Source organism: Somniosus microcephalus, chromosome 3 (assembly GCF_052327205.1).
Source record: "Somniosus microcephalus isolate GS21.2 chromosome 3, FLI_Smic_1.0, whole genome shotgun sequence".
Classification (NCBI taxonomy): domain Eukaryota; kingdom Metazoa; phylum Chordata; class Chondrichthyes; order Squaliformes; family Somniosidae; genus Somniosus; species Somniosus microcephalus.
The window spans coordinates 304,053,896-304,125,984 of record NC_140989.1 but is presented as its reverse complement, the minus strand read 5'-3'; the positions used below and the strand labels follow the sequence as shown (position 1 = coordinate 304,125,984).

The 72,089-nt window shown below is 43.1% G+C and overlaps 1 protein-coding gene across 1 annotated transcript; it reads right to left on the bottom strand.

Moving 5' to 3' along the window:
• Positions 1 to 42,070: 42,070 nt before the first annotated feature.
• On the bottom strand, positions 42,071 to 68,999 carry cmpk1 (cytidine/uridine monophosphate kinase 1). The gene is made up of 6 exons (XM_085982881.1): positions 68,668 to 68,999; positions 67,310 to 67,456; positions 55,204 to 55,356; positions 45,100 to 45,176; positions 44,882 to 44,978; positions 42,071 to 44,088 (listed from the first exon to the last, which is right to left on the bottom strand). The coding sequence occupies exons 1-6, from the start codon at positions 68,788 to 68,790 to the stop codon at positions 44,047 to 44,049; spliced, it is 639 nt and encodes a 212-aa protein (XP_085839007.1). The 5' UTR covers positions 68,791 to 68,999; the 3' UTR covers positions 42,071 to 44,046.
• Between the last annotated feature and the right edge of the window lie 3,090 nt (positions 69,000 to 72,089).

The window sequence follows — 72,089 nt, the reverse complement described above, 5'->3', positions numbered from 1 at the left end:
GCTCTTCTTTGGTTCCTCTTTGCAATTGCTTCCTAGGCTGTCTCTACCAGATCTTCCAGTGTGAGACATTCTTGAAAAGTGGGACAAAATGACATTAAAATCTGGTACAGTTACCTGACAGCAGACTAAATGTGGCGAGCACTTTCCTATTTGTCTTCTGCTGCAATCTTCAGCCAGGACTGCACTCCAATTTCCGTGCAACCCCAGCACAGTACTCCTGCTTTACAAGGGATTTGTGCTAGAGAACTGACCCTATGGCGAATTCAGCTCAGCAGAGCATTTGCGAGCACAGGTCACAGCTCTTTGATGCAAATTTGGCGCAATTTCCCACATGAATGTTCAGGCCCTAGTATCTGAATCACCTCAACTACAGGCAATGAACCCTGAAATTATTTTTTAATTAACTCTTAAAGTTGCTTTAAGATTACATTTTTGTGTTCGATATGAAATCATACTTTATTGCCTATTTTACCTAGGAAGCATGCAGTTAATTTGGTAACTAACAATGAATAGATACCGTTAGGATGTTTTGATTTCTATGCTATTTTTGTGTTTGTAGCATGGCTTCATGCAAATTAATGCTATTAATTTTTTTCTAAATTAAATTTTACCTCAATATGTTTCAGTAGTGTCAAAGGCAAAGTCCAATAATATTTACTATTTGCATAATATATAAAGGTGAAATTTAAATGAAATCTCCCCCAGGTAATTGTGATTTTTGTATGCATATGATTTTAAGTAGCCAGCTCAGAGTTTTTGAGCTGGAGTTTGAGGTGCAGCCATTGCGGGGCATCAGGGATGGGGAGAGTTACCTGGATACTTTGATCCAGGAAGCAGTCACACCCCTTAGGTTAGTGGTACAGGTCTGGTTAGTGGTAAGGGACAGGAGGGTGTGACTGCAACTCAGGCAGGTGAGGGGACTCCAGGCGCAGTGCTGTAGGAGCCTCAGCCTTTGCCCTTGTCCAGCAGGTATGAGGTTCTTGTTGCCTGTGTGGATGGGGGAAAAGCCTGCAGGATGGATGAGCAAGCTGACCATGGCAACATGGTGCAGGAGGCCAGTCAATTGGGGGAGTGAAAGGAAATGTAGTTGTGGTAGGGGACAGTATAGTCAGGGGGATAGATACTGTTCTCTGCGGCTGCGACTGAGTTCTGGGTTGTGTTGCCTGCCCGATGCCAGGCTTAAAGACATCTCCTCATGGCTGGAGGAGAACTTGGAGTGGGAGAGGGAGCATCCAGTTGTCGTGGTCCATGTAGGAACCAACGACATAGGTAGAACTAGAAATGAGGTTCTGCTGAGGGAGTTTGAGGAGCTAGGATCCAAATTAAAAAGCAGAACCTCAAAGGTAATAATCTCTGGATTGTTACCTGAGCCACGTGCAAATTGGCATAGGGACAAACAGATTAGAGGTTTAAATGCGTGGCTCAAAGAGTGGTGTGGGAGGAAGGGGTTTCAGTTCATGGGGCACTGGCACCAGTACGGGGGAAAGATGGAGCTGTACGTTGGGACGGGCTCCACCAAAATCGGGCTGGAACCAGTGTCCTGGCGAACCAAATAACTAGGGCAGTAGACAGGGCTTTAAACTATTGAAGGGAGGGTGGGGATGGGAGGATTCAGGAAATAGTCAATTTTAAAGCAGCGAGAGAAATGTCAAGGCGTTGGAGCAGAGTAGAGTTTTGGGTAAAAATAAGCAGAGTGGGTCAGGAAGAGAGTAACAAAGGTAATAAGGCATTGGTGACTACGGTGACAGCAGGGAAAAATAGAAATAAGTCAAAGCTAAAGGCACTATATCTGAATGCGCAAAGCATTTGTGATGAAATATATGCCTTCATCAGCCCCTGTGTTTTACCTGCTTTGTATTGTGTGTACCGCCCCCTTTTTCCTATTGTGTGTATTGGCTACGCCCCTGTCTTTTGTCATATAAAGGTCTCAAGAGCTGTATATGAGTCATTCTATCAGACGAACCCGATGTGGAAAGACCTGCAATGTTCTTAGTGATTAAAAGCCTTTAGTTGAATCCTTTAAACTCCTTGTCTTTGAGTTATTGATGGCACATCAGCATTCACAACAAAATAGATGAATTAATAGCGCAGATAGAAATTAATCTAATAGACATTAGGAGACGTGGTTACAATGTGGCCAAGGTTGGGAACTCAATATTCCAGGATACTTAACTTTTAGAAGAGATAGGCAAAATGGAAAAGAGGGGTAGCCCTGATAATAAAGGATGGGATAAAGACAGTAGAGAGAAAGGATCTTAGCTCTGAAAATCAAGAAGTAGAATCAGTTTGGGTGGAGCTAAGAAACAGTAAGGGGCAGAAAACATTGGTGGGAGTTGTTGGCAGGCCACCAAACAGTAGTTGTAATGTAGGGTAGAGTATAAATCAGGAAATTAGAGGTGCACATAACAAGGGTAATACAGTAATCATGGGGGACTTTAATCTACATAGAGACTGGGCAAACTATATTTGCAGTAATAGTGTAGAAAACGAATTCATGGAATGTATGCAAGGTAGTTTTCTAGATCAGTATGTTGGGGAACCAACTAGGGAACAGGCTATTTTAGATCTAGTATTGTGTAACGAGAAAGGGTTAATTAATACAAAAGCAAAATACTGCGGATGCTGGAATTCTGAAATAAAAACAGAAAATGCTGGAAATACTCAGCAGGTCAGGCAGCATCTGTGGAGAGAGAAACAGAGTGAACGTTTCAGGTCAATGACCCTTCGTCAGAAAGGTTAATTAATAATCTTGTAGTAAAGGGGCCTTTAGGAAAGAGTGACCATAATATGACAGAGTTTTATATAAGTTTGAAAGTGATTTAGTTAAATCCGAGACTAGGGTCTTAAATCTAAACAAAGCAAACTACGTAGGTATGAGGGACGAGTTGGCTAAAGTAGATTGGGAAACTACATTAAAAGGTATGACGGTAGAGAAGCAATGGCTAGCATTTAAAGAATTAATACATAATTTACAACAAATATACATTCCTTTAAGGCTCAAAAACCCCACAGGAAAAGTGGTCCAACCGTGGCTAACAAGAGAAGTTAAAGATAGTATTAGATCAAAGGAAGAGGCTTACAATGCTGCCAAAAAGAGTAGTAAGCCTGAGGATTGGGAGGATTTTAGAATTCAGCAAAGGAGTACCAAGAAATTGATAAAGGAAGGGAAAATAGAATATTAGATCAAAGGAAGAGACTTATAATGCTGCCAAAAAGAGTAGTAAGCCTGAGGATTGGGAGGATTTTAGAATTCAACAAAGGAGGACCAAGAAATTGATAAAGAAAGGGAAAATAGAATATAGAGTAAACTAGCGAGAGACATAAAAAGAGACTGTAAAAGTTTCTAGAGGCGTGTAAAAAGGAAAAGGTTCGCAAAAGCAAATGTGGGTCCCTTACAGGCGGAGACAGGAGAAATTATAATGGGGAATAAGGAAATGGCAGAGAAATTAAACAAATACTTTGGGCTGGATCTTCCCAGTGGAGGCAGGTTTGCAGCGGGAGAGCTGGTTGGCGGGTTCTGATCCCGGCTGCAGCCGCTCTGTCAAAAGGATTTTCCGTTAATAGGCTTGTTAAGCCTGCCTTGTGGGGTTCCAGGCCAATTAAAAGGAAGCGGGACTGATGACGTCATTTGATGACACATCATCAGCCAGTTTCCTTAAAGGGACCATGGCCACATTCATTTTGACAGATGTGCTGTCGGTGTTCTGCAGCATTGAGGTGCTGCAAACACTGACAAGCAATGCACAAAGGTACACGGCTACACCCAGGCTCTCGCATGACTCCATATGCTTATGGAGGGAGTCACAGCACGCAGGGAGATTCTCTTCCCTTCCCATGGGTGGAGGAGACCTCCCCAGGACACCAACACAGCCTGGTTGCACATTGCATAGGAGGGCAAAAGCAGTGATTTGTCAGGTGTATCTGGCTGCAGAGGCACAAACCTTTCAATTATCTCAGTAGATCAGGAAACGTTACTGCAAAGCCACACTCAACCTCATCCTGCTGTGTCACTCATCACATCCCCATCACTCTGCCTTCCATACCCTACTCCTGCACATCCTTACTCACACCAACTTACCTTGCACCTCTACCCATCCCTCTCTATCTACATTATCACTTCCCAATCTTACTAGCCACCCCTCACACTCACCCTCATCCTAGTCCAATCATACCAAATAACAACACACAAGGGTAGGCACTTGTGTGTTTTAGGCAATTTTCATGTGAAGTTTCTGTTAATGTGCTGTCAAACGTTGAAATCTTTATTTTCAACACTTTGCATTCTTGGACAGATTTGTGTGCACCTTTGGAAGTGGCTTAGTGAGTTTCAGTGAATGGTGACACATAATGGTACCCACCACACTGGTGATGAGTGTGAAAGGAATGGCTTGGGCATTGGAGGGATGCTTTATGGTGTTGGTGTGGGGTGGTGCCAACTTGGCGCATCATGTGGCAGCCAGGGTGGACAGCATCAAGTGAAGTAAATCTAGCCATGGTGAGGCAATTTGTGGCCTCCCGTGCAGCAATGTGGTCGGGTGCTGATGCCCTGTGTCCTGTGCAGCATCAGTTGATTGCGGAGAAGGTTGGTGTTGTTGTTGGTGCTGCTGGTGTGCCTGGTGCTGCTGGTGTTGGGGCTGATTGTGGTGGGATTGTGAGGACCAAGGTGAGATAGTTTCAAGGGCACCAATGCTGATGGAATAGATGGCATGTGAGGTTGAGATGACAGAAGCGATCTGTCAATGGTGAGAGGTTGTTCCAATGAGGACACTGGATACAGACTTTGCTCCAAACACTTGCAAGCTGCACAAAGCACAATCTGTCTTCCAAATGCAGTAAACAACAGGAATGATCCTATGCTGACACAAACCCTGACCTGTTTACCTGATGTAATTCCCGAGCAGCGGGGAAGTCGTGGGCTAATCTTAAAATCTAAAGGTGAGCATAAAAAGTGCCCGTTAACAAGCTCTTAATCATCTAAATTGCCTCCCCCGCCGCTTGGTGTTGGGTCTGTTCAGCGATGACAGGCCTGACATCTGGGAAACTAGTGTGGCAGCGGGTTCCCAACCTGCCGTCAAACATTTTTTTTCCCACCCGACCCGCCACCAAATGTGCCCGCTGACCCCCCGAAAAATGTCCTCCCTTGTGTCCTCCTCACAGCTTACTTTCCCACCGAGCTTTATATCAGCAGCAAACTTGGATACATTATACTCTGGCCCTTCATCTAAGTCATTAATATAGATTGTAAAAAGTGGAGGCCCCAGCATTGATCCTTATGGCACCCGACTATTAACAGCCTGCCAACCTGAAAATGACCCGTTTATTCCTACTCTCTGTTTTATATCCTTTAACCAATCTTCTATCCATGCTAATATATTACCCCCAACCTCATAGCACTAGGTCCAAAAATGCGGTCTGCGGCATAGCTCCGGAGTACGTCGCGGACCTGCAAAAAGAATACGCACCTACCTGATGGGGGCCCTCCTTCATGAACTTGCTTTCTGACTCTGCATGCTGGAGGGCAGCGTAATGGCCCACGAATACCAGGGACACAACCTGTGCGGAAGTGTACCTGGGATCACATGGGCATTGTTCTCCAATCAGAAAACAGAATAAGATTTTACATCATTTTAGAAGGGAATCCCGTAATCAGATTTAATTACAATTACTTTACAGGACTGGAATTTAATTTCTAATTAGCTTCATTCCACCAACTTCACTACATTTTAGTTCTGTTAGTAAAAATTTAATTTTGCTGATAATAATTATCGACATTATTAAAGCTTTGCAGAAACAAGGAAAACTCTTTTGATATAATTAAACAATCTGGTTTCCAAGATGAAAATGGTTAAAACATGCCTGAGGCATCACCTTACACTGATGCAAACAGGCCCTGTGCCACAAAAATCTCGAATAGATTTGTCAAACACGATTTCCCTTTCATAAAACCATGTTGACTCTGCCTAATCGTATTATGATTTTCTAATTGCCCTGTTTCCACTTCCTTAATAATGGATTCAAGCATTTTCCCAACAACTGACATCAGGCTAACTGGCTTGTAGTTCCCCGTTTTCTCTCTCCCTCCTTTCTTGAACAGCAGTGTTGCATTTTCTACCTTCCAATCCGCTGGGACCGTTCCAGAATCTAGGGAACTTTGGAAGATCACAACCAATGTATCCACTATCTCTGCAGTTACCTCTTTTAGAACCCAAGGATGTCGGGCATCAGGTCCAGGGGATTTGTCAGCTTTTAGTTCCATTAATTTCTCCTGTACCTTTTCTTTACTAATATTAATTACTTTAAGATCCTCACTCTCATTAAACCCTTGGTTCTGCATTATTTCTGGTATCTTTTTTATGTTTCCACTGTGAAGACAGATACAAAATATTTGTTTAACATCTCTGCCATTTCCTTATTCCCCATTATAATTTCTCCTGTCACAGCCTCTAAGGGACCTGCGTTTACTTTTGCTACTCTCTTCCTTTTTACATACTTGTAGAAGCTCTTACAATCTATTTTTATATTTCTTGCTAGTTTACTCTCATTCTATTTTCTCCTTTATCAATATTTTGGTCATCCTTTGCTTGTTTCTAAAACTCACAAAATCTTTAGGCTTATGACTCTTTTCTTGGGAACATTATAAGCCTCTTCTTTTAATCTAATACCTTTTAATCTTAACCGCTTTAGTTAGCCATGGATGGATCACTTCTCCCGTGGATATTTCATTTCTCAATGGAATGTATATTTGTTGAGAATTATGAAATATTACTTTAAATGTTCACCATTGCTTATCTACCATTATTCCTTTTAATCTAATTTCCCAATCTACCTTAGCCAACTTGCCCCTCATACCTACGTAATTGGCTTGATTTAAGTTTAATACTCTAGTTTCAGACTTGAGTATGTCACTCTCAAACTCAATGTGACATCCTATACAATAGCATTCTGTACTAGGGGCTTTAGCCCTTCACCAAGGTTTCTGAATAAAGGAAAATCAGCCATGAATTGAACTCCAGAAAACTTGTATGATGACATCCACACTGAAGGATTAAAGAACACGTTAGCCCAATTACCCCAGTTAGCCACATTAATAATAGTAAACAAGCCCAGGACCATCCCCCAGTACTACCAAATCTCAAGACTGCTCCCTCTCCCCAGTACTGCTAAATACCAAGTCCCCAAAATCCAAGTAATTCCTGTGGATAACTATCGTAACTTCCACCTGAACAGCTGGAAACAAGGCCAGGACCTGGATACATCAGGTCCCGTCCGTGTACCAAAGATTCCGAATGGCCATATGGGGTGGAGCCTGTTGACCCTTACAAGGACATACAGTGGTTAGGGCCAGATGTGGGGCAAGGACTTTGAACATCCCATACCCGTAGCCTTCTCAGGGGCCTGACGTATGGTCAACACAAGTATGTCTGTTCAGGCCAAACATACCAGTCAACCCACTTGTGGTTCTGGGCCCATCTAGGTGTCCAGACTGGAATTAAGGCCTGGACCCATGAAGATCTGCACGCAAAATGTTGTTTGTAATTTTTTGAAGCTTCCCACTTTATAAGTGAGGGACCCAGCACACTCAATCTGAGATTCTTTGGCCAGACTTTCTGGCCTTTTAGTGGGTGGAGTGCCCCACCTGTGCACTTTAGCCTGCTAAAGACAGCATGGCATTTTCCATTACAAATGTAACATAGGAATTAATAATGGACATTTTTTAAAAAGACAGAATTTATATCTTTAAAATAGGGACTAAATTACATCTGCATGTCCAAGTCCAAGTCTCACCTAGTCTCTAACCATACTTCACCTGAAGATCACACTTGGTCGTGACTTCCAATGTGCAATGCCAGGTGAAATCTATTAATTTTATTAAATTATCTTTCATAAATATAATTCAGAATCCATAAAAGCAGCATTTTCATCATTCATGTGCCTCATGAATGCATGTTCTTGAGTAGCTTACAATTACAATTATTAAAATTAGTATGTACCACACAATATATTTTGCTTAAAAACATGTTAAGCTCCAACAATAAACACAAAGGATCATAGCCGGTTGAAACATTTTACAAAGCTCTATTTATTTTTTTATCATAAAACAGCATAATACAACTTCAACAACAATTTTCATTTCTATAATACACATGTAAAGAAAAATGTGAGTGCATTTACAGTGTGGAAAAAAGTGGGCACAGAAAAAGAAATATGGAGAAACAAATTTGGAGGAGGGGCAGCTGAAGGCATGGTCGAAGAGAATGGATTTTACAAACTTTTAAAGTAGGGAGGGAGGTGGTAAGGGGTAGAGATTTTGCAAGACAGCTCTAAAGGTGCATGCAGAAATTGGAGGAGATTACCGAAGGAAGGTGGAGAAAGGCAATGGAGGCATTTGAAAGTGAGAACAAGGATCTTGAAATCAACTGATTGGGGCACCGAGGGTCAGTGGAGGTTGGCAAATGATGGGAATATGGAACTTTGTGTGGAAGAAGATACAGGCTAGAGTTTTGAAAAAGTTGGAATTTGTAATGTAGAATTACAAGATGGCAAAAAATGTAAGTTAAAGCCTCACTCAATCCATTGTATTTAGTTTGAGGCTCTTTTCTCGTTACAATAAAATGATATTTCATTCATCCCCCCCGTAGATTCATGAGGAAAAGTTTAAATCTATCGGAGCTCTAATAGGATGATGGGTTTCACAAAGTAACAAGAACTTCATTGATGAGCATGTAGGGCTTGCTGTTTCCTTCGCACAACAGTGCCTTTCATGAGGAACTTTGAGTGACGATAGTCATTTCATGTAGTCCAGGTAAGTGTCCTAAAATAGCCCAATGACCTAATGCTCAATACTGGTAGTTCAATTTTTATTAAGCAAAGCACCCAAGTACCATTCAAATAAGCTTAAAAGATTTGGAAAAGTGATGACAGCTGGTGTTATAGAATGGAGCAGCATGAGGCGACAATATAAATCCTCACTGAAACATTTAAAGTTCCACAGTGTATGATAGAAATGTCGTACATAAAGGTCAAGATAACAATCAAAGCACCCCAATGTCTACTGTAAAAGAATACAAGTATTCATGGTGTGAGCTGTACAGTTTACAGGATATATTATGTTAACTGAAGAGAATTTGGCTAAAGCAAATTTAATTCAGTTTTCAAATCAAGACGTATACATTTTAGTAAAGATTTTATTGTTGGTATTTGGAATTCAGCCTTATAATAACCATAATGTTGCCCTTTGTCTGGAAACTACCTGCAGAGCAAATCCTCAGTCAGGCTAACAATAGAATGTCAATCTGACTTTACAGAATGCAAGCCTTGGTCCTAATAACGTGGAAAATGATGGAGAAAAAACTTGCTGCCAATGCGCGCAGATTGGGTGGAACTGAGGAAAAGGAAGGAAGAGGAAAATGCTGCAAAAGCCAAAAAGGAGATATCAGGAAATGGGAATAATTTCATTTTTTTTTTTTTTAAATGTTCTTCCCTTATTGCTTTTCATGCAGGCAATGACTCACATTTAGTTATGGCTCCACAAATGCAAATAAGTCTCCAAGCGACCATTCCTCAGGTACAAGCCTGGACAGTGAGTGCCAGCTGTTTAAATGACCAATGGGAATATCGCAACCAAGCCCAATCTTAGTCGCACCTCATGTCAACAAGGGGGCAGCTTCCAGCAAGGTCACTAGCTAGCAATCAAGATTGGGAGCCAAAGCTAATTTTCACTCCCGCTCTAGCTCCGGGACACTGAGGTTTATACAGTCACCTTGCCTGAGATCAGCTAACCTAGCACAGAGGAGGAACTATTCCTAGGACCTTCCTAACAGGATGGCTCAGTGCTACATTATCTGGGCATGGGGCTATTGAGGGACTACTTTATTTATTTTTTACTCCTAGTAGTTAATTGGGGGAGGTTTAATTTATTCACTTCTCTGTTCTCCACCAATTTCCTCCCTCTCCCTCCTCTTCTTCTGAAGTCATGACTCCTTGTTGGAATACAGTTCCCCAAGGGCAATAAATGTTCTTCAGTACCTTCCGAGTGGGTATTCTTCAACTGTGAGCTGGCATTGCAAATGTTGGAAAGCAATTCTACCATAGATGATTTCCATCTTGTTCTTACATACACACTTCCAGGACAGGCTGCAGAATAGCAATCAGGAGATCAATCGAGAACCCAGCTCGTTGACTCCTTTCTAATCCAGAGGGACTAAAGCTAATTTTAGTGCCCATACCACCTCCCTAGCTAAGATTAGTTAACTTGATGCAGACTGGGGTCAAACATTTGTATTCTGTATGGCTCAGCTATTCTATTCCTGAACCACAGGAGTGATTGAAAGGGTCCAAAACCCAATTTAAAATAATTTCTTTGATCCTATGGAAGGCATCTTAAGTTGGTCAGTTCCAAAATGGGCATGGAGTGGGGGGGGGGGGGGGGTCTGCTACACTTGCCTGAACCAGCTGAAATGAGGCACCTGCCGTTTTGAGGTGCATGCCTCATTTCCATAATGAGGGCAAGCCATCAGCGCTACTCACACTTGTAATTGGCAGATCGCCCATTGAGGGGTGGCAGGAAATCCAGCAGGGCTCTTGCGATTTAAGGGCAGCTTGCAACTCTTAAAGGGGAGGTGCCTTTAATCAGTTGTGGATGCCAGAACTGCTGCTGCTGCAAGGAAAATGTCTGTGTCCAGAGCCATCAATTTCTCTGACCATACCAGGTGTGTGCCAATTAGGAAGAGCATCCAGAAGAAGCAGGCCTTAGGCCTTGTGCCTGGCCCTTTCAGATCGAAAGAGCTGAGCAGCAGGCAGCAATGCCGTGAAGGACCCAATACGAGAGGTGCCCTTTGTCTTTAAAACAGGTCCACCATGGATTTTCAGGGCTAGAGCCTTATGTTTTTTGGACAGCCACCAGAAAACTCCATAGGTAGCAGCCATTACATCGGTAGCACCATTTTCAGACACAAGGCTCTGTCGGGAGGGTGGCACAGACTCATCCTGCCATTGGTCCAGTGAAATGATCTGAACCCGCAAATACAGGTAGGTTCAGGTCAGGTCAGGTGGCAAGCACTTTAGGAATGATGTTGCAAGGTGAAAGGAAATGGTAATGGGACAAGTAAAGAAACAAAAGATGGGTAAATGGGAACAACAAACATCAACAGCTGCCATCCGAAAAAATGGGGGCAGAGGTTATGATCTGAAATTGTCAAACTCAGTGTTGAGTCCAGAAGGCTGTAAAGTTCCCAATTGAAAGATGAGGTGTTGTTCCTCGAGCTTATGTTGAGCTTCATTGGAACAGTGTAGTAGCCCGAGGACAGAGACGTTAGAATGGGAGTGAGCCGGAGAATTAAAATGACAGGCAAGATAATTCAAGTTTGACATCAGCTAAACTCTACCTCTTGATTTAACTTCTTTTTCAACTTGGCCCTTTACCTAGATTTCTCAAACGAAAAAAAAGTTGAGTAAATTAACAAGACGATATATCATAAAGTACCTCTTGAAGGGAGATTAATTTTCTATAGCACTGGCTACCAAAAGCGTAAAAAGGTGAAAAGCTCTTTGAAACCTGTTTGGTTAAACTCATGGCTGTGCAATATACACCCACTAAAGTCCCAGTGTTAATTATTATATCATGTAGAATCCTACAGACATTTCCTGTCAAGATGTTACTTGAGAAAAAAGATGAGGTCCTGCACTAAAATTAAAAGTTCCTGACAGACCAAGAAAGAATATTTCAACCATCTTCATTTATCAATCTGTCAAACTTTACTTCTCATTAAAGTTCCTTGTAGGGATGTCTATCAGAAACCTTTGTATTTCTATCCACTGCTTTATATAGAGATTTAATTTGTATGATGCAATGTAATGTGGTTGGTTATCAGTTTAAAACCCATTTATAATTTGTATCACTTAGAAAGAACAAGTCATGATTCCAATGCCGCTTTTGTTGTTTTTAATCTTGTTCTAGAGCTTTTGCTGCAGCTAATATGGTGTATCTTTTTACATTATCTTCTGCTAAAGGTCACTCGAAGAAACTAAATTTGTGCACTATATAACTTGTTTTGTTCTCTGCAAAAGGGCAAATGTTGCTTTGGGCATGTCTTTAAAGGTCAATGAAAACTTTCTTCTCTATCTAGATTTAGTTAGTTGGTAAATTTAATAGTGGGGCCTTGTCATGGCTCAGTTGGAGTCAGGAGGTTGCGGGTTCAAGTCACACTCCAGAGACTTAAGCACAATAATCTAGGCCAACACTCCAGTGCAGTACTGAGGGAGTGCTGCACTGTTGGAGGTGCCGTCTTTCAAATGAGAAGTTAAACTGAGGTCCTGTCTGCTTTCTCAGGTGGACGTAAAAGATCTGGTGCCCCATTTCAAAGAAGAGTAGGGGAGTCCTAGCCAATATTTATCCCTCAATCAACATCACTAAAATAGATTATCTGGTCATTATCACATAGCTGTTTGAGAGAGCTTTGTGTGTGCAAATTGGCTGCCATGTTTCCTACAACAGTGACTACACTTCAAAAGTACTTCATTGGCTGTAAAGCCCTTTGGGACATCCTGATGTCGTGAAAAGTGCTATGTAAATACAAGTCTTTCAAGTATTTTTTGCCATTGTGCAAGCAGCCTCCTGAGATTGCATCATCACCGTAAACTCTTGGATGTGGTTCACTTCAGTTCACCATATATTTTAAAGACAAAATATGTGGATTTCTTGTACTGATAGCGAAACATTATAATGTTTGCAGATTAAAGAGATTCTCACTATCAGTATCCCTTCTGAAATGAAAGTTAAAAACAGTTTTGAATAGCTGTAATTTCCTTTTTTTGATTCCTGTTGGATTCTTTTGGTATAGAATCATAGAATGGTTACAGCACAGAAGGAAGCTATTCGGCCTGTTGAGCCCGTGCCAGCTCTCTGCAAGAGCACTTCAGCTAGTCCCACTCCCCACCCTTTCCCCACAGACCTGCAAATTTTTTCCTTCAGATACTTATCCAATTCCCTTTTGAAAGCCACGATTGAGTCTGCCTCCACCACCCTTTCAGGCAGTGCATTCCAGATCCTAACCACTCGCTGTGTAAAAATAAATTTCATGTCACCTTTGGTTCTTTTGCCAATTACCTTAAATCTGTGTCCTCTGGTTCTCAACCCTTCCACCAATGAGAACAGTTTCTCTCTATCTACTGTCTAGACCTCATGATTTTGAACACCTCGATCAAATCTCCTCTCAACCTTCTCTGCTCTAAGGAGAACAACCCTAGCTTCTCTAGTCTATCATTGTAACTGAAGTCCCTCATCCCTGGAATCATTCTCATAAATCTTTTCTGCACCCTCTCTAAGACCTTCACATCCTTCCAAAAGTGCGGTGCCCAGAATTGGACACAATACTCCAGTTGAGGCCGAACCAATGTTTTATAAAAAGGTTCATCATAACTTCCTTGCTTTTATACTCTATGCCTCTATTTATGAAGCCCAGGATCCCGTATGCTTTTTTAACCGCTTTCTCAACCTGCCCTGCCACCTTCAACAATTTGTGCACATATACCCCCAGGTCTCTCGGTTCATGCATCCAGTTTAGAATTGTACCCTTTCGTTTATATTGCCTCTCCTCGTTCTTCCTACCAAAATGTATCACTTTGCACTTTTCTGCGTTAAATTTCATCTGCCACATGATCGCCCATTTCACCAGCTTGCCTATGTCTTCTTGAAGTCTATCACTATCCTCCTTACTGTTCACTACACTTCCAAGTTTTGTGTCATCTGCAAATTTTGAAATCGTGCCCTGTACACCCAAGTCTAAGTCATTAATATACATCAAGAAAAGCAGTGGTCCTTGTACCGACCCATGGGGAACACCACTGTATACCTTCCTCCAGTCCGAAAAACAACAATTCACTGCTACTCTCTTTCCTGTCACTTAGCCAATTTCGTATCCATGCTGCCACTGTTCCTTTTATTCCATGGGCTCAACTTTGCAAGCAGTGAATCTTGAAGGGAACACTGGAGAAAAAGGTCTGTTGCATTGTTGAGCCTTGTAGCACGAGGAAGCAGAATTAACAAATGTAGTTAAAATGGCATGACCTTGGAAGCACCGCAGACTAATGGCTTTTAGTGATGCGAATTCTGCACACTCCTGGATTTAGTAGCACAGATTTTTCAATTGGCGTTATTGTAGTACTAGTGGTAACCAATTAATTTTTCTAGTTTACCGTTGCTTTAAACTAGATCGTTGCCAGCGTTAATGTAATGGTGATTAGAAAATCATACAAAGTCATCAACGTATTTCATTTAAGGAAAAATATTCAAACTCCAACAGAAAGAAAATAGATTCTATTATTATTACAGCAATAAAAAATTTGGTTACTATTTTGTTTTTAGTACTGTGTTCTCTATCAGTGGTGTAACAGCAGTCCCCATAGGCAAAACTTTGGCCCATAGGGTGTGGCAATTATGAGGAACTTAAAGAAATTATTAGTGAAAAAACAGTACTAGCAAAATTAATGGGATTAAACATCGATAAATCTCAAGGACCGGATGACCTACATCCTAGGGTTTTGAAAGAGGTGACCATTGGGATAGTGGACGCATTGGTTGTCATCTTCCAAAATTCTATAGATTCTGGAACAGTTCCTGCAGATTGGAGGATAGCAAATGTAACCCCGCTATTTAAGAAAGGAGGGAAGAGAGAAAACAGGGAACTACAGACCTGTTAGCCTCACATCAGTAGTTGGGAAAATGCTGGAATCTATTATAAAGGATGCAATAACTGGGCACTTAGAAACTAATATTAAGATTGGGCAGAGTGAACATGGATTTATGAAAGTCCTGTTTGACAAACCTATTGGAGTTCTTTGAGGATGTAACTAGTGGAGTAGATGTAACTAGTGGAGTAGACAAAGGGGAACCGGTAGATGTGGTGTATTTGGATTTTCAGAAGGCCTTCGATAAGGTCCCACACAAGAGGTTGGTGAACAAAATTAGGGCACATGGAATTGGGGGTAATATACAAGCATGCATTGAGAATTGGTTAACAGGCAGAAAACAAAGAGTAGGGATAAACAGGGTCTTTTTCAGGATGGCAGGCTGTGACTAGTGGGGTACCACAAGGATCGGTGCTTGGGCCCCAGCTATTCACAATCTATATCAATGATTTGGATGAGGGGACTAAATGTAACATTTCCAAAGTTGCTGATGACTCAAAGCTAGGTGGCAGTGTCAGTTGCGAAGAGGATGTGAAAAGGCTTCAAGGGGATCTCGACAGGCTCAGTGAGTGGGCGAAAACATGGCAGATGGAATATAATGTGGTTAAATGTGAAGTTATCCACTTTGGTAGAAAAAAAACAGAAAGGCAGAGTATTTCCTAAATGGTGAAAGATTGGGAATGCAGATGCTCAAAGGGACCTGGGTGTCCTTGTACATGAGTCACTGAAAGTGAATGTACAGGTGCAGCAAGCCATTAGGAAGGCAAATGGTATGCTGGCCTTTATTACAAGAGGATTTGAGTACAGGAGTAAAGAAGTCTTACTCCAATTATATAGGGCCTTGGTGAGACCACACCTGGAGTACTGTGTACAACTGTGGACTCCTTACCTACGGAAGGATATACTTGCCATAGAGGGAGTGCAACAAAGGTTCACGAGATTGATTCCTGGGATGGCAGAACTGTCGTATGAGAAGGGATTGAGTAAACTGAGTAAACTAGGCCTGTATTCTCTTGAATTCAGAAGAATGAGAGGGGATCTCATTGAAGCATACAAAATTATTACAGGGCTTGATAGGGTGGATGCTGGGAGAATGTTTCCCTTGGCTGGGGAGTCTAGAACCAGGGGCCACAGCCTCAGGATAAAGGGTAGGCCATTCAGGGCAGAGATGAGAAGAAATTTCTTCACACAGAGGCTGGTGAATCTTTGGATATTCTACCTCAGAGGACTGTGGAGTCTGTCATTGGGTATATTCAAAACAGACATCGATAGATTTCTGACTAGTAAGGGCATCAAGGGATATGGTGATAAGGCCAGTGAATGGAATTGAGGCAGAAGATCAGCCATGATCTCACTGAATGGCAGAGCAGGCTCAAAGGGCCGAATGGCCTACTCCTGCTCCTATTTCTTATGTTCTTATATGATCAGAAGCTATGCTTTTTCTAAACTCTCCCTTAAAAAAGGAGTGTTCTCAATGTGCAATACTTACCACACTTACAGTAATCTGTGCTCTAAATTAAATTGCTGTCCTATCCAATCTTCAAAATATTACCACATGGGCAAGAAAACCTGCTGATTACCACCTACCGCCCTCCCTCAGCTGATGAATCAGTACTCCTCCATGTTGAACACCACTTGGAAGAAGCACTGACAGTAGCAAGGGCACAGAATGTACTCTGGGTGGGGAACTTCAATGTCCAGCACCAAGAGTGGCTCGGTAGCACCACTGCTGCTCGAGCTAGCCGAGTCCTGAAGGACATAATGTTACTTAAAGGGTTGACGGTGAATAGGCAATGGCAAACATTTAAAGATCACATGGATGAACTACAGAATTTGTTCATCCCTGTTTGGCACAAAAATAAAACAAAAAATGTGACTCAACCATGGCTAACAAGGGAAATTAGGGATAGCATAAGATCCAAGAAGAGGACATATAAATTGGCCAGAAAAAGCAGCAAACCTGAGGATTGGGAGCAGTTTAGCATTCAGCAAAGGAGGACAAAAGGATTAATAAAGAAGGGGAAAATAGAGTATGAGAGTAAGCTTGCAAGGAACATAAAAACTGACTGGAAAGGCTTCTATAGATATGTGAAGAGAAAAAGATTGGTGAAGTCAAGCGTAGGTCCCTTGCAGTCAGAATCAGGGGAATTTATAACGGGGAACAAAGAAATGGCTGACCAATTAAATACATACTTTGGTTCTGTCTTCACAAAGGAGGACACAAATAACCTTCCAGAGATGTCGGGGAACATAGGGTCTAATGAGAGGGAGGAACTGAATGAAATCAGTATTTGTAGAGAAATGGTGTTAGGGAAATTGATGGGATTGAAGGCTGATGAATCCCCAGACCCTAATAATCTACATCCTAGGGTGCTTAAGGAAGTGACCCGAGAAATAGCAGATGCATTGCTGGTCATCTTCCAAAATTCTATAGACTCTGGCACAGTTCCCATGGATTGGAGAGTAGCTAATGTAACCCCACTATTTAAAAAGGTGGTAGAGAGAAAACAGGGAATTATAGACCGGTAAGCCTGACATCAGTAGTGGGGAAAATGCTAGAGTCCATTACAAAAGATGTAACAGCAGAGCACTTGGAAAACAGTGACAGGATCGGACAAAGTCAACATGGATTTACAAAAGGTAAATCGGACTCGACTAATCTACTGGAATTTTTTGAAGATGTAACTGGTAGAATAGATAAGGGAGAACCAGTGGATGTGGTGTATTTGGGCTTTCAGAAGGCTTTCGATAAGGTCCCACATAAGAGATTAGCGTGCAAAGTTAAAGCACATGGGATTGGGGGTAAGGTACTGACTGACTTGGATAGAGAACTGATTGGCAGACAGGAAGCAAAGAGTTGGAATAAACGGGTCTTTTTCCGACTGGCAGGCAGTGACTAGTGGGGTACCGCAGGGATCGGTGCTAGGACCCCAGCTATTCACAATATATATTAATGATCTAGACGAGGGAACTAGATGTAATATCTCCAAGTTTGCAGACGACACAAAGCTGGGCGGGAGTGTGTGCTGTGAGGAGGATGCAGAGAAACTCCAGTATGATTTGGACAGGTTGGGTGATTGGGCAGATGAATGGCAAATGCATTATAATATGGATAAATGCGAGGTTATCCACTTTGGTGGCAAAAGCAGGAAGGCCGATTATTATCTGAACGGCAATAGATTGGGAGAAGGGGAAGTGCAACGAGACCTGGGTGTCCTTGTGCACCAGTCGCTGAAGGTAAGCATGCAGGTGCAGCAGGCGGTTAAGAAGGCAAATGGTATGTTGGCCTTCATGGCGAGAGGATTCGAGTACAGGAGCAAGGATGTCTTGCTGTAGTTGTACAGGGCCTTGGTGAGACCACAATTTGAGTATTGTGTGCAGTTTTGGTTGCCTTATCTGAGGAAGGATGTTCTTGCCATGGAGGGAGTGCAGCGAAGATTCACCAGACTGATACCTGGGATGGCAGGAATGATGTATGAGGAGAGATTGGGTTAATTGGGCTTATACTCGCTGGAGTTTAGAAGACTAGACAGGCTAGATGCAGCAAGGATGTTCCTGATGGCGGGGAGTCCAGAACCAGGGGTCACAGTCTAAGGATAAGGGGTAAGCCATTTAGGACAGAGATGAGGAGGAATTTCTTCACCCAGAGAGTGGTGAACCTGCGGAATTCTCTACCACAGAAGGCAGTTGAGGCCAATTCATTAAATATATTCAAGAAGGAGTTAGATATATTTCTTAAGGCTAAATGGATCAAGGGATATGGGGAGAAAGCAGGGACAGGGTACTGAATTTGGATGATCAGCCATGATCTCATTAAATGGCAGAGCATGCTCGAGGAGCACGACTCCTGCTCCTATCTTTTATGTTTCTATGTTTCTATAACTGCCAGTCTGGGCCTGTGACAGGTGATGAGAACCAACACGAGGGAAAAACCTACTTGACCTCGTCCTCATCAATCTACCTGTCGCAGATGCATCTGTCCATGACAGTGTTGGCAGCAGTGACCACCACCACAGTCATTGTGGAGGCAAAGTCCCGTCTTCACACTGAGGACACCCTCCATCATGTTGTGTGGCACTACCACTGTGCTAAATAGGATAGATTCAGAACAGATTGAGCAGCTCAAAACTGGGCATCCATGAGGCGCTGTGGGCCATCAGCAGCAGCAGAATTGTATTGCACCACAATCTGTAACCTCATAGCCCAGCATATCCCTCACTCTATTACCATCAAGCAAGGGGACCAACCCTGGTTCAATAAGGAGTGTAGATGAGCATGCCTGGAGCAGCACCAGGTGCACCTAAAAATGAGGTGCCAACCTGGGGAAGCTGCAACACAGGACTACATGCATGCTAAAAAGTGGAAGCAGCATGCTATAAACAGGGCTAAGCGATCCCACAATCAACGGATCAGATCAAAGCTCTGCAGTCCTGCCACATCCTGTCGTGAATGGTGGTGGACCATTAAACAACTAACGGGAGGAGGAGGCTTCATGAATATCCCTATACTCAATGATGGTGGAGCCCAGCACGTGTGCAAAAGACAAGGCTGAAGTGTTTGCAACCATCTTCAGCCAGAAGTGCCGAGTAGATGATCCATATCGGCCTACTCCCGAGGTCCCCACCATCACAGAAGCCAGTCGTCAGCCAATTGGATTCACTCCACGTGATATCAAGAAACAGCTGAGCGCACTGGATACAGCAAAGTCCATGGGCCCCAACAACATCCCGGCTATCGTGCTGAAGACTTGTGCTCCAGAACTAGCCGCGCCTCTAGCCAAGCTGTTCCAGTACAGCTACAACACTGGCATCTGTCCAACAATGTAGAAAACTGCCCAGGTATGTCCTGACTGCAAAAAGCAGGACAAATCCAACCTGACCAATTACCACCCCATCAGTCTACGCTCAATCGTCAAAGTGATTGAAGATGTCATTGACAGTGCTATCAAGAGGCACTTACTCACCGATGCCCAGTTCGGGTTCCGCCAAGACCACTCAGCTCCCGACCTCATTACAGCCTTGGTCCAAACATAGACAAAGGAGCTGAATTCCAGAGGTGAGGCGAGAGTGACTGCCCTTGACATCAATGCAGCATTTAACCGAGTGTGGCATTAAGGAGCCCTAGTAAAACTGAAGTCAATGGGAATCGGGGGGGAAAATGCTCCACTGGCTAGAGTCATACCTAGCACAAAGGAAGATGGTTGTGGTGGTTGAAGGTCAATCTTCACAGCCCCAGGACATCGCTGCAGGAGTTCCTCAGGGCAGTGTCCTAGGCCCAGCCATCTTCAGCTGCTTCATCAATGACCTTCCCTCCAACATAAGGTCAGAAATGGGGATGTTCGCTGATGACTGCAGTGTTGAGCGCCATTCACAACTCGTCAGATAATGAAGCAGTCCATGTCTGCATGCAGCAAGACCTGGATGGCGTTCAGGCTTGGGCTGATAAGTGGCAGGTAACATTTGCGCCACACAAGTGCCAGGCAATGACTATCTTCAACAAGCGAGAGTCTAACCACCTTCCCTTCACATTCAACAGCATTACCAGTGCCGAATCCCCCACCATCAACATCCTGGGGGTCACCATTGACCAGAAACTTAACTGGACCAGCCACATAATTACTGTGGCAACAAGAGCCGGTCAGAGGCTAGGTATTGTGCAGCGAGTGTCTCACCTCCTGACTTCCCAAAGCCTTTCCACTATCTACAAGGCACAAGTAAGGAATGTGATGGAATACTCTCCACTTGCCTGGATGAATGCAGCTTCAACAACACTCAAGAAGCTCGACACCATCCAGGACAAAGCAGCCCGCTTGATTGGCACCCCATCCACCACCTTAAACATTCACTCCCTCTGCCACCGGCGTACCGTGGCTGCAGTGTGTACCATTTACAAGACGCACTGCAGCAATTCGCCAAGGGTTCTTCGGCAGCACCTCCCAAACCCACGACCTCTTCCGCCTAGAAGGATAAGTTGAGCAGGCACATGGGAACACCACCACCTCCAAGTTCCCCTCCAAATCGTGACTTAGAAGTATATCGCCGATCCTTCATCATCGCCGGGTCAAAATCCTGGAACTCCCTCCCTAACAGCACTGTGGGAGTAACCTTCACCACACGCGGTTCAAGAAGGTGGCTCACCACCATCTTCTCAAGGGCAATTAGGGATGGGCAATAAATGCTGGCCTTGCCAGCGACGCGCACATCCCATAAATGATTTTTTTTTTTTTTTAAATCAAAGTTTACAGAAGCAAATAGTAAAACAAACTCCAGCAAATGACAAATTACACACTCTTTAGCAAAGAGGCAACGCTTACTGACCCTCCACCTGACAAGATCTTTCTCCCCATGTGCCATCAGAGACTGTCCTCATTCACTCATGCTCTGGCTCACTCTGCAACTCCCCCAGTGTGGATGTCTCAGCTGATGATTAAGTGGAACTGTGTGAGTCATGACATGTGCGGTGAAATGCTGGCAACATTGGATGGAGAGAAGTCTATGGTGAATTTCCTTGGAGCTGCTCCTGCTCCACTACCCTAACATTGACAGAAACCCTGTTACCGCTAAACCTCCGCCAAAGTTAGTGACGGAGCAGGAGAAGCTCCGAGGAAATTCAACCCCTATGTCTTCCAGCAGCAAATTGAGAGGAGGAAAAGAAAAAGAGAAGTTAGAATGGTTTCCCGATGAGCAGAGCTGATGTGCCACTTTCAGAAGGAGCCACATAAGGGGAGCAACATTGGACCCTGTTGCTCCTGATTTTTGGGCACCAAAAAGCACCAATTTTGTGGGGCTAAGTACCTCCGATGCCACATTGTGTTGAGTGACATTTAAGCATCCCTGGCGGCTGCCTCAAACAGGCGTTAGGACCTTGCATTTGTTAATGAGAGGCCTAATATCCGTTGCACCATCTCGCTTGAAATTTGGCAGCACCGGGCAGTTATCAGGTTACTCTATGGCCTAACTAACCAGCAGTCCTTAAAAGGGACCACTGGAGGCCGCCAACAATACGGTAAGTTGTTTGTTTTAAACTTACCTTAACGTGGAGCAGGAGGGGTCACAGCAACATTACGGGCTGCTACCGGACCCACTCAGGCCCCTCACTTTTGCCTCCCCTCCCTCCCAGAGAGCTGCTGCCTACATCAGTCGGGCTACATAGGTATGGAGCACACCTCTGGATGCCTGATTAGCATCTGTGGCTTGCCGGAATTATGTTGATGAGGTCCAATTTGGGATGAGACTTGGGTCTCTGGCTTCTAGCGGGCATATCAAACATGTTGCCAATCATATGCCTGAAAGTGGGCCTAAACCAATTTCTCACCCGGTGTTTACATGATACGGTATAGTGCCTGTTAATACAGGGTAGAATTGGAAGAGATCATCATGAAACCATAGCTGCCACATGCCCTTCTATTTCCCCATCTCCGATATGCTCTATGACTTCCCTTCCCAGAATATAGAGTGTTTCTGCCTCATAAGGGTGAGAGGTCAGAAATTAGTGAACCAGCATCTGTTGCAGCTTTCTCCAAACTGTTATGGACTGTCTTGTGCGTCAGAAAGAAAGCAAAAAGGGCCAAATTATCTTTGATTATGCTGGCATGCATCAATATATGGTTTAGGCTTGGCACAGTGGGTTGCACTTTTGCCTGAGTCATAAGATCATTGATTCAAGTCTTACTCCAGAGATTTGAGCATATAATCTAGGCTAACACATCAGTGCAGGAGTGCTACACATCTTTCAGATGAAACATTAAATGGAGGCCATGTCTGCTCTCTCAGTTGGACATTGTTGACGTCGCTGTATGCAATTTGCACACATGGATTTTCAGAAGATATTCAATAAACTTCAGCAGGTTTGGTACAAAATTTCAGGCATATAGTCAGAGTCATAACGGCACAGAAGGTGGTCATTCGGCCCATCGAGTCTGTGCCCACTCTCTGTAGAGCAATCCAGTCAGTCCCATTCCCCCGCTCTATCCCCGTAGTCCTGCAAGTTTATTTCTCTCAAGTGCCTATCCAGTCTCCACTTGAAAACATTGAGTGTGTCCGCTTCCACCACTTCCGTCGGCAGAGTTTTCCAGGTCCTCACCCCTCGCTGCGTAAAGAAGATTTTCCTCACATCCCCCCTGTACCTCTTGCCCAAACCTTAAATCTGTGTCCCCCTAGTCCTTGTACCATCAACTAGTGGGAACAGCCTTTCCCCGTCTAGCCTATCCAAACCCGTCATAATCTTGTACATGATATCACGTATCAAATCCTTTGCTCTGATGAAAACAAATCCAGCTTCTCCAACTTGTCCTTGTAGCTAAGATCCCCCATACCCATAACCATTCTGGTAAATCTCCTCTGCACCCTCTCAAGTGCCTTCACATCCTTCCTAAAGTGTGGTGAACAGAACTGGACACAATACTCCAGTTGTGGCCTAACCAGCACTTTATAAAGGTTCAGCATAACTTCTCTACTTTTGTACTCAATACCTCTATTTATGAAGCCCAAGATCCCATATGCTTTGCCAACCATTCTCTCAATATGTCTCGCCACCTTCAGGGACCTATGCACATTAACTCCCAGGTCCCTCTGTCCCTGCACACTCTTTAAAACTAACATAGAAGATAGGAGCAGGAGTAGGCCATTCGGCCCTTCGAGCCTGCTCCGCCATTCAATGAGATCATGGCTGATCATCCAATTTCAGTACCCTGTCCCTGCCTTCTCCCCATATCCCTTGATCCCTTTAGCCTCAAGAAACATATCCAACTCTTTCTTGAATATATTTAATGAACTGGCCTCCACCGCCCTCTGTGGCAGAGAATTCCACAGGTTCACCACTCTCTGGGTGAAGAAATTCCTCCTCATTTCAGTCCTAAATGGCTTACCCCTTATCCTTAGACTATGACCCCTGGTTCTGGACTCCCCGGCCATCAGAAACATCCTTCCTGCATCTAGTCTGTCCAGACCTGACAGAATTTTATAGGTTTCGATGAGATCCCCTCTCAATCTTCTAAACTCCAGTGAGTATAAGCCCAATCGACACAATCTCTCCTCATACGCCATTCCTGCCATCCCAGGTATCAGCCTGGTGAATCTTCACTGCACTCCCTCCATGGCAAGAACGTCCTTCCTCAGGTATGGTGACCAAAACTGCACACAATACTCAAGGTGCGGTCTCACCAAGGCCCTGTACAACTGTAGCAAGACATCCTTGTTCCTGTACTCAAACCCACTTGCTACGAAGGCCAACATACCATTTGCCTTCTTAACCGCCTGCTGCACCTGCATGCTTACCTTCAGCGACTGGTGCACAAGAACACCCAGGTCTCTTTGCACTTCCCCTTCTCTCAATCTATTGCCATTTAAATAATAATCTGCCTTCCTGTTTTTGTCAAAGTGGATAACGTCACATTTATCCACATTATAGTGCATTTGCCATGTTTCTGCCCAATCACCCAACCTGTCCAAATCATACTGGAGTTTCACGACATCCTCCTCACAGCTTACCCTCCCACCCAGCTTTGTGTCTGCAAATTTGGAGATATTACATCCAATTCCCTCGTCCAGATCATTAATATATATTGTGAACAGCTGGGGTCCTAGGACCGATCCTTGCGGTACCCCACTAGTCACTGCCTGCCACTCGGAAAACGACCCGTTTATTCCAACTCTTTGCTTTCTGTCCGCCAACCAGTTCTCTATCCAAGTCAATACCTTGCCCCCAATCCCATGTGCCTTAATTTTGCACGCTAATCTCTTATGTGGGACCTTATCGAAAGCCTTCTGAAAGTCCAAATACACCACATCCACTGGTTCTCCCTTATCTATTTTACCAGTTACATCCTCAAAAAATTCCAGTAGATTAGTCAAGCATGATTTACCTTTTGTAAATCCATGTTGACTTTGTCCGATCCTGTCACTGCTTTCCAAGTGCTCTGCTATTACATCTTTTAGAATAGACTCTAGCATTTTCCCCACTACCGATGTCAGGCTTACCGGTCTGTAATTCCCCGCTTTTTCTCTACCACCTTTTTTGAATAGTGGGGTAACATTAGCTACCCTCCAATCCATGGGCACTGTTCCAGAGTCTATCGAGTTCTGGAAGATGACCAGCAATGCATCTACTATTTCTAGGGCCACTTCCTTAAGTACCCTGGGATGTAGATTATCAGGCCCTGGGGATTTATCAGCCTTCAGTCCCATCAATTTTCCTAACACCATTTCCCTACAAATACTGATTTCTTTCAGTTCCTCCCTTTCATCAGACCCTATGTTCCCCAGCATCTCTGGGAGGTTATTTGTGTCCTCCTTTGTGAAGGCAGAACCAAAGTATGAATTTAGTTGGTCTGCCATTTCTGTGTTTCCCATTATAAATTCCCCTGATTTTGACTGCAAGGGACCTACGCGTGACTTCACAGGGACGGCAGCGGAGGCAGGTGCTGGAAGGCAGCCAGCAACAAAAATGGCCGCCCGGCACCTCACCTTTAAATAGCGCCACCCCGGCCGTAGGTAGGCCCCCCTGACCCCATCAGACATAGCATCCGGCGGTAAGTCAGGGGGCGCTACCGAACATCGCGGCCGGGGAGCGAGGGTGGCGCTGCGCACGGCGATTACGTCGTCGCCAGCGGCGCAGTGCCGCGGACGATTACCGCTGCCGCTAACCTCCCGCTGAATTTTGCAGGAGGCATTGGCAGCACCGCGCCCAGGTGCTAGTTGCTTTGCACTCCTAGGGCGCTAACGGGAGGCACAAAGCAACCGAATTTTTCCTATGTTTCAATCACCTCTCATTCTTCTAAACTTCCTATCTCCTCATAGGGCAATCCCCTCATCCCAGGAACCAGTCTAGTGAACATTCGTTTCACTCCCTCTGAGGCAAGTATGTCTTTCCTTAGGTAAGGAGACCAGAACTGCCAACAGTACTCCAGGTGTGGCCTCACCAATGCCCTGTATAATTGTAGTAAGACGCCTTTACTCTTATACTCTAATCCCTTTGTAACAAAAGCTAACATACCATTTGCTTTCCTAATTGCATGCTGTACCTGCATGCTAACTTTCTGTGATTCATGTACAAGGACACCCAGGTCCCTCTGACTGCAAACATTTCTCAGTCTCTCACCATTCAGAAATTATTCTGCTTTTTTGTTTTTCCTACCAAAGTGGATAACTTCACATTTCCCCACATTGTATTCCATTTGCCATGTTCTTGCCCAGTCAACCTATCTATATCTTTCTGCAGCCTCTTCGCGTCCTCCTCACAGCTTACTTTCCCACCTAACTTGGTATCATCAGCAAACTTGGATACGTTACACTCAGTCCCTTCATCCAAGTAATTAATATAGATTGTAAATAGCTGAGGCCCAAGCACTGATCCTTGCGGTACCCTGCTGGTTACAGCCTACCAACCTGAAAAAGTCCCATTTATTCCTTCTGTTTTCTGTCCGTTAACCAATCATCAATCCATGCCAATATATTACCCCAATTTTGAGTCCTACTTTTGTTTAATAACCTCGTGTGGCACTTCATCAAATGCTTTTTGAAAATCCAAATACACTATATCCACTGGTTTCGCCTTATCCATTCTACTAGCTACATCTTCAAAAAACTAACAGATTTGTCAAACACGATTTCCCTTTCATAAAACCATGTTGACTCTGCCTAATCGTATTATGATTTTCTAAGTGCCCTGTTACCATGTCCCTAATAATAGATTCTAGCATTTTGCCTATTACTGATGTCAAGCTAACTGGCCGAAAGTTCCCCATTTTTTCCTCTTCCTCCTTTCTTAAATAGCAGGGTTATGTTTGCTACCTTCCAATCCTTGGGGACTGTTCTAGAACCGAAGCAATTCTGGCAGATTAATACCATTGCATCCACTATCTCTGCAGCTACCTCTTTTAAAACCCTAGGATGCAGGTCATCAGGTCCTGGGGATTTGTCACCACTTAGTCCCATTAATTTCTCCAGTATTATGGGGAAAAAAATTGGGTTGATTTGCGCCTCTTGTTAGCGTCCCCAGGGGTCGCAAATCCCCTAGTGCCTGGGCGCGGCACCGCTAACACCTCCCGCGAAATTCAGTGCGCAGCGCCCGGCTGCAAACTTCCATTGCGCCCCCTGACCTATCGCCGGATGATATGTCTGACAGGATCAGGGGCGTTTTTGCAGCGGCGGCGGTGCTGCTACTTAAAGGGCAGGTGTCGGACGGCCATTTTTATTTTGTCCGACTGCCAGCACCTGCCCCCTTCCACGTTTTTTATGCGGGGTCCCGGCCGCGATCGCTCAGCCTGGCACTCCGAGTGCGGGGCTCTTTTCATGGCACCCTGCTCCCTGGTGGTCCTGCTGGGCCCCAGTGTGTGCAGCACTAGGCCCCTTCCCTTTAATCAGGGGAGGAGGCCTGCAATGATGCGGCGCTACATGCCACCATGCATGGCGCTGCTGCACACCACACCCAACCTCCTGCTTGGGGCGCTACTACTGAATTTACGGCGGCTGGGCGCTAAATTTTTCGGGCGATAAAATTAGCACCCAGTCAACGTTAGCACCCCAAAATGGACACCACCCAATTCCACCGCCGCCTCCCCGCACCCCCCCCCCCGCATGTCTTTACTTATACTGATTTCTTTAAGTTCCTCATTCTCTGTAGGCCCTTGGTTTCCCATTATTTCCGGAATGCTTTTTGTGTCCTCTGCTGTGAAGACAGATTTGTTTAATGTCTCTGCCATTTCCTTATTGCCCATTTGAATTTCTCCTGTCTCTGCCTCTTATGGGCCCACGTTTATTTTCACTAATCTCTTCCTATTTACATACCTATAGAAACATTTACAATCTGTTTTTATGTCTCTTGCTAATTTACTCTCATTCTTTTTTCCTCTTTCCTTCTCAATTTCTTGGTCCTCTTTTGCTGAATTCTAAAATCCTCCCAATTCTCAGGCGGCAGCAGCGAGCGCGGCTCTGGGTGGAGACTGGACGCAGAGACCAAGGATTTAAAGAGCGGGGAGAGTGTGAGAGCGGCCCAGACTCACCGACGGCAGAGGCAGCGAGAGCGGCCTTGGGTGGAGACTGAGCACAGAGACTGAGTGCGGTTTAAACAGAGTGCTGCGAGTTGGGTGAGTCGGAGTTAGGTGAGGAGTGGAAGGAGGAGTTCCCTTGCTTTGCCTTTGTTTTTCCTAACTTTTCACCCTGTAGGAATTGGTTCTTACTGTACACCAAGGAAAGAGTCCGAGAGCAGGAGCAGTTAAACAACAACTGCGAAACCGCTAAAGTGATGTCACAACCAGTGAAGGACCTGATTGGTAAGTAGGACCTGGTGAGTATTTCTACAATCCAGTCGTTAAAGTAAAAGTAAGGTCTCTAGTTTAGAGTAAGTAGTGTTTAAAGGGAAGCAAGGTCCCTAGTGTATTTAATATTCTTTAATTTAAAGGAAGTAAAAGGAGTAAATTAAGGGTAGGACATGGCAGGGCAGCTCGGCTGCGTGGAGTGCTCCTCCTGTGCTGCTATGTGGGAAGTCAGGGACACTTTAGGTGTCCAGGGCGAACACATGTGCAGGAAGTGTCTCCAGCTGCAGCTACTCGAAATCCGCGTTTCGGAGCTGAAGCTGCGGCTGGAGTCACTGTGGAGCATCCGCGAAACTGAGATCTTTGTGGATAGCACGTTTAACGAGGTGGTTACACCGCAGGTAAAGAGTGCACAGGCAGACAGGAAATGAGTAACCGCCAGACAGAGGAAAAGAACTAGGAAGGTAGTGCAGGAGTCCCCTGGGTCCATCTCCCTCTCCAACAGATTTTCCGTTTTGGATACTGCTGGGGGGGGGGGGGAGATGGTTTCTCAGGGGAATGCAGCAAGAGCCATGTCCGAGGTGAGGAAAAAGAGTGGGAGAGCCATAGTGATAGGGGATTCTATCGGAAGGGGGAACAGATAGATGTTTCTGTGGCCACAGACGTGACTCCAGGGTGGTATGTTGCCTCCCTGGTGCCAGGGTCAAGGGTGTCACTGAATGCCCTCCCCCTTCAGAATGCCCTGCAGCCGGTCAGAGGTCGTGGTTCACATTGGTACCAACAACATAGGTAGAAAGAGGGATGAGGTCCTGCAAAAAGAATTTAGGGAGCTAGGTAGCAGATTAAAAAGAAGGGCCTCAAAATTAATCTCTGGATTATGTTCTTATGTTCCCAGTGCTAGTGAGTATAGGAATAGGGGGATAGAGCAGATGAATGCATGGCTAAAGAGTTGGTGCAGGAGGGAGGGCTTTAGTTTCCTGGATCACTGGGTCTGCTTCTGGGGAAGGTGGAACCTGTACAAGTCGAACGGGTTGCACCCGAACCGGAACGGGATCAACATCGTTGCGGGGAGGTTTGCTAGAACTGTTTGTGGGGGGGGGGGGGGGGGGGGGCGGGGTTTAAACTAACTTGGCAGGGGGATGGGATACGGAGTGGAGCTATAGTAGGGGGTGATGCACAGCCAAATATAGAGGAAAAAACAAGTCAGCCTGGAAGGCAGAGCAAATATGTAACGGCACAAGGGAGTAAGGCAAGGCTGGAAGGCATTTATTTTAATGCAAGGAGTCTTGCAAGCAAAGCAGATGAATTGAAGGTGTTGATGAACACATGGGAGTATGGTATTGTTGCTATCACAGACATGATTGAGGGGCAGGACTGGCAGCTCAATATTCCGGGGTACAGAAACTTCAGGCGAGACAGAGGGGGGTGTAAAAGAGGAGGGGGTGTTGCAATATTAATCAAGGAGTCAATTACTGCTGTAAGAAGGGATAATATCTTAGCAGGTTCCTCTAATGAGGCCATATGGGTGGAGCTTAAAAACAAAAAGGGGGCAAGCACTTTGCTGGGAATGTACTATAGGCCCCCAAACAGTCAGGGGGCGTTAGAGGAACAGATATGTAGGCAAATCTCAGAAATAATAGGGTAATAATAGTAGGGGATTTCAACTTCCCCAATATTAACTGGGATAGTCAGTGTGAAAGGCTCAGAGGGTGCGGAATTCTTAAAGTGCATCCAGGACAGCTTTTTGAGCCAGCATGTAGAAAGTCCTACAAGAGGGGGGCGGTACTGGACCTAATTCTAGGGAATGTAGCTGGGCAAGTGGTAGATGTGTCAGTAGGAGAGCATTTTGGTGACAGTGACCATAATTCGGTGAGATTTAAGGTAGTCATGGAAAAGGACAAAGATGGACCGGAAATAAAGGTTCTAAATTGGGGGAAGGCCGAATTTAATATAAGGCAGGACCTGGCCAAAATGGACTGGGATCAGCTACTTGTAGGAAAATCCACATCAGAGCAATGGGAGAAAGACAACGCCAACATGTTCCCGTAAAAGGGCAAGGGTGGGACCAACAAGCCCAGGGAACCCTGGATGTCAAGGGATATACAAGAATGGATTAGGAAAAAAGGGAGGCTTTTGCCAGATACAAAGGACTAAAAACAGTGGAAGCCCTAGAGGAGTTTAGAAAGTGCTGGGGGTATTTAAAAAAGAAATTAGGAGAGCGAAGAGGGGGCATGAAAAAACACTGGTGGGCAAAATAAAAGGAAAATCCCAAGGTGTTTTATAAGTATATTAAGGGCAAGAGGATAACCAAGGAAAGAATAGGGCCCATTAGGGACCAAAGTGGCAATCTGTGTGTAGAGATGTAGGTGAGGTTTTAAATGAATATTTTGCATCTGTGTTCACTATGGAGAAGGACGATGTAGGCATAGAAATCAGGCAGGGGAATTGTGATATACTTGAACAAATTTGTATTGAGAGGGAGGAGGTACTAGCGGTTTTAGTGGGCTTAAAAGTGGATAAATCCCCAGGCTCTGACGGGATGTATCCCAGGCTGCTGTGTGAGGCAAGGGAGGAGATTGCAGGGGCTCTGACACAAATTTTCAGAACCTCTCTGGCCACAGGGGCAGTGCCAGAGGACTGGAGAACAGCTAACGTAGAACCATTATTCAAGAAGGGTAGTAGGGATAAACCAGGGAATTAATCAGGGATAGTCAGCATGGCTTTGTCAGGGGAGATCATGTCTGACCAATTTGATTGAATTTTTCAAGGGGGTGACTAGGTGTGTGGATGAGGGTAGTGCAGTTGATCTAGTCCACATGGTCTTCAGTAAGGCTTTTGACAAAGTCCCACATAGGAGACTGGTCAAGAAGGTAAGAGCCCATGGGATCAAGGGCAATTTGGCACATTGGATCCAAAATTGGCTTAGTGGCAGGAGGCAGAGGGTGATGGTCAAAGGTTGTTTTTGTGACTGGAAGCCTGTGTCCAGTGGTGTACCGCAGGGATTGGTGCTGGGTCCTTTGCTGTTTGTAGTGTACATTAATGATTTAGATATGAATGTAGGAAGTATGATCACAGATGACACGAAAATTGGTGGAGTGGTAAATAGCGAGGAGGGAAGCCTCAGGCTACAGGACGATATGGTTAGATGGGCAGAACAGTGGCAAATGGAATTTAACCTGGAAAAAAGGTGATGCATTTTGGGAGGACAAACAAGGCAAGGGAATACACAATGAATGGTAGGATCCTAGGAAGGACAGAGGATCAGAGGGACCTTGGTGTGCATGTACATAGATCCCTGAAGGCAGCAGGACAGGTAGATAAGGTGGTTAAAAAGGCATATGGGATACTTGCCTTCATTAGCTGAGGCACAGAATATAAGAGCAGGGAGGTTATGATGGAGCTGTACAAAACGTTAGTTAGGCCACAGCTGGAATACTGTGTACAGTTCTGGTCACCATACTATAAGAGGGATGTGATTGCATTGGAGAGAGTGCAGAGGAGATTCAACAGGATGTTACCTGGGCTGGAGTGCTTCAGCTATGAAGAGAGACTGGACAGGCTGGGGTTGTTTTCCTTAGAGCAGAGAAGGCTGAGGGGGGACCTGATTGAGGTGTACAAAATTATGAGGGGCATAGATAGGGTAGATAGAAAGGAACTTTTCCTCTTAGTAGAGGGGTCAATAACCAGGGGGCATAGTTTCAAGGTAAGGGGCAGGAGGTTTAGAGGGGATTTGAGGAAAAACTTTTTCACCCAGAGGGTGGTTGGAATCGGGAACTCACTGCCTGAAAGGGTGGTAGAGGCAGGAACCCTCACAACATTCAAGAAGCATTTAGATGAGCACTTGAAACACCATAGCATACAAGGCTACAGACCAAGTGCTGGAAAATGGGATTAGAATAGACAGGGCTTGATGGCCGGCGTGGACACGATGGGCCGAAGGGCCTCTTTCTGTGCCGTATGACTCTATGACTATTCTTTTTGGCAACATTATAACTTCTCTTGTTAAAGATAGGATTAAGGAGGGTGTGGGCCACTCAAACAAGCACTGTGAGATTATTATGGTAGATAAATATAGGCAAGGGGGTACTGTAGATGTAGTTTATTAACACTTATAGAAAGTATTTGGTAATAAATTGATTGAGAAAAGCAAGCAGAAAATCCCAAAAATGGTGAATGTCAGGGACCAGTCTGATTTTTCATTACTACCTGCCTACCTCAAATCCACCCTAAGTCAAGTAGAACAGCAGTAGATCCTGCCTAAAGGAGTAGCAAATTGCCAGGAAGAATGCAGGAAACTAAAAAAGAACAGAGACTAGAAGAATGGGCAGCATATAAGTGGCAGATACAGTTTGATATAGAAAAATGTGAATCAATATATTTTGGAAAGAGGAGAGAATGTGCAAATAACTTGAATGGCAAATATCTCAATGCAATGTCGAAATAAAGGTGTGCAGGTACGCAAATCCTTAAAGGTTGGTTGGACAGGTAAAACAAATAAAGTAAGGCGGCAAATGGTATTTTGGGCTTTATATCAATAAGGATTGAATACAAAAGCAGAGAGATTATGATGACTCTATACAAAATGATATAGTCCACATGTGGAATACTGTGTGCACTTTTTGGTCCTTCTCTATAGACGGGATATAATAGCCCTGAAGAAAGTGCAATGAAGATTTACCAGGATGGTACCAAGAATAAGGAGTCTGAGCTACAAGGAAAGACTTGAGAAATTAGGGCTGTATCCTGTAGAACTGAGAATATTAAGGGGGATTTGATAAAAGTGTTCAAAATGATGAAAGGAATATACAACCATAAGTAAATTATTTCTATTAGTACAAAGACAATAAGCTATGATCCCAAGATAAACACTAGATACAGAAAGGGGAGATTACGACAAACTTTTCCACAAGAGTTATTGGAATGTGAAATGCATTGTTACAAGTAGTGATCAATACTAGATCCATTACAGTAATCAATAAGGCACTAGGTACATACTTACAGAAGAATGTAAAAGGATATGGGAAGGAAGCAGGAAAATGGGAATAGTTGGGGGGGGGGGGGGGGGGGGGAAGAAAGGAGGAAAATAAGACTGCGAAATCAACCCTGAAAGGGGTGCAATTTTAGCACAGGAAAGAAGGGCTGAATGGCTTCCTCCTGTGCTTTTTAAAAAAAATTCTAAACCTATCACAAACTGTTACAGCAGCCCTGCTAATCTATTAACATAAAATGCTAAACCAGCTCTGATAACCCATCACGCACTGATACACAAGCTCCAATAACTCCTTCACATATTTAATAAAATTTAGTTAGGATAACATTACCACTGCACTAATAATCATCTCCATATCAAAGTCTGGCATTTTTCATAATCCTTCCTGCACACCTTTCTACAAAGAAACAAATATTATTTTCATTATTACATTATGCTTCTTCAATGTCAGGAATAAAAGTGTATAGAAGAAAACTTGTGCAGGAAATAATTCGTTATTATGCATAAATTAATTATTTTCACTGAGTAAAAGAAGTAAACTCTGAATTCAAAATAATTTATAGATTTTACCGATTTTAAATATAGTTTAATTAATTATAGTGAAAATTGGAAAGTCAAAGCTGTCAGAGACCTGTTGCATGCAATAAATCTGTAGGCTCATCCCATTGAGTTAAAACTGCCTCAAGTATAATTCTTAAACAGATTAAGTAGTTTTAGCAGTTTATTGCTGACAAAAGCCCACACAGGCAAGAATCACGGGGCAAACACAGGATTCAAAATCCCCCAAATATGTTAGAGACAATGAAGGAGACGAGCACCCGGCTCAGTCTTTTAGGTTTCTCCATTCACATTGTCTCAAAATATGCAGAGTGGAATTTTAAAAGGTCTGCACAACAGGTTTCATGTTTAAGCCTCTTTTTTAGCTTATAATTTGAAACTTTGTTTGTAAAGTCCAACAATTTAATTTATTATCTGAATTATCTGCCCGTTCACTTTTCTGTTTTCTTTTTCTTTGTGTACTGTGCTTTTTTTTTGGCATTTTTATTTTCCTTTTCTCCCCTATTCAGCTACCCCATTGTTTAAAAAGCCTTTCACTAGCTGAATGCATTGTACAGGGTAAAGTGCCCTGCATGGGTTTAGGTGCAATGCTATTCCGCTGTATCAGTGACACTTCTAGGAGATAAAGTTGTGTGAAGATCCACATGCAGTACTGGGCAACAGGGAAGAGCCACAGCTCCACCTTACCAAAACCCAACCATTCAGAATTGCTATGTTGGTAGAATATCAGATTTGATCTAAACTTTGTTGCAATGGGGGAAGCGAATGGCTTTGGCAGTGGCAATGGCAGTAGCAGTGGGGTTGGGGGCAGGGTGGAAAATACTAAGTGTTTCCACAGCAGTGAGTTGTATTATTTTAAATAAATACTCACCTGTATTTTAAATAATACAGGTAACCCAACTCATTGCTGGGAAGTGATCTTAAGAAATCTCACCTTCCCCATTGCTACCACCCACCCTGATACAACTAGAGGAGCCTCCCCCGCAAACTGAGTAACCATGCTTTTCTCCCTACTGCCAATCAGTCCCCCCCAAAAAAACCGTACCACCTGTCCCAATGCTCCCACAGCCGGTCACTACCAATCCAATGCTGGCACACTACAAATCCCCCCATCTACTTCTGCCACATGCAGTAGCACCTTCAGTGTTCCCATGGATGCAGTAGTGTAGTGGCTATGTTATTGGACTAATAATCCAGAGAACGTGAGTTCAAATCCCACTGTGGCAATTTGAGAATTTAAACTCAGTTCCAAAAAATCCCCCCCCCCACCACCAAGTACCACCGCCGTCTCAATTACCACCACCGTCTCAGGACAGCTAGGGACAGGCAATAGTTGCTGGCCTTGCCTTGCCAGCAACGCCCACATCCCAAAAATGAATAAAAAGAAAAAGAAAAGCACTCCAGGACCCTCCCTTTCTGTCCAACTGGGAGGACTTAACCCCACTGTCATGCAGCACATGTCTTGACCTCCGCTTTCAACCCCTGGTGCTACTAAAATACGCAGCCAGCCCACTACTACTGCACATAGTTCCAACAACCTGTATCCTGCCTACCTGAAACCTGGAACAGTTCCCTACCATTGTCTGCTGTATCCTGAACTTTAAAAAAAGATAAAATTAACTACATAGTTAAACTAATTTTTAATAATAACTGATTTAGTTACTATGCAAATCATATCTTTTGAACTCAAATGTCATTAATGATGCTCCAATATTCTATAACAAAAAATGCAATTTGACTTATTTAATCAGTGGCTCTAATATATTGCACATTTCAGACCATAAAACAGATTGGTGATACACAGTGAGCAGCACATTCACTATAAAAAGATTTTTATTTATTTAGTCCTGTTGGAGGTGCCATCTTTCAGACGAGATGTTAAACCAAGGCTCTGCCTACCTGTTCAAGTGAGAAAGGACTATCTAGCCAATCAGCGCTCACCTGTTAGATGATGCAATCTTATGCATCACTGTCCTTAACTGCTGAGAGTGCAAGGGGGAAGAAAGGACAAAAAATGTCAATTTCAGAAAAACTCCAGATAATTCTTCCAACTCCATAAGGCAATCAAGCAAGCTCCAGGAAATTGAACAAAACAAACAAATCTCCCCCTCCCCAATATGTCCCACTACTGTTAGGACAATAGAATTGTACAGGAGCAGAAAAGATTATTTCCATCCTGTAGCTCAGTCCCAAAAGTCAGAGTTCCTGGAAAGATTAGTATTTTCTCAAAATGCTGTGTTTAATTTTAAAAGGCACTTTCATTCTGAAAGATACTTTGGCTTTAAAACACAAACACTGAGACCATAACATACATTTTCAAGTATTTAGTTATTCCCTAGTCATTTCTGCAGATCAACATGAGGAATACCATCAGTGGAGACCGAAGTCAATTTTTATTGCGAGTCTGTACGTCCACCTAGTGGTGAAACTGGAAACTATGAAAGAAATTGTTGAATTTTCTATACATAAATTACACAACATAGTGGTATCAAATGATTTAAAATTGAACTTCTATGCTCACTGACTGCATTATCTTGGCACCATAAAGAGCAACATAGAGCTCCTTCGATGTGTTGTCATCTCCCACCACTCGTTTGAATCTCGCCAATCAGGTTTCTGCCTCTCCCACAGTAACCAACACAGTTGTAACAAAAGTATGAATGACTGTCTGAGTGAAGTCCATTTTTTATGTGAGTCAGTAAGTTCAACCCACCAGGAGACTCCTATAGTTTGGCCTACTCCAATAAACTTAGAGCTATACCTAGACCACCCCAACCTGCCTGGAGCCTCTTGCTGTTCAGCCTGCCGCAGTCCTTCTTCATCTACAGTTTTACATCAGTTATTGCAGTACTTGACTTACTGTATATCACTAGCACATTCAGTAAGTACAGTAGAAGAGCCAAACACTGCAACAGCTGATGAGAAAATCATGGTTGAAGGATTCTGAGCAGTTGCTGCAACCTGGAATAACTCCGGCAAGATAGGCAGGGCTGCAAATGTCTACCACCTGCCCTGAATGTTTCAGTCCACCACGTTTGCTTGCCTGTGCAGTTAAGAGATTACCGGAGCAGCTCAAGTCTTTCCCTGGTCGGATTGCTCGTCAGCCCACCTATTTGCTTGCTCAACTCAAGTGTCTCATGCTCAGCCTGCCCACTTTCTCACTCGAGTACTTTCCAACCCACTAACACATGAGAACAAAAGGTGAAGAGCAAAGCAGAGCAAGAGGTAAAGAATAAAAGAGTGCGAGAAATGAAGAGCCAAGGAGTAAGTAAACGAGTGCGAGGAAGCGAGCATTGAAGGAGGAGAGCCAGAAACCAAGTGAAGCACGAGAGAGAAAGCAAAAAAGTGAAGCAAAAAGGGGTGCAAGGCACTTTTCAATCTCGAGATGGCAAAAAATGACCCCAGAGTCCTACTCCCTGCTCCCTGCTCCGACCAGTTGCTGCTGCCACTGCTCCTGGGGATGGAACACTGATGCAGGTGTTAACTGTTGCAAGTTTTGTAAGATCGTCCACAGTAACATTCCATCCCTTGAAGCAGCAGCGAGGAGGCAGGAATGGTGCTGGAGAGCCCGGAGGAGAGTGCCAACAAGGGGCTTCCAACTCCCCTCAGTACTTCTGCAACTTAGAGGTGCATCCAATGCACCTACCGCTAGTACTTCTACACCCGCTAGCCTTCTTAAATCTACTGATGGTGTGGAGCTGCCGGAGTTGGACTGGGGTGGACAAATGTAAGAAGTCACACAACACCAGGTTATAGTCCAACAGCTTTATTTGAAGTCACAAGCTTTTGGAGCGCTGCTCCTTCATCAGGTGAAGTGGAGAGATGCATAAAGACACAGCTTATATAGTCAGACACCACACAACCCTGCCACAGCAACCTCTGCAAGACATGCCAGATCATCAACACAGATACCATCATCACACGTGAGGACACCACCCACCAGGTACATGGTACACATGCGTGTGACTCGGCCAACGTTGTCTACCTCATACATTGCAGGAAAGGATGCCCCGGAGCATGGTACATCAGCGAGACCATGCAGACACTGCGACAATGGATGAACGGACACCGCGCAACAATCGCCAGGCAGGAGTGTTCCCTCCCAGTCAGGGAACACTTCAGCAATCAAGGACATTCAGCCTCTGATCTTCGGGTAAGCATTCTGCAAGGTGGCCTTCGAGGCACACGACAACGCAAAATCATCGAGCAGAAACTGATAGCCAAGTTCCGCACCCATGAGGACGGCCTGAACCGGGATCTTGGGTTCATGTCACGCTACATGTAACCCCACCTGACGTAGGGTCATCCAGACTCGAGTCGTCATTGGCTTGTTCTCTACACAGATGTGGCCGGACCTGCTGTGATTTCCAGCAAAAAAATGTTTTTTGTCTGTTTTTTTTGTTTTTCACACAGACCCCAGCATCTGCAACATTTGACCCCTTGTGACCCCACCTCATTGTTCTTTGATGTAATGTTTTCCTGACTGACCTGTTTGGACACCATTCACACCTTTGATTGCTGTGATTATCTCTCTGCTGAGGTGTGATAAATGGCAGTTAGAAAGATTACCTGTAAACATCTGACATTATTCTCTGACTATATAAGCTGTGTCTTTATGCATCTCTCCACTTCACCTGATGAAGGAGCAGCGCTCCAAAAGCTTGTGACTTCAAATAAAGCTGTTGGACTATAACCTGGTGTTGTGTGACTTCTTACATTAATCTACTGAAGTAAAGAAGAAAGAACATGCATTTATATAGCCCCTTTCATGTCCTTAGGAAACCAATTAAATACTTCTTCAGTTACTCAGTTATAGCGTAGTCAAATACAAAACTGTATCCAACTCCCATCTCGCTCCATGGTACGACTTCAACTTAGATGTGCATTAAAGCAGCTACCCCTAGTATTTCTGCACCTCAGTCACACCCAAAGCCTATGATCCAGAAACCCCGCCCCCCCAACACAATTTCAGCCGTTTGCTCTCGACAGCTACGCCTCAAGCTGCTCCCTGCTGTCAGACTCCAGCTGTCTTCCAATTCCTCAATGTCTTGAATCCTCCCCATTCAGAATCTCCCTTGAGTAGTTTCACCTTTCTCCCTGGTACTCATGGGCACCAGCACCATTTTCCCCTCTCCTCTATCCACAAAGTGTTACCAGGTTTTACAACCCATCTTAAGTATTCACTTACCCAAGCCCTCCCCATGTGTCCGGCCAGAGCCCAATCACCTCCAAAGTCATCCAAGGCTCCAGACTGAAATTCCATCGAATTCTTCCAGATCCCAGTGCTTCCACTATGAATCCCAGGTCCATCCTTCCACCACACCACCCACCACCACCCCCCCCCCCCCCACATGTTCCAATTGAACCCGTGCTTCCTCCTTGCCACAGTCCTCCCAGAGTGACCCTCCACCCTACCTTCTCACTCAACTATTCATATTGCAACCTTGGCATATGTTGCCTCCCTCCTGCATATCCTGGGCCTTAAAAAAGGCTATGGAGCACATTAGTAAAAGAACTTGACCGAAGACAAATAAAAGAGTAGAGGGGAGAAGAGACCTACAGAAACAATGAAAAGAGTGGACACATTGATACAGATAGAATGAGAAAAGTGTGAGATAGACAAAGAGAAATAAGTCAGCCTAAATAACAGTGACTACAATTCAAAGTAATTAATTGTATATGAAACACTTTTGAATGAGATCTGAAGACAATTATAAATGCAAGTCTTCTTTGATCTACCCAAAAGATCAGGATGTGGGGATAGTTCCACTCCGACAATACTTTCTGCTGAGAGCAAGATGGAGACAGTGTGGCAAAACAACAGCATTCAAAGTATTTGGTATGGCACAAAACCAGTACATACCCGTAATAGGCTCCACTTGTGTAGTTAAGCAACCATGGTCAACAAATGAGGTAAGAGACGGTGCCAAGCTAAAGGAAAAGACTTGCATAAATGCAAGGTGGAAAAGTGGAAATCCAGCAGACTGGGAGAACTATAAAAAACAGAAATATACAAATGAGATGCAAAAAGGGAATATGTAAAAGAAAATTTGCAAGGGATATCAAAGCCAACAGCAAAATTTTATATAGATATATTAGAGAGTGTGGTAAAAGGGAATGTGGGCCATTAATGACAGATGCAGGCAAAACTATAATGGATAATATAGAAATGGCAGATGTGTTAAAGGAGTACTTTGCATCAGTTTTCATAGAGGAGGAAGGACAAAATACCAGCAGTACAAAGGAAGGAACTTAGTGGATTTAATAGAAGTTTAAAGAAATGGTAAGAGAAAATAATGGGACTTAAGATGAGACAAATCTCCAGGACCTGTTGGTTTTCACCCCAGTATTAAAAGAAATTAGGTGAGGAAATTCTAGATTCAGGAATTATGCCAAGATTGTGCTATTTTGGGTAGCCCAATTGTTCACAAAGTGTTACTGTCTAAGTGCACGCTTGCAATTCTCACATCATCACTCTAGGCTTAGTCTTCAATGCATCCTGGCAGTTGACAACAGTAAAGAAAATAGCAGGGGCAGATTATTTACCCACAGACAGAAAATAGAGAACAGTTGAGGGGGCAGGGGAAAAGGAAGATTTTTTTTTTTTTTAATGTAGATTAACTGGGTATATTATTATATTTATAAAGGAATTCAAGTTTTATTACATATTCTAAAGTGTAGGAGATTAAGGAGAGATCGAACAGAAACAGCAAGCAAATAAAAACAGGTGTGTAAAAAAGGTACCTAGCCAGTGAATAAAATGACACAGGACATGGATCAAATGGCAATCCAGCTCGTCACTAGCCTACAAAGTTCAATTAAGGTTGATTTCAAAATACAAAATTGCTCAGTTTGCCTTAAATTTAAAGCAATTTGCAAAAACTCTAGGTAAATTGCATAATCATGTAAATATCAACTTAATCCAGTTTTACATGCTATCTAAGTAAGTCTAACCAAAAAGAGGCAGAAGTTCCGATGCTGAGCTAGGGGTGGGAAAAGAAGTATCAGCCAAGGCTGCCACTCCAGATTGCAATCCAGTGACTTCTACCAGAAAGTACATGTATGAATGTCAGATGAGAAAAGGCCATGATGCCCGCCTCCCCCATCTTCTTCCACCAATCACATTTTGTCAACACTCGCATACTAAGGTCACTTTGGCAAGGTACACAAAGACTATAGAGATAGTGGATGCATTGGTGGTCATCTTCCAAAATTCCATTGATTATAGAACGGTTCCCGCAGATTGGAAGGTAGCAAATGTAACCCCACTATTTAAGAAAGGAGGGAAGAGAGAAAACGGGGATGCTAGAATCTATTATTAAGGACGTGGTAACAGGGCACTTAGAAATAATAGGATTGCGCAGAGTCAACACGGAATTATGAAAGGGAAATCATGTTTAACGAATCTGCTAAGTTTTTTGGGGTTGTAACTAGCAGAATAGATAAGGGGGAAACCAGTGGATTTGGTGTCTTTGGATTTTCAGAAGGCATTCGATAAGGTGCCACACAAGAGGTTATTAAACAAAATTAGGGCTCATGGGATTTGGGGTAATATACTAGCATGGATTGAGGATTGGTTAATGGACAGAAAAGAGAGAGTAGGCATAAACGGGTCAATTTCGGGTTGGTAGGCTGTAACTAGTGGGGTGCCGCAAGGATCAGTGCTTGGGCCTCAGCTATTCACAATCTATATCAATGATTTGGATGAGGAGACCAAATGTAACATATCCAAGTTGGCTGATGATACAAAGCTAGGTGGGAATGTAAGTTGTGAGGAGGATCTGGGTATCCTTGTACACGAATCACTGAAAGTTAATATGCAGGTACAGCAAGCAAATGGTAAGTTGGCCATTATTACAAGACGATTTGAGTACAAGAGTAAAGGTGTCTTACTGCAATTATATAGGGCCCTGGTGAGACCACACCTGAAGTAGTGTGTACAGTTTTGGTCTCACCTAAGGAAGGATATACTTGCCATAGAGGGAGTGCAACAAAGGTTCACCAGACTGATTCCTGGGATTGGGGGGGGGGGGGGGGGGGGCGGTTTGTCCTATGAGGAGAGATGGAGTAGACTAGGCCTATATTTGCTGGAGATTAGAAGAATGAGAGGTGGTCTCATTGAAACATAAAATTCTTACAAGGCTGACAGGGTAGATGCAAGGAGGAGATTTTCCCTGGATGGGGAGTCTCGAACCAGGGGTCAGTCTCAGAATAAGGGGTCAGCCATTTAGGACTGAGGTGAGGAGAAATTTCTTCACTCAAAGGGTTGTGAATCTTTGGAATTCTCTACCCAGCCATGATCTTATTGAACGGCGGAGCAGGCTCAAGGGGCCGAATGGCCTACTCCTGTTCCCATTTCTTATGCTCTTATGTCCCTTCCCAGCAAGAGTCAGCATCTTCAAGAGGACAGAAAACTGGCAAAAATAAAGTATGGATCCAGCATAATGAGCTGGAAGTATGAATATATCTTCTAGAACAATCTAAACCAAAATTTTCTGGATTCAGGCCACTAGAGACTAATATGAGAAAATATGATTTTTTTTGCAAACATAAATCATTAAAATTTAAAACATTTGAACAGTCAATTTTCCTTAGTATTTTTTATTTGCACTGTTATTACATAAGCAAATGGGCCCCAATCAAGGTAAACTACATTTATGCGGAGATCTAAATAACGTTGTTGCTGAAGACCTGAAAACAGTTTCACTGTAAGATCTTTGGAACATTACACAGTTTTGTCACTATTGACTGGATACAAAAGCCAAGTACGTTGCACTGAATTACAATTCTCGTGCACTACTACCTTTATACCCACAGAGCTTAATAAGTGGAATGAAATGTAATTACTCAGAGTATCAAATGTCATATTGAATCTGAATAATAGTATGTGGCCAATGAGTAAAATCCAAATTACATGAGCCTTTCCCAAGGCCTGGCACTTTAAGATAAGTTTGCAGTACACTATGAAGCTTCCTTCCTAGTTTGTAGCAATATTTACTACATCTTCACAATATTACCTGTAATGAAGCAACAGACCCGCTTTTATCACGTTTGAGCAACATGCCTATTAAATACAGTAGTGAACAAGGTAAAATTTTGATTAAGAAAAACAGCATAAAGATGAGAAACCGTTGCCTAAGCAGAATCTCTTGCAATCAAGTTACTGAAGCGAGATATTTTGGTATAGTCTCACCTTTAATAACTGGACTTAAAATTCTCAGAATTCAATGCTCAGAATTCCAGCTCAGTCAGTTTAGATGGGGAGGATTGGAATTACAATTGTAGTAAACAATTGGTCATGATATTCTCAAGAATTGAATCAAATAAAAATGCTGGAAACACAGAGCAGGTCAGTCAGCATCTGTAAAGAGCAGACAGGTTAATGTTTCAGGTGTACTGTTCCGACAAAGGGTTTAAAATAGAAATGTTAATCTTTTCACTTTACAGATGCTAATTGACCTGCTCTGTATTTCCAGCATTGAGTTTTTTTCTTTTCACATGCACAGTACCTGTCTGTGGAACAGAAATTTAAGAAAATATCCTTTAGGTGTCCTCCTGTACACAAACATTGGAACACAAATATAGTGCAAAATGACATGTCTGTCTGATCCTATTGTATACTTACACATATTTAACTGGTGCATTTGAGCATTAACTAGTGAGCAGCAAAGAAATTGTTACTTCAGGCTTGCAAATTGTCGAGTAACCAACCCAACTGTAATATCTGTCTGTGGCAGTTTTTCAGCCACCTACTCCAGATTCAACCATTTTTCCTCTAAACACATTCATCCTACAGGACACACTACTGTAGTGTACATTAAAAAAAACATGCTTTTAACTATAACATGACCGAAAAGATAAATTTAAGTCCTTGAAATAGATTTTTTTTTTTTTTTTTTTTTTTTTTTTAAAAAAGTACACAAATAGATAAACCCAAGGACAACAAACATATTTTCCAGAGGCTACTTTTCCCAATTTAATTTTTCCTCCACACAAAAAAGTACTTAAATATTCACGAACAACTTTAAAAAAAATTCAATACTTCACTCTTTGCATTCCTTCAAGTTCTGTCAATTTGCATTCAGAATTACAAATGTGGAATAAGTTGAGCATCTAAAAATCAAATCAGGGTCATGTGTATGTAGGTTGATGAAAAAATACCCACTTGTGCACCAACTGTTTTAAATATGATCATTTGGTATGAAACAAAATCAATCACAAGTCACTCACCTCGAGAGAGTTTGGCTACATCCTTAGGCAAGTACATGTTTTACATGAGCCATTCTATTCTACAAACGAACTAGGCAAGAGTCCTACTTAGAAGCATATTTGGAAGCAAGTTAAAAAAAAAACTTAGCATTTCTTCACTACACTTGATAAAGAATGTCTTCATACAAAAGTAATAGTAAATGATACACTAATGGAAAGATATATGTACCCATCCAAGGATTTCTGTTGAAGAAAGTATAGCATTTTAAAATAAACAAAAAAGTTGGAATATAACAGCTATTCCAGCAATGGTACAAGCATCTGATTTTTTAAAACTTCAAGAGCTGCCAATTCAGATTTCAGCATCAAAGATTTTCTGGACCTCGACAAAAACCTGAAAAAATAAAATAAATTCTATAAGTTAACACAGAACATTTTCAAACATTGGCTATTAAATACACACAACATTTTGCGCCATACATTTATATCACGGGAAGGGGGAAAAATTTAGTAAGCCCAAATTTATATAGAGAGGTAAAGCACGAAGGCAGTTTAAAGGCATATTTTCAACAAAGCAGCAAATTCCAAGAAGAAATTCATGGAAGAGGAAGTTTGTGTGCACAGACTGGGTAGTTACAGTAATGGACTAGCAACCCAGAGGTCATGAGTTGTGAAACTGAAGTCAATAAATCTGCTCATTTGTGAGCTTGCACCAGGAAAATTACCATGAATGCCCCCAGATTTTGGTAAAAACCCAACTGCTTCACTGTCCTTCAAGGAAGGGAACCTGCCACCCATACCTGGTTTGATCTTGACATAACGCCAGTCCCATACTATGTGGTTGACTCGCAACACCCTCACGGCAACTAGGGATGAGCAATAAATCCTGCCTTGCCATGGTTACCCTCATACCAAGATCAAATTAAAAAAGTCAGAATAAGTAAGCAATTTATTAATGCTTCTGCTTTGCCTTTTTTCTTCAGTTTTATTTTTTTAATCTTTCAATCCATAAAATGCTGACCTGTAATAGAAGGTGGTCAGCATTTTATGGCAAATGCTTAAATTTAAAAAAGAGAAAAACCGCAAGCATTTTCTCCTAAAATAGGTACAAATTCATGCTCTATTGCTCTACATCAAGGAGTTATGGAACAAGACTAGAGGTCTTGCTCTAGCTACACATCACATACCTCATCAATACTTTTGGCTCCATCAACTCTTCTTACTTTCCCTTCTTTCTCATATAGTTCTATAATGGGTTTAGTAGACTGTATATATGTCTGAATTCTGAAAAAAAAAGTTGCAATAAAATAAACAGAAGATCAACAGCAAAGCAAGTCACAATTCTGTTGGCCTCCTTCTGTGCTGTAAGTTTCTATGATTCTATGAAATAAAATTTCATTTCTACCTTTTCTCCAGACTCATGATATTGTCATCTGTTCTTCCACTATCTTTTCCTCTTTCAAGGCAACGCTCTATACAGATCTTTGGGAACAAAATAAGGAGAGAAATTAAGTTTAGTTTCCAATAGAACCCTATACTGAATGACAGAAAAAGGGAAAGAGTGAGAAAATAAAGAGGAAAAAGAGACACTGAGGCAGGCCAGACTTTCTGATTCTGTGCTTTTCCATCCAGTCATCTTAATGGGTGGAAGATTGCAGGCTGGTGAACACAGAAGCAGAAAACTTTGGCTGCAGAGAGACACAATGCCAAAAAAAAACAGATCAGTGAGACTGATACTTAAATTACTTCTTTCATTCATTTTAATTTAATTCTTTTATATTAATTTACTTCAGTGGGGTATAATTCAAACCCTAATTTTTAACTTCATAATGGGGACTAATTCCTACTAAAATATGGGAGGTGGGGGAAAAGAGATGGGGACAAAAGGTATTCAATTGTCAACATCCAAGGTGTAACCTTGTGCACAGCCCTCCGCAACTGCTAATAATGCTAATTCCTGGGAGAGGCAAAATAAAGTACTGAATTTCAGAAAAAAATGGGCAATTCATTCCAAATTGGTAAGTGATTACAATTGGGGATGTTCAAGAGGCCAGAACTGTAGGAGCGCAGAGATCTCAGAGGATTATAGGGCTGGAGGAGGTCACAGAGATAGCTATAGCTCCAGAAGACCATGGCAACACATGGCATATCACTAGGCGAATGTAACCAGCCCATCCCCTTCCCCAATACACATCTAAAGTTCTCCTCCCCCAGAAATGTGTCAAGTTGTTTCTTAAAGAACTGTAGTGTATCACCAGCACAGACGATGGGCCAAATGGCCTACTTCTGTGCTTACAATTTCTAAGGTTCACATCCAATCAGTAACCTGCTATAGTGGGAGATAGCCCTCTGAGAAAAAAAATATACTTCCAGAATTCAAACTCACTCTTTGCTTAAGCATTTAATAGCCAGGTCCTCTATCCTACTATCACTGTCTATTTTGAATATCTAATCTAAATCAACTATAATCTTTTCATAATTCTAAAATCCTTACATTAAAACTCCCCCATTGTACTTACATTTCTCCAAAGAGAATAATCCTAACTTTTGAACCTTATTTTTGAACCTTATCCTTGAAACTAAGAGAATTAAGTAAACTTAGGTATCATCCTTGTTGACCTTCTTCAGAGCTCAATTTATCACCAAATATTGTGACTAAAACTGGGCACAATATCCCAAGTGCTTTAGTTAATTTCTGAAAAGGTTTAGTTCTTCACACTAACTTTTGTGCCTTAACTACAGTACAAGGTACTATAGTTAAAATAAGGTATTTCAGAAGATTAGTACAGGACTTCTACATTATTTTTTATTCGTTCATGGGATGTGGGCGTCACTGGCAAGACCAGCATTTATTGCCCATCCCTAGTTGCCCTTGGTGGTGGTGAGGCACATTCTTGAACCGCTGCACTCCGTGTGGTGAAGGTACTTCCACAGTGCTGTTAGGGAGGGTGTTCCAGGATTTTAACCCAGTGACGATGAAGGAACGGCGATATACTTCCAAGTCAGGATGGTGTGCGACTTGGAGGGGAACTTCGAGGTTGTGGTGTTCCCGTGTGCCTGCTGCCCTTGTCCTTCTAGATGGTAGAGGTCACGGGTTTGGGAGGTGCTGTCAAAGAAGCCTTGGCAAGTTGCTGCAGTGCATCTTGTAGATGGTACACACTGAAGCCACAGTACGCCAGTGGTGGAGGGAGTGAATGTTTAAGGTGGTGGATGGGGGGGTCAAACGGGCTGCTTTGTCCTGGATGGTGTCGAGCTTCTTGAGTGTTGTTGGAGTTGCACTCATCCAGGCAAGTGGAGAGTATTCCATCACACTTCTTACTTGTGCCTTGTAGACGGTGGAAAGGCTTTGGGGAGTCAGGAGGCGAGACACTCACCGCAGAATACCTAGCCTCTGACCTGCTCTTGTTGCTACAGTATTTATGTGGCTGGTCCAGTTAAATTTCTGGTCAATGGTGACCCCCCAGGATATTGATGGTGGGGGATTCGGCGATGGTAATGTCATTGAATATCATGGGGCGGTGGTTAGAAGCTCTCTTTTTGGACAGTCACTGCCTGACACTTGTGTGGCGCGAATGTTACCTGCCAATTATCAGCCCAAGCCTGACTGTCGTCCGGGTCTTGCTGCATGCGAGCATGGACTGCTTCATTATCCGAGGAGTTGCGAATGGCACTGAACACTGTACAATCATCAGTGAACATCCCCACTTCTGACCTTATGATGGAGGAAAGGTCATTGATGAAGCAGCTGAAGATGGTTGGGCCTAGGACACTGCCCTGAGGAACTCCTGCAGCAATATCCTGGGGCTGCGATGATTGAGCTCCAACCACCACAACCATCTTCCTTTGTGCTAGGTATGACTCCAGCCAGTGGAAAGTTCCCCTCTCCCCCCACCGATTCCCATGGACTTCAGTTTTACTCGGGCTCCTTGATGCCACACTTGGTCAAGTGCTGCATTGATGTCAAGGTCAGTCACTCTCACCTCACTTCTGGAATTCAGCTCTTTTGTCCATGTTTGGACCAAGGCTGTAATGAGGTCTGCAGCTGAGTGGTCCTGGCGGAACCCAAACTGGGCATCAGTGAGCAAGTTATTGGTGAGTAAGTGCTGCTTGATGGCACTGTCGACGATACCTTCCATCACTTTGCTGATGATTGAGAGTAGACTGATGGGGTGGTAATTAGCCAGATTTGTCCTGCTTTTTGTGGACAGGACATAACTGGGCTGTTTTCCACATTGTCGGATAGATGCCAGTGTTATAGCTGTACTGGAACAGCTTGGCCAGAGGCGTGGCTAGTTCTGGAGCACAAGTCTTCACCTTGACAGCCGGGATGTTGTCAGGGCCCACAGACTTTGCAGTATCCAGTGCACTCAGCAGTTTCTTGATATCATGTGGAGTGAATCGAATTGGCTGAAGACTGACTTCTGTGGTGGTGGAGACAGAAAGCAGGCAACTATCGACCAGTTAGCCTAACATCTGTCATTTGGAAAATGCTGGAGTCCATCATTAAGGAAGTGGTATCAGGACATTTAGAAAATCTTAATATAGTCAAGCAGAGTCAGCATGTTTTTATGAAAGGGAAATCATGTTTGACAAATTTGTTGGAGTTCTTTGAGGATGTAACGAGCAGGGTGGATAAAAGGGAACCAGTAGATGTTGTGTACTATTTGGATTTCGAGAAGGCATTCGATAAGGTGCCACATAAAAGGTTACTGCACAAGATAAGAGCTCACGGGGTTGGGGGTAATATATTAGCATGATGAATAGAGGATTGGCTAACTAACAGAGTCAGGATAAATGGGTCACTTTCAGGTTGGCAAACTGTAACTAGTGGGGTGCCACAGGGATCAGTGCTGGGGCCTCAACTATTTACAATCTATATTAATGACTTGGATGAAGGGACTGAGTGTAATGTAGCCAAATTTGCTGATGATACAAAGATAGGTGGGAAAGCAAATTGTGTGGAGGACGCAAAGAATCTCTAAAGGGATATAGATAGGCTAAGTGAGTGGGCAAAAATCTGGCAGATGGAGTTTAATGTGGGAAAATGCAAGGTTATCCACTGGTAGGAAAAATTAAAAAGCAAATTATTTAAATGGTGAGAGATTACAAAATGTTGAGGTACAGAGGGATCTCGGGGTCCTTGTACATGAATCACAAAAATTAAGCATGCAGGTACAACAAGTAATTAGGAAGGCAAATGGAGTGTTGGCCTTATTGCAAAGGGAGTAGAGTATAAAAGTAGGGAAGTCCTGTTACAACTGTACAGGGCATTGGTGAGACCACACCTGGAGTACTGCGCAGAGTTTTGGTCTCCTTATTTAAGGAAGGATATACTTGCATTGGAGGCAGTTCAGAGAAGGTTCACGAGGTTGATTCCGGAGATGAAGGGGTTGTCTTATGAAGAAAGTTTCAGCAGGTTGGGCCTTTACTCATTGGAGTTCAGAAGAATGAGAAGGGATCCTATTGAAACATAAAAGATTCTAAAAGGAGCTTGACAGGGTAGATGCAGAGAGGATGTTTCCCCTCGTGGGGGGAATCTAGAACTAGGGGGGCATAATTTCAGAATACGGGGGCACCCATTTAAATCGGAAATGAGGAGGAATTATTTCTTCTCAGAGAATAGTGAATCTTTGGAATTCTCTTCCCCAGAGAGCTGTGGAGGCTGAGTCATTGAATATATTTAAGGTGGAGATAGACAGATTTTTGAAAGGTAAGAGAGTCAAGGGTTATGGGGAGCGGGCAGGGAAGTGAAGCCGAGGCCAAGATCAGATCAGCCATGATCTTATTGAATGGCGGAGCAGGTTCGAGGGGCCAAATGACTTGCCCCTGCTCCTACCTCTTATGACCTCAGGAGGAGGCCTATATGGATCATCCACTCGGCACTTCTGGCTGAAGATGGTTGCAAACGCTTCAGCTTTTGCACTCACGTGCTGGGCTCCACCATCATTGAGGATGGCGATATTCATGGAGCCGCCTCCTCCTCCCTTCAGTTATTTAATGGTCCACCACCATTCACAACTGGATGTGGCAGAACTGCAGAGCTTTGATCTGATCTGTTGATTGTGGGATCGCTTAGCCCTGTCTATAGCATGTAGGTGGTAATCATAATAAGAACATAAGAAATAGGAGCAGGAGTAGGCCAATCGGCCCCTCGAGCCTGCTCCGCCATTTATTAAGATCATGGCTGATCTGATCCTAACCGCCAATCTACTATCACAGAACCATCTCCTGAATCTAACAGAATTAGACACATGAAATAGGAGCAGGATCAGGCTACACGGCCCCTGGGCCCGCTCCGCTACCCACAGGGCCATGTCCGATCCGAACCTGGACTCATGTCCAAATTCCTGCCCGCTCCCCGTAACCCTTAATTCCCTTTACTTCTAGGAAACTGTCTATTTCTGTTTTAAATTTATGTAATGATGTAGCTTCTACAGCTTTTTGGGGCAGCATATTCCATGGACCTACCACCCTCTGAGTGAAGTAGTTCCTCCTCATCTCAGTTTTGAAAGAGCAGCCCCTTATTCTAAGACTATGCCCCCTAGTTCTAGTTTCACCCACCATCGGGAACATCCTCCCCGCATCCACCCGATCCAACCCCTTCACAATCTTATATGTTTCAATAAGATCGCCTCTCATTCTTCTGAACTCCAATGAGTAGAGTCCCAATCTACTCAACCTCTCCTCATATGTCCATCCCCGGGATTAACCGAGTGAACCTTCTTTGTACTGACTCGAGAGCAAGTATGTCTTTTCTTAAGTATGGACACCAAAACTGTATGCAGTATTCCAGGTGCGGTCTCACCAATACCTTGTACAACTGAAGCAATACATCCCTATTTTTATATTCTATCCCCCTAGCAATGAAAGCCAACATTCCATTGGCCTTCTTAATCACTTGCTGCACCTGCATACTAACCTTTTGAGTTTCGTGCACCAGGACCCCCAGATCCCTTTGTACTTCAGTACTTTCCAGTTTCTTGCCATTAAGATAATAACTTGCTCTACGATTTTTCCTGCCAAAGTGCATAACCTCACACTTTCCAGTATTGTATTCCATCTGCCAAATCTCTGCCCACTTACTTAGCCTGTCTATGTCCCCTTGCAGGTTTTTTGTCCTCCTCACTCACTACTTTCCCTCCCATCTTAGTATCATCTGCAAACTTTGATATGTTACATTCGGTCCCCTCCTCCAAATCGTTAATATAGATTGTAAAGAGTTGGGGACCCAGCACCGACCCCTGCGGAACACCACTAGTTACTGATTGCCATTCTGAGAATGAACCATTTATCCCAACTCTCTGCCTTCTGTTAGATAGCCAATCCTCTATCCATGCCAGAATATTACCCCCAATCCCGTGATTTTTTATCTTAAGCCATAATCTTTTGTGTGGCACCTTGTCAAATGCCTTTTGGAAGTCTAAATACACTACGTCCACTGGTTCCCCTTTATCCACCCTGTATGTTACTTCCTCAAAGAACTCAAGCAAATTTGTCAAACATGACTTCCCCTTCATAAAACCATGCTGACTTTGCCCTATTAAATGATGATTATCCAAATGTCCTGTTACTGTCTCCTTAATAATGGACTCCAAAATTTTACCTACCACAGATGTTAGGCTAACCGGTCTATAGTTTCCAGCCTTCTGTCTACTGCCCTTTTTAAATAAGGGTGTTACATTAGCAGTTTTCCAGTCTGCCGGGACCTTTGCTGAGTCCAGGGAGTTTTGGAAAATTATTACCAATGCATCCACAATCCCTACCGCCACTTCCCTCAAGACCCTAGGATGTAAGCCATCAGGTCCAGGTGATTTATCCGCCTTGAGTCCCATTATTTTACCGAGTACCACTTCCTTAGTGATTTTGATCGTGTTTAGCTCCTCCCCCCCTATAGCCCCCTGTTTGTCCAGTGTTGGGATATTCTTAGTGTCTTCTACTATAAAGACTGATACAAAATATTCATTCAGTGTTTTTGCCATCTCCATATTTCCCACCATTAATTTCCCGGTCTCATCCTCTAAGGGACCAACATTTACTTTAGCCACCCTTTTTCTTTTTATATAACTATAAAAACTCTTACTATCTGTTTTTATATTTTTTGCTCATTTACTTTCATAATCTATCTTCCCTTTCTTAATCAATCTTTTTGTTATTTTTTGCTGTCTTTTAAAGTTTTCCCAATCCTCTATCCTCCCACTAGATTTGGCTACCTTATATGCCCTTGTTTTTAGTCGAATACTATCCTTAATTTCTTTACTTAGCCACGGATGGCTGTCTTTTCTTTTACACCCTTTTCCTCTCAGTGGAATATATATTTTTTGGAAGTTATAAAATAACTCCTTAAATGTACTCCTTAAATGTACACCACTGATCATGTATCGTCTTACCCTTGAATCTATTTTCCCAAACCACTTTACTCAATTCCGCTCTCATACCTTCATCGTCTCCTTTATTCAAGCTTAGCACGCTTGTTTGAGATCCAACCTTCTCACCCTCTAATTGAACATGGAATTCAACCATGTTATGGTCACTCATTCCAAGGGGATCCTTTACTAGGACATTTTTAATTAATCCTGTCTCGTTACACAGGACCAGATCTAAGGTTGCTTGCCCCCTGGTCGGTTCAGTTACATACTGCTCAAGAAACCCATCCCTAATACACTCAATGAACTCATCCTCAAGGCAGCCCTGCCCAATTTGATTTGTCCAATTAATATGATAGTTAAAATCCCCCATAATTATAGATGTTCCCTTATTACAAGCCTCAACTATTTCCTGATTGATACTCCGTCCAACAGAGTTGCAACTGTTCGGAGGCCTATAGACTACGCCCACTAGTGTTTTTTTCCCCTTATTATTCCTTACCTCCACCCAAACTGTTTCATTATCCTGATCTTTTGACCCAATATCATTTCTCTGTATTACAGTGATTCCTTCCTTTATTAACATAGCCACCCCACCTCCCCTTCCTTCCTGCCTGTCCTTCCTGATCGTTAAATAACCTGGTATGTTTAATTCCCAGGCATTGTCACCCTGCAACCTTGTTTCTGTAATGGCCACAAGATCATACCCATATATAGTTATTTGTGCCATTAACTCGTCTATTTTGTTACGAATGCTACGTGCATTCAGATAGAGAACTTTCAAATATGTTTTGCGACACTTAGTTCCTGCTTTTGCCCTTTTTATTACTTTACCTTTTATTCCATACCTTCTGCCCCTTCCTGACACGCACTGGTTTTTAATTTCCCCACTGCAAATTTTTATTATTTGCTCTCGAGGAACCTCCCCCCGACTAGTTAGTTTAAAGCCCTCTCTACAGCCCTAGTTATATGATCCGCCAGGACTCTAGTCCCAGCACTGGCCAAGTGAAGCCCGTCCCAACGGAACAGCTCCCTCCTGCCCCAGTACTGGTGCCAGTGTCCCAGGAAGCAAAACCCATTTCTCCCACACCAGTCTTTGAGCCACGCATTTAACTCTCTAATTTTATTTGTCCTAGCCAAATTCGCTCGTGGCTCAGGTAATAATCCCCTTGAGGTTCTGTTTTTTAATTTGACCCCTGGCTGTTCATACTCCTTTAACAAAACCGGCTTCCTAGTCCTATCTACGTCGTTTGTACCAACATGGACCACGACAACTGGATCCACCCCCTCCCACTGCAAGTTTCTTTCCAGCCCAGAGGAGATGTCCTTAACCCTGGCACCGGGTAGGCAACACAGCCTTCGGGACTCTCGCTCTCGGCTGCAGAGAACTCTATCTATCCCCCTAATAATACTATCCCCTACCACTACAACATTTCTAGTTACTCCCCCCTCTTGAATGGCCCCCCGTTCCACGGTGCTGTGGCCAGGTTGCTCATCCTCCCTGCAGTCCCCGCTCCCGTCCCCACAGGGAGTAAGAACCTCGAACCTGCTGGACAAGAGCAAGGGCTGCGGCTCCTCCAGCTCTACCTCCTGGATCCCCGTACCTGCCTCACTCGTAGTCACACCGTCCTGTCCCTGACCATGGGCTACATCTGAATTACTTAACTTCATAGGTGTGACCACCTCCTGATACAGAGTCCAGGTACTTCTCCCCCTCCCTGATGTGTCGCAGTGTCTGAAGCTCAGACTCCAGCTCATCAACACGGAGCTGGAGTTCCTGTAGCAGCAGACACTTGTCACAGACGTAATCACCGTGAGCCTCAATGGGGTTCACCGGCTCCCACATCTCGCAACAGTAACACATCACCTGCTCCATTCTATGTAATTAATTAAATTTTTTATTGTTAGTTATGGACACCCTCTGCCCGCTTATAGATGCTAGTATCCCCTTTAATTAATTGGATTTAATTTAAATCAATCCCTCTAATTACACCAGTTAAATGGTTTACCAAGTCACTCTGTGCCAGAAAGGCCTTATTAACTACAACCCACAGAGTTAAAGTTTGAAAAGAGCACCTAACACCCCACTTACCCTAACTCACACTTACCCAAACTCTCAGCACTCTCTGCTGACTCGCACTCAGTGCTTGCTTGCACTAGGACTGGTCTTTTTATACTGTTTGTTTGTTTACAGCCAAATGAGTCACCCCTGCTGATTGGAAACCAGTTTTCTAACCACTGCCTGCTGTGCCAATTTACTCCTACTGCAGTGTAACCTTGTTTTACTCTTCTTAAACCAACAGAATCCCAAATATTTAACTTTTCCCCTTTACTAAAACTGCTTAAGTAATCTTATCAAGGATGATTTAAAGAGAAATAACAATTAAAGAACTCACACACTTACCCAAACTCACAGCACTCTCTGCTAACTCGCACTCAGTAGGCGGTTTCCTTGCCCATGCTTGACCTGAAGCCATGAGGCTTGAGCAGTTGTGCTGCCACCCCTGGTGGGTCTGTCCTGCCTGTGGGACAGGACATACCCAGGGATGGTGATGGAGGAGTTTGGGACGTTGGCTGAAAGGTATGATTCTGCGAGTGTGACTATGTCAGGGTGTTGCTTGACTAGTCTGTGGGACAACTCTCCCAATTTTGGCACAAGTCCCCAGATGTTGGTGAGGAGGACTTTGCAGGGTCGACTGGGCTGGGTGTGCCGTTGTCATAGCCAGTGCCGAGGCCGGGTGGTCCGCCCAGTTTTATTCTTATTGCTTTTCGTAGCAGTTTTTTTTTTTACAACCGAGTGGCTTGCTCGGCCATTTCAGAGGGCAGTTAAGAGTCCACCACATTGCTGCGCATCTGGAGTCACATATAGGCCAGACCAGGTAAGGATGGCAGGTTTCCTTCCCTAAAAGAGCATTATTGAGCTAGGTTAAATATATGTTTAGAAAATACTACTGGCAACATAGAAAACACTAATTTCACTCTCATGACATTCCTCTGCCTACTTTAGCAGTGGCTTTAGCCCATCTAAAATAATCGAAATTGTGGACAGAGGAATGCCATACAGGTAAGTTAAGCATTCATCCACCGACATTATCAATCCTTCTCAGGTTATAATTTTTTCCTGAGGAAACTGTTCATTCAGTTACCTCATTGCTACAGTCAAAGAAAAGGACAAATTTCACGTCAGCAGCGTTATCCATTTCCTTGTTCCAGCCTTCGAGGTTGTCTGTATTTCTCGGAAATCCATCAATAAGAAATTTGTCCCTCGTGGCATCTGCAGCCATCGTCTCATCCATTGCCTGCAAAATAAATCAGAAGTGTAATGTAAACATTTTGTTGAATTAATTTCCTACTCTGGTAATAAAGCTCGCACTGAATGTTCTCAATAGTTGTCAGATAAAATGAGCAAGAGTATATCTTTACAGAGAGAGAAAAATTCTGTGGGGCAAGAACAGGCTGAAACAATGGGTCCACCAGGGCAGTCCTGTTTTTTGGATCTTGGGAAGGAGGTAGAAGCTGTGTGGGGTTGGGGGACTATGAAGTTGGAAATCACTGGCTGGCGGCTGGGGGGAAAGATCTCCAGAGGAGATGAGGTTAGTGATGGTCTAGGTAACGAAGGCTTGAAGTTTGCTGGTGGGGTCGTGGTCCAGCAGGTGGGTAGGAGGAGCAATGTTCCCTTTAAGCTGTGCAGCGCTCTAGAGGTCCCACACAGCCGCTGAGCCGGCTTTTAAATGCAGATACCGCGCATGCGTGGATTTTTGAATGGGCTGCACAGCCCCTTAAAGGGGACGCACGGCCCCCAAAAAATTAGAGGGAACATTGAGGAGGAGGTGTCGGTGAGCTGGCATTCAGCCTCTGCAAGGTAGAGGTCTGTTCGCCAAACGACAGCGCGCCCTTGTGAGCACGTTTAATGACAATGTCAGCATTCGACCGGAGAGAATGGAGTGCTGCAAGTTCAGAGGGAGGTAGGTTAGAGTGAGTGAGGGAAGCAGAGAAATTGAGACGGCCATGTTACGCCGGCCGTTCCCAAGGAAAAGATCTACAGATGGCAAGAGGCCAGAGGGAGAGATCGAGGTGGAATGTGAATTCTGAAGATGGGAGAAAAGATCTGCTGTGCGGGGGAGGAAACTCTTGGCCAAACAAGTGGAGGCAAAGGCGACAGAAGAGCTCAGCATCGTGCGGAGATAAAAATTAATTAAAGTGGGGGCATAAGGGGACGAAGCGGAGGCCTTTCCAGAAGACTGATCGTTTGGGGTCAGAGGGGGGAAGGTCAGAGGATATTATGAAAACACGGCAAAGGGTGAGGTTAGAAGGAGGAATGGGATCAGAGAAAAATGAGGGAGTAAGAAGAATCTGGAGGGGCAATGGTATCTAAGAGTTGCTGAAGCTTGCGGTCCTTGACACCCGAAAGAAAAAGTTTTTTGTTAAAGCACTGGATGTGAACGTGAATCTCAGGAAGTGGCAAGAGCCGTGGTTTGAGGAACATTGAATATCATGCAGATATCTGTAATCATGCAGATATCTGTAATCATAAGTGGATCCAAAACATGAAGAGCGAAATTTCAGTTGGAATCCACGTGGAATAAGTGGGAGCCGGAGACAGTTGCTGAGGAAGGAGATGTGGCTGTGAATGAGAGTTTTAGTAGATACCTGATCCATCACGAGAAGGGAAATAGAAAGCAATGAAGGTGAAAGAGACATATGGAAATCCCGGAGAGAAGAGCAAAACTTCTTCAAAGTGGGCATTCCTGAAAGAGAAGTGGCAGTGAATTAAACACGAATACAAAAGGCAAAATACTGCAGATGCTGAAAGTTCTGTGGGGCAAGAACAAGCTGAAATGATGGGTCTACCAGGGAAATCCATTTGTGAATCTTGGGAAGGAGGTAGCAGCAGGCTGTATAGAGCTGGGGGGACGATGAGGTTGGAGACCATGGGGGCAAGATCTCCAGAGAAGGTGGTCAGTGACGGTCTGGGAAATGATGACTTGATGTTCGGTAGTGGAGCGGAGGTCCAGGGTAGGTAGGAGGAGTTGGCGTTCAGCCTCCGAAAGGTAGAGGTCTGTTTGGCAAATAACAACATAAGCACCTCTTTCCACACAGATTAAGCCCTGATCCTGCCCCATCTCCGGTCAAGGATTGTCTCATTAAACTGCCAATTAAAACTATCAACTCAAATGGGAACCTCCACTATTTAGCTAGGCATGGTATATTACTTTGGTACTCAGCTAATGGACCTGATCAGCAGCCCAGATAGCGTGTTGCTGCAAATTAATTTCTTGTGGACTTAACTTCACAGCAACATTGGCCCAGAAATTCGGGTACCCACGGGTGAGTACACACGGGGTACTCACCCGTAGGCCTAATGGAAGTGCTGGTTTCCTGCATGCACTGCGCATGCGCGGGAAACCGGCACTTCCGTTCCCCTGAGCAAAGGGGTTAAGAGGTGGAACGCTTGCGCAGGAGAGGCAGCGCGTGCGCATCAAACTTACGTTTTTTTTCCAGGTTTCTCTGGAAGGGTAAATCTCCAGAAGTTAGACATGTAAAAAGCAGGCGCAAGGCCTGCTTTTAACAAGTGGTGAATTAATAAAAATTAAAACATTTTTCCACAGGTTTATTATTTTTAAATACTTTAAAAGGTAAGTTTATTTTTAGCCCCGTTAGAAAATGTAATTAATTTTTTCAAAAATTTAAATTATTGTTTAATATAGTTATATCATGTAATTTATAGTTATTTTAAAAATGGGATTTAAAAAAAAAATTATTTGAAGTTTTAGTGATGTTTTGGGGCTTGTAGTATTTATAGGTTTGACAGCTCTTCCTGTCAATTTTATGAATGGGCATTTCCCTGCTACCATTGGCTCGCCATGGCCCACGTGATCCCAGGGGATGCATCGAACTAACTGCGCTCCTGGGATACGCAAGCATTGCGCGCCGGCAGTTGGAGGAGGCCCAGGATCGGAATCCCACGTGGGCCCACAGCTCAACGGCCGGCGCACCAGGTAAGTGCAGGTCGGAGGCTTGCACCCGCGGGAAGCCTCCGACCCGAATTTCTGGGCCATTATATAAATTAGCCAGGAATCCCTTCTGGGCCAAATAGGTAAAAATCTTGAAATGGGACACAGACGTACAACCTTCCTCTGTACCATTCCATTTTTTAACACAAAAATACATATTCAATTTTATTTGGCTGCTTTATATCACATTACTGAAACTGGAAAATACATGGATCCCAACTTGGAGGTCTTGACAATCCCTCAACAGCAAAACTTTAAAAAAATTCTTGAGTAGAATCAAAATAAATCAGTAAGATATTCTTGCTAAATAGAAACAGAGAACATAGAAAAATAGAAGCAGGAGTAGGCCATTCAGCCCTTCGAGCCTGCTCCGCCATTCAATATGATCATGGCTGATCCTCTATCTCAATACCATATTACCGCTCTCTCCCCATACCCCTTGATGCCTTTTGTGTCTAGAAATCTATCTATCTATCTATCTCCTTCTTAAATATATTCAGTGATTTGGCCTCCACAGCCTTCTGTGGCAGAGAATTCCACAGGTTCACCACCCTCAGTGAATAAATGTCTCCTTTTCTCAGTCCTAAATGTCCTACTCCGTATCCTGAGACTGTGACCCCTCTAGACCCCCCCCCCAGCCAGGGGAAGCATCCTCCCTGCATCCAGTCTATCTAGCCCTGTCAGAATTTTATACGTTTCAATGAGATCCCCGCTCATTCTTCTAAACTCTAATGAATACAGGCCTAGTCGACCCAATCTCTCCTCATGCGACAGTCCTGCCATCCCAGGAATCAGTCTGGTGAACCTTTGCTGCACTCCCTCTATGGCAAGTATATTCCTTTCTTAGGTAAGACCAAAACTGCACACAGTACTCCAGGTGTGGTCTCACCAAGGCCCTGTACAACTGTAGCAAGACATCCTTGCTCCTGTACTCAATTCCTCTTGCAATGAAGGCAAACATACCATTTGCCTTCCTAACTGCTTGCTGCACTTGCATGTTCGGAACAGAGTGTACAGCTGCGAGTTTGGTGAGTAAGGGAGTGAATCTTAAAGGTTAATCTCTTTTTTTTAATAAAAATCTAGTCTTGTGTGCTTGCCATTAGCATTTAACTTAAAAATGAGGGAGAGAGACAGTGAGGGTTTTCTTTCTTCTTCTATCTTTGTCAGCTTCCAGGAGAGGAGTTAAAAAGCTGCACAAGAGGGGACAGAGAACCAGCGGGAATTCGGCTCTGTGGCACCCCCCAACCGCATTTGGAGAAAAATAAAAGGTGAAATCACAGGGAAAAGGGTAAGTGGCTGGTTGGTTGGTGAGTATTTTGCTCACTTCCCTTATCTTTTAAAGCCCAGGAAATTTATTAGTAATTTTAAGGTTTCATTAGTACTATTTTACTAGCAGTAAAAAATCTTTAGGTGTAGTAGGGTTTATTCATTAACAAAAATAAATTAAGACTCAATAAAGATGGCAGGGTAGGTGATGTGTTGCGACTGCAGTATGTGGGAGCGCCTGGATACCAGTGTGATCCAGGATGAACACATCTGCGATAAGTGTCTGCGGCCTGAGGAGCTTCGGCTCAGAGTTGATGAGCTGGAGGCCGAGCTGTGGACACTGCGATACATCAGGGAGGGGGAAAGTTACATGGACACTTTATTCCAGGAGGCAGTCTCACCCCTTAGGATAGGGTCTTCTGATTTGGTCAGTGGTCAGGGACAGGAGGATGTGACTGCGAGTGAGGCAGGTATGGGGACCCAGGAAGTGGAGGAGCCTCAGCCTTTGCAATTGTCCAACAGGTTTGAGGTTCTTGCGGCCTGTATGGATGAAAGTGGTGGCTGCAGGGTGGATGAGCAAAATGACCATGGCACCGAGGTACAGGAAGCCATTCAGGCAGGGGGGGTTAATAGGAATGTAGTGTTAATTGGGGACAGCAGAGTCAGGGGGATAGATGCAGTTCTCTGCGGCTAAGAGCGAGAGTCCAGACGGCTGTGTTGCCTGCCTGGTGCCAGGGTTCGGGACATCTGCTCTGGGCTGGAGAGGAACTTGCAGTGGGAGGGGGAGGAGCCAGTGGTCATGGTCCATGTAGATACCAATGAAATAAGTAGAACTAGGAAAGAGGTTCTGCTGAGAGAGTATGAGCAGCTAGGGGCTAAATTAAAAAGCAGAACCTCAAGGGTAATAATGTCTGCATTATTACCTGGGACACAAGCAAATTGGCATAGGGTAAATAAAATTAGAGCGATGAATGCATGGCTCAAAGACTGGTGTGGGAGAAATGGGTTTCAATTCCTGGGGCACTGGCACCAGTACTGGGGAAAGTGGGATCTGTATCGTTGGGACAGTCTTCACCTGAACCGTGCTGGGACCAGTGTTCTGGCGAGTCGTATAACTAGGGTGGTAGAGAGGGCTTTAAACTAAATATTGGGGGCATGGGATCAAATTTGGGAAGATGTGGTAATTCAAAAGATTAGAGACAAGGCAATAGAGAAAGGTATTAATATGGAAAATGATAAACAGACCGTGACAGGAAGGGATAGAGAGTACAATTCTAAGAGTCAATCAACAGATAAGGCTAGAGGTTACAAAAATAATAAAAAAAGGACAAAACTAAAGGCTCTGCATCCAAATGCACATAGCATTCGAAACAAAACAGATGAACTATAGCGCAAATAGAAATAAATATGATCTGATAGCCATTACAGAAACATGGCTGCAGAATGACATAGATCGGGACCTGAATATTGAAGAGTACATGACATTTAGGAAGGACAGGAAGGTGGGAAAAGGTGGAGGGATGGCTCTGTTAATTAATGATGGTATTAGCCAATAGAGGGGGATGACCCAAGTTCAGGAAACCAGGGTGTAGAAGCGGTTTGGGTAGAGAGGAGAAATAAAAGCAAGAAGTCACTTGTGGGAGTGGTGTACAGGCCCCCAATCAATAACCACATGGTAGGATGGAGTATAAAGGAAGAAATAATGGGAGCTTGTCAGAAGGGTACGGCAATAATCATGGGGGATTTTAATCTGCATATAGACTGGAAAAATCAGATGGGCAAAGGTAGCATAGATGAGGAGTTCATGGAATGTTTTCGGGATAGTTTCTTACAACAGCACGTTCTGGAGCCAACCAGAGAGCAGGCTATACTAGACCTGGTATTGTGCAACGAGATAGGATTAATTAATGACCTCATAGTGAAGGCGCCCCTAGGTAGCAGCGATCATAATATGATTAAATTTTACATTCAGTTTGAGAGAAGAGTGGGTCCAAGACTAGTATTTTAAACTTAAATAAGGGCAATTGATGGCATGAAAGCAGGGCTAGCTAAAGTGAACCGGCAAATTAGGTTAAGGGATAGGTCAATAGAGTTGCAGTGGCAGACATTTAAGGGAATATTTCAAAATGCACAGAATATATACATTCCAACAAGAAAAATTCCAAGGGAGGACCCACCATCCGTGGTTAACTAAAAAAGTTAAAGATAGTATTAAACTTAAAGAAAAAGCATATAATTGCGCAAAGATGGGTGCCAGGTCAAAAGATTGCACAGAATATAAAAAACAGCAAAGAATGACTAAAAGATTAATAAGGAGAGAAAAATTAGAGTACGAGAGAAAGCTAGCTAGAAATATAAAAACAGATAGTAAGAGTTTCTATAGATATTTAAAAAAGAAAAAAGAATTAACAAAGTGAGCACTGGTCCTATAAAAAGTGAGTCTGGGGAATTAATAATGGAAAATAAGGAGATGGCAGTTGAATTGAACAGGTATTTTGCATCGGTCTTCACTATAGAGGATACAAGTAACATCCCAGAAATAGCTGTAAATCAGGAAATGGAAGGGAGGGATAATCACCAGGGAAGTGGTACTGAGCAAATTGTTGGAGCTGCAGGCTGACAAGTCCCTGGGTCCTGATGGACTTCATCCTAGGGTCTTAAAAGAAGTAGCTAGTGAGATAGTTGATGCATTGGTTTTAAATTTTCCAAAATTCCCTAGATTCGGGGAAGGTTCCATTAGATTGGAAAATAGCGAATCTAACTCCTTTATTCAAAAAGGGAGACAGAAAGCAGGAAACTACAGGCCAGTTAGCTTATCATCCGTCATAGGGAAGATGTTAGAAGCTATTATTAAAGACGTTATAGCAGGGCACTTAGAAAAGTTCAAAGTAATCAGGCAGAGTCAACATGGTTTTGTGCAAGGGAAATCATGTTTAACCAATTTATTGGAGTTCATTGAGGAAGTAACATGTGCTGTGGATAAAGGGGAACCGGTGGATGTAGATTTCCAGAAGGCATTTGATAAGGTGCCACATCAAAGGTTATTGTGGAAAATAAAAGCTCATGGTGTAGGGGGCAATATATTGGCCTGGATAGAAGATTGGCTAGCTAACAGGAAACAGAGCAGACATAAATGGGTCATTTTCTGATTGGCAAGATGTAACGAGTGGTGTGCCACAGGGATCAGTGCTGGGGCCTCAAATTTTTACAATTTCCTGTCTCTAAATGGTGAGAGATTGCAGAGGTCTGAGATGCAGAGGGATCTGGGTGACCTAGTGCATGAATTGCAAAAGGTTACTATGCAGGTACAGGTTACTATTAGGAAAGCTAATAGAATGTTATTGTTTATTGCAAGGGGAATACAAAAGTAGGGAGGTTATGCTTGTGTTATACAGGGCATTGGTGAGACCACATCTGGAGTACCGTGTACAGTATTGGTCCCCTTATTTAAGGAAGGATGTAAATGCATTGGAAGCAGTTCAAAGAAGGTTTACTAGACTAATACCTGGAATGGGTGGGTTGTCTTATGAGGAAAGGTTAGACAGGCTAGGCTTGTATCCGCTGGAGTTTAGAAGAGTAAGAGGTGACATGATTGAAACATATAAGATCTTGAGGGGTCTGGACAGGGTGGATGTGGAGAGGATGTTTCCTCTTGTGGGAGAATCTAGAACTAGGGGTCACTGTTTAAAATTAAGGGGTCGCCTATTTAAGACAAAGATGAGGAGAAATTTTTTCTCAGAGGGTCGTGAGTCTTTGGAACTCTCTTCCTCAGAGGGCGGTGGAAGCAGAGTCTTTGAATATTTTTAAGGCAGAGGTAGACAGATTCTTGGTAAGCAAGGGGGTGAAAAGTCATCGGGGTTAAGCGGGAATGTGGAGTAACCAGATCAGCCATGATCTTATTGAATGGCGGAGCAGGCTCGAAGGGCCAAGTAACCTACTCCTGCTCCTAATTCGTATGCTTGCTTTCAGTGACTGGTGTACAAAGGGACCCGGGTGGCCTTGTACATCAGCATTTCCCAATCTATCACCATTTAAATAATACTCCACCTTTCTATTTTTTCCTACCGAAATGGGTAACTTTACATTTATCCACGTTATACTGCATCTGCCATGTATTTGCCCACTCACTCAACTTGTCTAAATCGCCTTGAAGCCTCTTTGCATCCTCCTCACAACTCTCAATCCCACCTAGTTTTGTGTCATCAGCAAACTTGGAAACATTACATTTGGTTCCCTCATCCAAATCATGGATATATAGTGAATAGCTGGGGCCCAAGCACTGATCCCTGCGGTACCCCACTAGTCACCGCCTGCCACCCCAAAAAAGGCCCATTTATTCCTACTCTGTTTCCTGCCTGTTAACCAATTTTCAATCCATGCCAGTATATTACCTCCAATCCCATGTGCTTTAATTTTGCACACTAACCTCTTATGTGGGACTTTAGCAAAGGCCTTCTGAAAATCCAAGTATACCACATCCACTGGTTCTCCTTTATCTATTCTACCAGTTACATCCTCAAAAAACTCCAGTAGGTTTGTCAAACTCCATTTCCCTTTCATAAATCCATGTTGACTTTGTCTAACCCCGTTGATATTTTCTAAGTGTCCTGTTATCACATCCTTTATAATAGACTCTAGCATTTTCCCTACTACTGATGTTAGGCCAACCAATCTGTAGTTCCCGGTTTTCTCTCTCCGTCCTTTTTTAAATAGTGGGGTTACATTTGCCACCCTCCAATCTGCCGGAACTATTCCATAATGTATAGAATTTTGGAAGATGACAACCAATGCATCCATTATTTCCATGGCTACCTCTTTTAGTACTCTGGGATGCAGATTATCAGGCCTTGGGGATTTATCAGCTTTCAGTCCCATTAATTTCTCCAGCACTATTTTTTTTACTAATACTAATTTCCTTTAATTCCTCCTTCTCACTAGACCCTTGGTTCCCTCGCATTTCTGGAAAGTTATTTGTGTCCTCTTCCGTGAAGACAGAACCAAAGTATTTGTTTAATTGCTCTGCCATTTCCTTGTTCCCATTATAAAGTCTCCTGTTTCTGACTGTAGGGGACCTACATTTGTCTTCACTAATTTTTTTCTTTTTACATACTTGTAGAAGCTTTTACAGTCCACTTTTATGTTCCTTGCAAGTTTACTCATACTCTATTTTTCCCCTCTTGATCAATCTCTTGGTCCTTTTTTGCTGAACTCTAAACTGCTCCCAATCCTCAGGCTTGCTACTTTTTCTGGCAACTTTATATGACTCCTCTTTGGATCTAATACAATCCTTAATTTCTTTTGTTAGCCATGGTTGGGCTGCTTTTCCTTTTGTGTTTTTGCGCCAGAAAGGAATGTATAATTGTTGCAATTCATGCATTCGTTCCTTAAATGTTAGCCATTGCCTATCCACCATCATGCCTTTTAATCAAGCTCCCCAATACTATTGTAAAGAATGGTAAACAAACTGATGTTCTGAAAAGAATAAATAAATCAATGTAAAATTAAGCCCTGACTGACAAAACAAAAGTTTTGGAGAGCTTTATCCATAATAATCATTCAAGGTGTGATCAGTTTTATAGATTGCAAACAAAGAAGTATGGTTCGGGGATACTGTTGTGCAGAAATCAGGTGAAAATGCACATCCTAACAGAAGTGCTTCAGCATCTGTTTAAAAATTATTAACCAACTAACATTTGTGACTCCAGTGTTACAATGATTAGGAAATGGTCAGCAAAATTTAGCATCTAATAGCATGGTATATGCTGTTGGTGCCAACATAAGCATATTATTCAGTCTAATATTGCAGCAGATTAAAGGACTGCTTCAGCTCATCTGATCATGGTATTTTCTTTCCTCAGTAGCCGTGCTAGGGAGCTAATGTTTATCCGCTAGGGCCAGCCCACTAATTGCTGCGCTTTCCAATATTTTCTCCTATTGCAATAGAACTAGGTGGCTATTTGCTCTATCACCAGTGAACAGCTGATAATGCAACAATTGCAAAAATGGTTTCAAACACATGAACCCCTACTGCAACAGGCACATTAACATTTCTATATTGGTTCAGAGCAGTCTGGAATTTAAAGTTGGCTAGGTAAAGAGGAGAAACACTGTTTATGGGTATAGAGTTTTTATTAAATGTTGGAATTCTTAAACCAGTCCATGCGCAGGTAGAAGGAATTCAACTGCACAGGGGTGCAAGCTGACAATGCAAGGTCAGTATTAATCCTGGATAGGAAAGGAGAGTTAAAGCAGGAACCATTTTTCTATTTTAAGGAAAAAAGCCTACAAGCCTTTTTTTTTAATAAATCGAAGTAGTATCAAAACAAGTTTAGGCCAATTGAACCTTCAAGCAGGATTTGAAAACGGTGTTAAAATGGAATCAGCAGGAGAATCCAAACTTCGTTTGTCCCACTAAATAAGGTATGAAAGTCTACACATTCAATAAGTATCAGATCCAAATGCTCTCTGCTCAGGAGTCATGGATACAGCTTCAAGATATTTAGCAAGATTCTCTCACCTAGTATTGGCTCTTTTAATTACAAAGAAAATGTCATTCAAGTGAACAAGAACACACACCCCATATATAACAATCTGGGTTAGTATGATTCTGCTAGCATTGAACAAACAGCATTTAAGCATAAAAGGCAACTGGTTAATTACCAGTAAGCTGCCTCTGATGCAACACAAAAAGGGCTGGGTAACAACATATTTAATTCAACAATACTTGAAGAGCGATCAAATACAAGTCTGCAATGGGTGGATTTGTAGTTTGTTGAGTCATAAACTATATCCGGACGTGGAAAAAAACTATTAGATCAGTACTGATTATCCGGTATCTTGGACTGTTCTGTACAAAGAAATAAGGCTGTATAGCATATTGCATTGTTATGGTCCTCTGTACATTTTGCAAGGTATGCACTTGTGTCACAATTGTTTCAATGCACTTTCTTGGGAAGAGAATGGCAGTAAGTAGACATTGTATGACAAGAGTTATGAAGATTAAAAACAGAAATAATGCAGCAAATTACATTTTTAGCAAATTAAATAATTGTAAAACCAAATATAACGTAGCAATAACGTTACATCAGGAAGGGGGAAAAAAGGACCATATATCATGAGTAATATATTATTGCCAGCCACATTTCAGCACTTTCTACTCAAAACATCTCATTAAAAAAACTGTAAACTCTGCACTTAACAATTTTTCCATCTAAATTATTTTTATCCATATGAAATAGTTATGAATTTTACACTTTGTGCATTTTGTTAATCTAATTCCATTTAAAATGCTGATGAAATAGAAACATTCTTTTGGAAAGAAGTTGTGTATGCCAATATCCCCTTAGAAAGGAGTTGTGTATCCCAATATTCATTTGGAAGGGAGTTGTGTTTGCCATTTTAGGAATACAAGAAAAGTGATGCAATTGGTTCAGCCGTTCCAAAGCTTGTTTTTTTTTTCCCCCCCACAGCAGCTTTTGTAATCGCTAGACACACAAAATGTTCCATGTGTCTATTGACAGCAAGTCCTGACAAAATAACGTAGTACACTTCTAACAGCAAGTTAGCAATTATTCTACTAAGTGGCTTTAGTATGGAGACATTCTTCCACAAAGAATATATTACAAATGAGATCCACTATACGCACTACGTATCCAGTATGCTAAAAACACCATGTTAATATTTCATGAATTTGACGTAGATTTTCATTTCAGTTACAATCTTTTTAGAAAAATCTCAGTGATAAAGCTGTGGACAGGAGGCTTTGTAAAAGGGAAGTCACCTGACTGAAAGCACAGGTCTGCAACACAATTAAAGCACATGGGTCATAGTTTAACATCAACTTGCCACAACAGTCTGCCAAGAATCCCAAAATGTCCTTGGTGGAATCAACAAAAAAAGTTACTTAAAATCATTCCAGGAATTCCATGTCCTGAAATATTACTACTTTGTAGGTGATCAAAAGTTGGCTTACCCTTTTAATAAGGTTAATAGTTATCTCCACTGGGACAATTTTTCCTTCTTTAATGTGACGGTCAATAAGTTCTCCATACTGAGTAACTTCTTTGCTTCGTTCAGCACGAAGGAGATCACCGGCAGACAAGTGAGTGTATCCATATTTCTGGACAACATTAAAAAAAGTGAATTACAAGTTTTAACACAAGACAATTATGAAATTATAAGATAGCGAAAACTCAGTTAAGTTTAGTTTCAAATTCTTGTGGTATTAAGCAGAGTCATCTTACAGGCAAGATTTACCTACATTACAACAGTGACTCCACTCCAAAAGTACTTCATTGGCTGGAAAGCGCTTTGAGACGTCCGGTGGTCATGAAAGGCGCTATATAAATGTAAGTCTTTCTTTTATAAATGGCATAAAATCTAACCCAAACCACACCCATCATTGAATTGCGGCTCAATATTTTTCTACTGTGGTCATAATAAAATGCTATTTAGAGCCAACAGCACATTTTTCAGGATGTATGCTGCTTAAATGCAACCGTAGCAGCATATTATTTTATTATATAAACTAGTTGATCTCCTGGGGCGTTGCACATGGGAGTCGAGACTAAATGTAATCTTCAAGTGAAGCAAGATTAGAGGGCAAGGGGTAATTGGACTAAGCCATGCACCAAAAGGCAATTTTTTTGCCCATTTATTTTTGGAAATTAACAGCAATCCTACCACTGACATCCAAATCTCACATGGAAACTCCCTTAAAATTGGGAAACATATCCACGAAATTCTGCCTAAAATAAGAAATAACTCTCAATATCGCAGTCAAAAATGTAAACACTTCCTTAGAGAAGTGCCTTCTTTAGAGAATACAAAAGTGCCAAAAAGTGTGAAATTAGAATTACAAAAAAAACTCGACATGCCATAATTTTTCCATTAATATTCCCCTTAGTACAGGTTTGCAGAATTAAAAGCAGTTGTGCTTTTAGAAACTCTACTGACTGGCAAACAAGCTTTCACTTTCGGACTTTTCACTTTCTAAGTCTATTTTATCCCGAAATATAAAGGCAGTTTCCAAATTACACGGATCGATCCATTTTATACAGTGAGTAAATAGTTTAAAAAGTGCCCGTATTTTGCACCCGGTCACCTTTCTAGACGAATTATTTGTCAACGGCCTCCGTTACACTTTAAAAAAAAAATCTCACACCGACCTGGCATTAAGACTAAGGAGACACAAGTTTGAAATCAAACTGGTTTCCCAGTAAACGTGCAACTTCATTTTAGTGAGTTGCCCCAGATACATGCACTGCTCTGGCCGGAGGCTGCTCTCCCTCCGGCTCCAGGCGCTCGCTGCGTGTCCTCATTTCCACCCACCTTGACAATGTTGATGCACTGGGTCCCTTTCCCGGCTCCTGGCCCACCGAGAACAAAAACCACCTTGGGCTTCATCATCAACAACAACTTCCGCACCAACGCTCCCCAAGAATGAATAACCATAAGCCGAGCACCAGCACCTCCTCGCTTCTCTCGGCGATTAATCGGATATATATATTAAAAAAAACACACATCTGCAGTCAGGCGGCCGCCACCTCCCTCCCCGGCCTCTGCGGTCCACACGGCCTTCTGACACAAGTCACTCGGCGGAACGACTGCTTCCGGGTTTGAGCTGCACGCAAGCAAGCAATCTTTGTTCAGTTCAAGGCAAAGGGGAGGTTGTCATTAAGAAGCTTTTAAATTTGCAAGCAACATAGTTTAAAAAGGATATTACGTTATGATTACGTGGAAATCAAAGCTATTTTCAAAAGTCATTAATATTGCTAGCAGTGGAATAATTATTTTTAGCATTATTTGGTTAGTCTCCAAGAACTGCACTGCCATTTATCAGGATATCCCCCCCCCCCAGATTATCACGTATTACGAATATATGAACAGGAAAAGACCCACTGGTCCATCCAGCCTGCCCCAACTACCTTCTGCATCACAATATATACACCCCCACACCATCTGAAAGCCATGCAATCTCCTGGAAGAGGTGAAAAAAGATAAAACCCAGGTCAATTAGGGAAAAAAAAATCTAGAAATTTTTTCACCAACCCCCTTAGGCAATCATGGAAATCATAGAAATTTACAGCGCAGGAGGCCATTTGGCCCATCTTGTCCATTCCAGCCGACAAGGAGCTATCCCTAATCCCCCTTTCCAGCACTTGGTCCGTAGCCTTGTAGGTTATGGCACTTCAAGTGCACATCCAAGTACTTTTTAAATGTGATGAGGGTCTCTGCCTCTACCAACGTTTCAGGCAGTGAGTTCCAGACCACCACCACCCTCTGGGTGAAAAGAATTCTCCTCAAATCCCCTCTAAACCTCCGACCAATTACTTTAAATCTATGCCCCCTGGTTATTGACACTTCTGCTAAGGGAAATAGGTCTGTTGTGTCTCCTTGTGTTCTTATTACTATGTAATACAGACACTTTTAACTCACTTTAGTTTATGACCTTTACTCAGTTGTATTCTTGCTTTTATGATGTTGCTGCCGCATGGTACGGAGTGATACAAGATGTCCAACCTCGCACTGCCTTTCACAGTGTGCCACGTAGCAATATAAATACACTAACCAAAGTAGTTCCATATAACGATGTAACAAGTAGTTCCATTTAACGATGTAATAATATAACGATGTAACATCCCTCTTTCTCAAAAAACTAAAACATGAAATTTAATATTTTTTAAATTAAATCTAAACTATTATATCAAATACAAAGAATCGTGAGTTTTCTTTTCTTATTCGCAATATCGCTCAGGTGGTTGGATGTTGTCCCTCCATCTTGTGGATTTGGTGGTGACCACTCCTCTCTGCGGTGTTTTGGTGTGTTCCGCTCTTCTTGTTGTTGTTGCTGTCGCACTTGGAGTTGGAGTGTGCATGCTCGTGGTTGTTTGATTTGTGGCGCTTGTTTCTGGCATCGTACTGCTTGTGGTAACTGGTGTTGTCAATGTTGCTGATGTTGTCTGCTGCTTAACCAGTTCAGGTGAAGGTCTGATGTGGAGTCTGTTCCGTCTGTATTGGTTACCAGGTTCGGTCTCTACGAAGTAGAATCTTGGAGTATCAGCTTTTCCAATGACCTTGGCTGGATTCCAGGTTTTCAACACCGGGTCTTGCACATGCACTGATTGCCCATTCAGCAATTCTGGTAGCATCTTTGCATGTTTGTTGTAATATTTGCTTCCTATGACTTGTGCTTCTGCCAGCTTCTGTCTGAAGTCCTCCTGGTCCTGGAGAGGATGTATTTTTGCTGGTAGGATAGTCTTAAACTTCCTCCCATTCAGCAATTCCGCAGGTGATTTCATGTCTGCTTTCAGTGGTGTTGATCTGAGTGATAGGAGGGCAAGGTCTTGGTCTTCCCCCATCTCACTGCTTTTGATTAGAGTTCTCTTGACAGTCTGGATCTGTCTTTCGATGAACCCGTGTCCCCTTGGGAAATGTGGGGATGAGGTTACTATTTCGAACCCATACTTTTCTGCCAGAGCTCTGAATTCACTCGATGTGAACTGGGTTCCATTGTCACAGATTACCTTTTCCAGGATTCCTTGTTCAGCAAACAAGCTCTTTGCAATTCTGGTGGTAGTTGTGGCTCTCAGATCTTTCATCCTTCTCACAAAAGGAAACTTAGAATAGTAATCTGTCACTATGAGATACCATTCTTGATTGCACATGAAGAGATCTGCCCCAACAGTGTGCCATGGTCTTGACGGTATTTCACTAGGTATCATCTCCTCTTTCTGTTGTGCATTTCTGGCATATATCACATGCAGAAACCATCTGTTCGATATTTTTATACATGCCTATCCAGTATACAGCTGATCTGGCTCTCAGCTTGCATTTCTCCATTCCCATGTGGCCTTCATGTATTAGATGGAGAAGTTCTGTCTGCATCGTCTTTGGCACGATGATCCTCGATCCAGCAAGGAGAATACCATCTTCTATTGCGATGTAGTCTCTAATCGTCCAGTATTGACGAATTGTCGCCTGTACCTGCTGGATTCTCTCCGGCCACCCCTGTATCACTTGTTGTGTGAGTAGTTGCAATTCCTCATCTTTGCTAGTCTCATCTCTGATTTGACTGAGCTTTGTAGGGGTAACACTCACTAGGTGGTGGATTTTTACTGTTAGACCCTCCACCTCGTATTTCTCATATGGTGACAATTGAGACAACGCATCTGCTAGCACCATTTCCTTTCCTGGCTTATATTTAAGCGTGAAGTCGTAGCTTTGGCGCCTTAGAAGTAGTCTTTGCAGTCTTGTAGGTGCTTTGCACAGATTCTTCTTGTAGATCTGTTCTAGCGGACAATGGTCACTCTCTATTGTAAACTGCCTTCCATACAGGTATGTATGGAATTTCTCGCATCCATACACTACTGCTAATAGTTCTCTTTCTATGTTGGCACATCTCATCTCGGCTGACGTCAAGGCCTTTGATGCAAAAGCTATTGGCTTTCCTTCCTGCACAAGAGCTGCCCCTAGTCCTCTGGTAGAAGCATCTACTTGTAGAGTGACTGGTTTTCTTCTGTCATAATATGACAGACTTGTTTCTTTGCAAAACAGTTCTTTAAGCTGTTTGAAATTCCTTTTGTGTGATTCAGACCACTGATATTCGGCATCTTCTTTCATTAGCTCGCTGAGATTTGTTGTATGTTCCGACATGTTTGGGATGAAAGAACTCATGTATTGGACCAAGCCGAGGTAACTCCTCAGCTCTTTCTTATCTTTGGGTGGTTTCATTTCAGCAATCGCCGCAATCT

What these genes read in the sequence shown, in the direction of transcription:
- cmpk1 (XM_085982881.1), bottom strand. Translation starts at nt 68,790, where the DNA reads ATGGTTATTCATTCTTGGGGAGCGTTGGTGCGGAAGTTGTTGTTGATG. An exon ending in CTATTAACCTTATTAAAAGG is followed by an intron (nt 55,357 to 67,309) that starts GTAAGCCAACTT and finishes TTTATTTTGCAG; the next exon opens with GCAATGGATGAGACGATGGC. An exon ending in TCTTTGACTGTAGCAATGAG is followed by an intron (nt 45,177 to 55,203) that starts GTAACTGAATGA and finishes TTGTTCCCAAAG; the next exon opens with ATCTGTATAGAGCGTTGCCT.